This window comes from Oncorhynchus nerka, linkage group LG18, assembly GCF_034236695.1.
Source record: "Oncorhynchus nerka isolate Pitt River linkage group LG18, Oner_Uvic_2.0, whole genome shotgun sequence".
Lineage (NCBI taxonomy): Eukaryota > Metazoa > Chordata > Actinopteri > Salmoniformes > Salmonidae > Oncorhynchus > Oncorhynchus nerka.
The window spans coordinates 20,073,390-20,138,900 of NC_088413.1; the positions used below are offsets into that span (position 1 = coordinate 20,073,390).

General features: G+C 41.5%; 4 protein-coding genes and 1 long non-coding RNA gene across 11 annotated transcripts; all 5 read left to right on the forward strand.

Annotated features, from left to right (window-relative positions):
• Positions 1-2,205: 2,205 nt before the first annotated feature.
• On the forward strand, positions 2,206-13,707 carry LOC135561800 (CD209 antigen-like protein C). 2 transcript variants are annotated; one of them, XR_010459656.1, is made up of 9 exons: positions 2,206-2,789; positions 4,946-5,046; positions 5,358-5,491; positions 9,394-11,025; positions 11,181-11,279; positions 11,458-11,629; positions 11,763-11,908; positions 12,649-12,749; positions 13,334-13,707. XR_010459656.1 is itself a non-coding variant. In XM_065003666.1 (6 exons), exons 1-6 carry the CDS (start codon positions 10,872-10,874, stop codon positions 13,479-13,481), a joined length of 888 nt encoding a protein of 295 aa, XP_064859738.1. In that variant the 5' UTR covers positions 10,250-10,871; the 3' UTR covers positions 13,482-13,707. The 2 variants fall into 2 exon arrangements, 1 of the variants encoding a protein (XP_064859738.1); XM_065003666.1 differs by lacking the exons at positions 2,206-2,789; positions 4,946-5,046; positions 5,358-5,491 and having other exon boundaries at positions 10,250-11,025; positions 11,390-11,629.
• A 6,841-nt stretch (positions 13,708-20,548) lies between these two features.
• LOC135561802 (CD209 antigen-like) lies at positions 20,549-33,611 on the forward strand. 4 transcript variants are annotated; one of them, XM_065003671.1, is made up of 6 exons: positions 20,549-20,861; positions 29,317-29,415; positions 29,523-29,726; positions 29,845-29,987; positions 30,089-30,189; positions 30,514-33,611. In XM_065003671.1, exons 1-6 carry the CDS (start codon positions 20,708-20,710, stop codon positions 30,653-30,655), a joined length of 843 nt encoding a protein of 280 aa, XP_064859743.1. In that variant the 5' UTR covers positions 20,549-20,707; the 3' UTR covers positions 30,656-33,611. The 4 variants fall into 4 exon arrangements, with proteins under 4 accessions (XP_064859743.1, XP_064859745.1, XP_064859744.1 ...); XM_065003672.1 differs by lacking the exon at positions 20,549-20,861 and adding an exon at positions 26,095-29,273; XM_065003673.1 differs by lacking the exon at positions 29,317-29,415 and having other exon boundaries at positions 20,550-20,861.
• A 2,300-nt stretch (positions 33,612-35,911) lies between these two features.
• LOC135561808 (uncharacterized) lies at positions 35,912-39,305 on the forward strand. Its single transcript, XR_010459657.1, has 2 exons — positions 35,912-36,475; positions 38,787-39,305. It is a non-coding gene; the product is annotated as an uncharacterized LOC135561808 (long non-coding RNA).
• A 2,556-nt stretch (positions 39,306-41,861) lies between these two features.
• Positions 41,862-47,860, forward strand: LOC135561599 (C-type lectin domain family 4 member M-like). Its single transcript, XM_065003312.1, has 6 exons — positions 41,862-41,940; positions 45,098-45,253; positions 45,358-45,705; positions 45,807-45,949; positions 46,077-46,180; positions 47,442-47,860. Exons 1-6 carry the CDS (start codon positions 41,862-41,864, stop codon positions 47,590-47,592), a joined length of 981 nt encoding a protein of 326 aa, XP_064859384.1. The 3' UTR covers positions 47,593-47,860.
• Positions 47,861-56,991: 9,131 nt separating this feature from the next.
• On the forward strand, positions 56,992-60,318 carry LOC135561804 (CD209 antigen-like protein E). Of its 3 annotated transcripts, none has more exons than XM_065003681.1 (6): positions 56,992-57,262; positions 58,392-58,490; positions 58,601-58,732; positions 58,880-59,022; positions 59,480-59,580; positions 59,887-60,318. In XM_065003681.1, exons 1-6 carry the CDS (start codon positions 57,121-57,123, stop codon positions 60,026-60,028), a joined length of 759 nt encoding a protein of 252 aa, XP_064859753.1. In that variant the 5' UTR covers positions 56,992-57,120; the 3' UTR covers positions 60,029-60,318. The 3 variants fall into 3 exon arrangements, with proteins under 3 accessions (XP_064859753.1, XP_064859752.1, XP_064859754.1); XM_065003680.1 differs by having other exon boundaries at positions 56,997-57,262; positions 58,601-58,762; XM_065003682.1 differs by lacking the exons at positions 56,992-57,262; positions 58,392-58,490 and adding an exon at positions 57,308-58,338 and having other exon boundaries at positions 58,601-58,762.
• Positions 60,319-65,511: the final 5,193 nt, after the last annotated feature.

Genomic DNA, 65,511 nt, shown 5'->3' on the forward strand with positions numbered 1-65,511 from the left:
CATGTATTATATTATCAAACTAAGACTGGTGGAGTCATATCATGTATTATATTATCACACTAAGACTGGTGGGAGTCATATCATGTATTATATTATCACACTAAGGCTGGTGGGAGTCATATCATGTATTATATTATCACACTAAGACTGGTGGGAGTCATATCATATAGTATATTATCACACTAAGGCTGGTGGGAGTCATATCATGTATTATATTATCACACTAAGACTGGTGGGAGTCATATCATGTATTATATTATCACACTAAGACTGGTGGGAGTCATATCATGTATTATATTATCACACTAAGACTGGTGGGAGTCATATCATGTATTATATTATCACACTAAGACTCATATCATGTATTATATTATCACACTAAGACTGGTGGGAGTCATATAATGTATTATATGATCACACTAAGGCTGGTGGGAGTCATATCATGTATTATATTATCACACTAAGACTGGTGGGAGTCATATCATGTATTATATTATCACACTAAGACTGGTGGGAGTCATATCATGTATTATATTATCACACTAAGACTGGTGGGAGTCATATCATGTATTATATTATCACACTAAGGCTGGTGGGAGTCATATCATGTAGTATATTATCAAACTAAGACTGGTGGGAGTCATATCATGTATTATATTATCACACTAAGGCTGGTGGGAGTCATATCATGTATTATATTATCACACTAAGACTGGTGGGAGTCATAATGTATGTTATTATCACACTAAGGCTGGTGGGAGTCATATCATGTATTATATTATCAAACTCAGACTGGTGGGAGTCATATCATGTATTATATTATTACACTAAGACTGGTGGGAGTCATATCATGTATTATATTATCGAACTCAGACTGGTGGGAGTCATATCATGTATTATATTATCACACTAAGACTGGTGGGAGTCATATCATGTATTATATTATCACACTAAGGCTGGTGGGAGTCATATCATGTATTATATTATCACACTAAGACTGGTGGGAGTCATATCATATAGTATATTATCACACTAAGGCTGGTGGGAGTCATATCATATAGTATATTATCACACTAAGGCTGGTGGGAGTCATATCATGTATTATATTATCACACTAAGACTGGTGGGAGTCATATCATGTATTATATTATCACACTAAGACTGGTGGGAGTCATATCATGTATTATATTATCACACTAAGACTGGTGGGAGTCATATAATGTATTATATGATCACACTAAGGCTGGTGGGAGTCATATCATGTATTATATTATCACACTAAGACTGGTGGGAGTCATATCATGTATTATATTATCACACTAAGACTGGTGGGAGTCATATCATGTATTATATTATCACACTAAGACTGGTGGGAGTCATATCATGTATTATATTATCACACTAAGGCTGGTGGGAGTCATATCATGTAGTATATTATCAAACTAAGACTGGTGGGAGTCATATCATGTATTATATTATCACACTAAGGCTGGTGGGAGTCATATCATGTATTATATTATCACACTAAGACTGGTGGGAGTCATAATGTATGTTATTATCACACTAAGGCTGGTGGGAGTCATATCATGTATTATATTATCAAACTCAGACTGGTGGGAGTCATATCATGTATTATATTATTACACTAAGACTGGTGGGAGTCATATCATGTATTATATTATCGAACTCAGACTGGTGGGAGTCATATCATGTATTATATTATCACACTAAGACTGGTGGGAGTCATATCATGTATTATATTATCACACTAAGGCTGGTGGGAGTCATATCTTGTATTATATTATCACACTAAGGCTGGTGGGAGTCATATCATGTATTATATTATCACACTAAGGCTGGTGGGAGTCATATCATGTATTATATTATCATACTAAGACTGGTGGGAGTCATATCATGTATTATATTATCAAACTAAGACTGGTGGGAGTCATATCATGTATTATATTATCAAACTAAGACTGGTGGGAGTCATATCATGTATTATATTATCAAACTAAGGCTGGTGGGAGTCATATCATATATTATATTATCACACTAAGGCTGGTGGGAGTCATATCATGTATTATATTATCAAACTAAGACTGGTGGGAGTCATATCATGTATTATATTGTCACACTAAGACTGGTGGGAGTCATATCATGTATTATATTATCACACTAAGGCTGGTGGGAGTCATATCATGTATTATATTATCACACTAAGGCTGGTGGGAGTCATATCATGTATTATATTGTCACACTAAGACTGGTGGGAGTCATATCATGTATTATATTGTCACACTAAGGCTGGTGGGAGTCATATCATGTATTATATTGTCACACTAAGGCTGGTGGGAGTCATATCATGTATTATATTATCACACTAAGGCTGGTGGGAGTCATATCATGTATTATATTATCATACTAAGACTGGTGGGAGTCATGTGGTGGCCTGTGTTGTGTTGATTTCACAATTTATCATCCACTGCGGATGACTGACAAAGAGTTTCACTACCTAAAGTCACACAGACCCAGGACAGTGTAGGGAGAAGACCCAGGACAGTGTAGGGAGAAGACACAGGACAGATGTATATTAGAGTTGAGATTAGATGTAGAAGTTACTGTATTTTATCAGCAGTGTGTTAAGATGTCAGAGGGAGTCTATGAAATCCCAGATGGATTTAATGACGATCAGCCTGATGCAATGAAGAACACAGACATTGATGGCCAATTATATTCCAACCTAAGAGCCTTCAAGTCCAGTCCAAGAGATGGAGTTGTTGCTTCAGGTAAGATTGCACGAACACACACACACACACACATAATGTTATACATAATACAGTGGAGATTACCTGGTAGTACTAGACCTTTTTGTGTCCCATTCCTGGATGATACAGTAAAGTACATTACCAAAGATTTAGCTTTAATAATGTGTTATTCAGTACATGTTCAGTGGTGGAAGAGACCCTCTGGAGTTGCTGCAGTGTATCTGGGGCTGCTGTGTTTTCCTAATTATCTTTGACAGTAAGTCGTTGTTGTCAAGTTACATGGGGCGGCAGGGTAGCCTAGTGGTTAGAGCGTTGGACTCTAGTTGGACTAGTAACCGAAAGGTTGCACGTTCGAATCCCCCAGCTGACAAGGTACAAATCTGTTGTTCTGCCCCTGAACAGGCAGTTAACCCACTGTTCCTAGGCCGTCATTGAAAATAAGAATTTCTTCTTAACTGACTTGCCTAGTAAAATAAAATAAAAAACTTATAAGCACAATATCAAATGCTCATATTTGATTGTTGTTCCCCCATATGGGTCCCAAAAGAGGGAAGTGAAGTGAATCTTCTCAGTCATTCAACCAGCTGTCACTCAAAATCTCCTCGACCAATCAGGTTCATGAAGAGAGAGGGCGGCAGGACTTCTGGTAGTTAAGATCGCTAGGCCAGTAACCGAAAGGTTGCTGGTTGGAAATCCCGAGCCGACTACGTAAAAAATATCTGTTGGTGTGGCCTTGAGCAAGGCAATTAAACCTAATTGCTTTTGTAAGTCACTCTAGAGAAGAGCGTCTGCTAAATTGGGGGGCTGAGTGGCGCAGCAGTGTTCAATCCCGGGTTGTATAACAACCGACCATGAAACTCCCTGAATTATCTTGGGACTGTTACATATGATATTTAATATATGTTAACAACTAGTCTTTGTTCTCCACTTCCCCTCTATGATCTATATCTTCCTGGTTTGATAGTGTCCCGTCAATCATCACAAATAGCAAGTCAGGTTCCCTGGACAGGAGGACTGTGTTGAGATATACTCTGGACAAGATGACCATGTAGAGACATGGAATGGTTTATATTGTGCTGCAGAAAATGGTTTAACAATAACCACTGCAACAATCTCTCACACACACACACACACACACATACCCATACACATGCACACAAGCAAAAGTATGCAAACTTGTTCTATTTTTTGTATTAGTATAGCTACAATTACCCGTGTCATATTTATGATACTTCCCTATGGAGTTAACACCTACAGTCTTCACACAGATAGAGACACACAGATGAATCAGAGGCAGAGATATCACTAGAAGCAGAGACTTAATGTATAGTAGACCTACATAGAAAGAAAGACCCAGGCATTCTTAAAGATGTCAAAGGTCATCTATGCTGAGCCAGATATGAACAAGAAGGTCAAGTTTGACAGAGGTGAGATGGAGGAGAGGATTGTGGATATCTACGTCAGCGCAGACACCCTGAGACATAAATGTCTCTTGTATGTGTCACAGAGCTTGATTGCTCAGGGAAGAGAACCTTCCTAGTTGCTGCAGTGTTTCTGGGGCTGTGTGTGTTCTACTAGCTGGGATCATAGGCCTGTCGGTCTACTGTGAGTTTGTGTCTAAGTTCATTGCTTATCACCTAGTTGTAAGAAGTACAGGCTACTAAGCCTATTTAACTTGTGTTTTACCTAGTAACTATGTGTTTATACTTTGTAGATAACAGAGACAAAGATTCTGAGGATAAAAGGAACAACGTGTCACAGAGTTTTCTCTTAATAAGATCAACACAACTGAAGAAAGAGACCAGCTACAGACCAGATACAACAACATGACTAAAGATAGAGACCAGCTACAGACCAGATACAACAACCTGAATGAACAGAGAGACCAGCTACAGACCAGATACAACAACCTGACTACAGAGAAAGGCCATATTCAGTCAAAGCTTTTTGAGATTTAAACTGATAAATTAGAAGTAAAATCAACAATAACTATATATCAATGGGTTTATGAGTATAGAGATAATGGCTAAGTGTCTCAATGTTTTCACCTTTGCTGAGAGAGAGGAGAGAGAGAGAGAGAGGTGGAACAAGTATACTTTTCATCAGTACACTAATGTGTGTGCATTATTTTATAAATATACCAATTGTGACATAAGCTTTATCTTTCTCGACAACAGACATTTGTCTTCAACCTCCACATGAGAGCCTGGATTGGTCTGACTGACTCTGTTACTGAGGGGCCCTGGAAGTGGGTGGACGTCACATCACTGATCACAGGGTGAGAGATTTGGCCATTTTACCAGGTGAAATGGAGACAAAAAACAAATATATTTTGCTTCCAATCATGTTCATAAAACTGTATGTTTCGACTCATTAATGTCATTCATTGAGAACTATAGATGTATTTTAGAAACCAGGTAATATTTACATATGAAAAGGTCAACTAAATGTGTTGATGGCCGATTCTTGCTACTTTTATGATCATCTTACAGTGTTTCTTTAAAACTGTAAAAACACAAGACTATGTGTATAATTGAGAAGGATGTTTGTACCACAGTGTCTGACTGTGTGGTTCTCTGTGTTGTTTAGGTACTGGAGGACAGGACAGCCCGATGATAGTGGGCAAGAGGACTATTGAGGTATACAATGGACAAGATGACCCTGTAAACACATGGAATGATGACAAATGTGGCACAAATCTCAACTGGATCTGTGAGAAAGAGGTGTAACAATAATCCACAGTAACAAACAGTCTTTCTCTCTCTCCCCCTTTCTCTCTCTCCCTTTCTCTCTCTCTCCCTCTAATGGTTGGATAAGGTCCTGAATGGTTAGGTGATGATTCCACCTAGTGGTTAAAGTGAGAGATGAACTCACCATAGAAGTGAAATAGTGGTATGACAGACTGTCTCAAAACACATTGAAGAACAGAATCGTAGGGGACTGACCTTGGTCCCTCTCCTCTAATAGGGTTGAAAGGAGGAGAGGAGATAAAGTCTTAGTGTCAGAGAGCCATAAAGGAGGAAGAAGAAAATAAAGAGAAAGATAGAAAAATAAGACACTTAATAGTTGTGTTTAGATTTAGAGGAGAGAATGTAGACATACTGTACTCTAGAAAATGATTCTTCTTTATTTTTAGTAGAAACATGTCATGTGATTTGCCATAGACTTATGCTTAGTAAAAGAAAATTGGGACCAATTATTAACCAATGCTTATCACTTTAATGATATGAATAACAAAGTCACTTTTGAATAAAAAAAGGAACAGTTGTCTTTAACCAGGTATACCAGCTTCCTGATTGAATGAGATTGAATACTGAGAGGGCACACTCACACACAAACTAAAACAATGCTAATGAAAGGTGAGAATGACTCACAACCTTCACTGTACAAGGGACAACATGTAGGTGACCAATGGCAACACCAAGCACCAGAGGACCTGTCTGCTACACACTCATCATGGTGTCTAATGGGGTTTCCACCCTCTCCCTCTCTGTTCTGTCTGTGAACCACAGCAAGTGACAGGATGTGTCACAGCTCTATCCACCAATAAGAAACAGACCTGTGTGTCCTTAATGGCACCCTATTCTCCATATAGTGCACTACATAGGGAAATGGGATGCCATTTGGCCACCAGTTACTGAGGGAGAGAGACCAGTTACTGAGATAAGACAAAGCAGAGGACACAAACAACTGAAGGACATAGACCATTTAATAAATGAGGGAGACCAGTTAATAAGGATCAGATACCAGTTAAAGAGTGAGAGAGACCAGTTAAAGAGGCAGAGAGACAAGTTACTGAAGGAGAGAGACCAGTTACTGAAAGAGAGAGACCAGTTACTGAAAGAGAGAAACCAGTTACTGAAGGAGAGAGACCAGTTACTTAAAGAGAGAGACCAGTTACTGAAGGAGAGAGACCAGTTACTGAAGGAGAGAGACCAGTTACAGAGGGAGAGAGACAAGGTACAGAGGGAGAGAGACCAGTTACAGAAGGAGAGAGACCAGGTACAGAGGGAGAGAGACAAGGTACAGAGGGAGAGAGACAAGGTACAGAGGGAGAGAGACCAGTTACAGAGGCAGAGAGACAAGGTACAGAGGGAGAGAGACCAGTTACAGAGGGAGAGACACCAGTTACAGAGGGAGAGACACCAGTTAATGACGTAGAGAGACCCGTTACAGATTCGAGAGAGAACCGTTACTGAAGCAGAAGACCATTTACTAAGGAAGAGACCAGTTACTGAGGCAGGGAGACCAGCTAATGAGGAGAGAAACCAGCTACTAAGGCAGAGAGACCAGCTACTAAGGCAGAAGACCAGCTCTGAAAAATTGAAACCAGTTACTGAGGCAGAGAGAAAGCTACTGAAGGAGAAAGATTAGCTACTGTGGGAGAGAGACCAGTTACTGAAGGAGAGAGACCAGTTACAGAATGAGAGTGACCAGTTACAGAATGGTAGAGTGATCAGTTACAGAATGAGAGAGACCAGTTACAGAATGAGAGAGACCAGTTACAGAATGAGAGAGACCAGTTAGAGGGAGATTGACCAGTTACAGAGGGAGAGAGACCAGTTACAGAGGGAGAGAGACCAGTTACAGAGGGAGAGAGACCAGTTAAAGTGGAGACCAGTTACAGAGTGAGATGGACCAGTTACAGAGTGAGAGAGACCAGTTACAGAGTGAGAGAGACCAGTTACTGAGGGAGAGAGATCAGTTACTGAGTGAGAAAGACCAGTTACTGAGGGATAGAGACCAGTTAAAGAGTGAGGGAGAACAGTTAAATAGTGAGGGAGAACAGTTAAAGAGTGAGGGGAACAGTTGCAGAGGCAGAGACCAGTTACTGAGGGACAGAGACCAATTTGAGTGAGAGAGACCAGTTATTGAGGCAGAGAGACTGGTTACTGGGGGAGAGAGACAAGGTACAGAGGGAGAGAGACCAGTTACTGATGCAGAGATACCATTTACTGAAGGAGAAAGACCAGTTACTGAGGGAGAGAGACCAGTTACTGAGGGAGAGAGACCAGTTACTGAGGGAGAGATCAGTTACTGCAGGAGAGAGACCAGTTTTATATTTAAAAAAAATGTTCACCTGTATTTAACCAGGTAAGCTAGTTGAGAACATGTTCTCATTTACAACTGTGACCTGGACAAGATAAAGCAAAGCAGAGGGACACAAACAACAACACATAGTTACACATGGAATAAACAGGCGTACAGTCAATAACACAATAGAAAAAAGAAAGTCTATATACAGTGTGTGGAAATGGCGTGAGGTGGTAAGGCAATAAATAGGCCATAGTTACTGAGGCAGAGAGACCTATTACTGAAGGAGAGAGACCAGTTACTGAGGGAGAGAGACCAGTTACTGAGGGAGAGAGACCAGTTACTGAGGGAGAGATCAACCTACTGAGGGGAGAGACCAGTTTCTGAAGGAGAGAGGCTAGTTACTGAGGAACAGATACCAGTTTAAGAGTGAGAGAGACCAGTTACTGAGGGACAGAGAGCAATTAGAGTGAGAGAGACCAGTTACTGAGGCAGAGAGACAAGTTACTGAGGGAGAGAGACAAGGTACAGAGGCAGAGAGACCAGTTACTGAAGGAGAGAGACCAGTTTTTTATTTAAAAAAAAATTTCACCTGTATTTAACCAGGTAAGCTAGTTGAGAACATGTTCTCATTTACAACTGTGACCTGGACAAGATAAAGCAAAGCAGAGGGACACAAACAATAACACATAGTTACACATGGAATAAACAGGCGTACAGTCAATAACACAATAGAAAAAGAAAGTCTATATACAGTGTGTGGAAATGGCGTGAGGTGGTAAGGCAATAAATAGGCCATAGTTACTGAGGCAGAGAGACCTATTACTGAAGGAGAGAGACCAGTTACTGAGGCAGAGAGACCAGTTACTGAGGGAGAGAGACCAGTTACTGAGGGAGAGATCAGTTACTGAGGGAGAGAGACCAGTTTCTGAAGGAGAGATACCAGTTACTGAGGGAGAGATACCAGTTACTGAGGGAGAGACACCAGTTACTGAGGAACGGATACCAGTTAATAGAGTGAGAGAGACCATTTACTGAGGAAGGGAGACCACCTTTCAGCAGGACAATAAGCTAAAACACAGTTTGACCAAGACAACACTGAATGTTCCTGAGTGGCCTTGTTACAGTTTTGACTTAAATTGGCTTGATAATCTATGGAAAGACTTGAAAATGTCTCTTTAGCAATGATCAACAATCAACTTGACAGAGCTTGAATTTAAAAATAAATCTTAAAAAATGGGCAAATATTGCACAATCTATGTGTAGAAAGCTCTAAGAGACTCACAGCTGTAATGAAAGTTGCTTCTACAAAGTATTGACTCAGTGGTATGAACACTTATTTTTTTATTTTGCATTTAATTTTCAATACATGTGCAAACATTTTTAAAACATGTTTTCAATTTGTTATAATGGGGTATTGTGTGTAGATGGGTGAGACAAATAATCCATTTAATCCATTTTAATTCAGACTGTAACAAAACTAAATGTGGAATAGGTCAAGGAGTGTGAATATTTTCTGAAAGCACTGTACTTATCAAGCATGTTTCCACAGTGTCTGACTCGCTGGTTCTCTGTGTTGTTAACCATCTAGGTACAGGTATCTATCCAAATGCAATAATCTGGGTCCTGCTGGAGAGGAGGACTATGCTGAGAGAACACAGAAACATGCGAGGAGAATCTTCACTGGATTTGTGAGAAAGTGGTTGAACATCACCATGACAACATACTGTGACACATACAGCAGCCTAGTGCACACAACCTCCTCCTCCTGTCTCTCTCTCGCTCCAATTTCATCATTTAACAGAGCGACTTACAGTAATGAGCAGTGGCGTAAAGTACTTAAGAAAAAATACTTTAGAGTAATTTTTTTGGGGGGGGTATCTGTCCTTTACTATTTATATTTTTGACAACTTTTACTTCACTTCAATACTTTTTACTATATACATTTTCCCTGACAACTTGCACATTCATCTTCTGCACATCTATCACTCCAGTGTTAATGCTAAATTGTAAATATTTCGCCACTCTGGACTCTTTATTGCCTTTACCTCCCTAATCTTACTACATTTACACATACTGTATGTATTTCTATTGTGTTATTGACTGTACGTTTGTTTATCCCACATGCAACTCTGTGTTGTTTGTGTCGGACTGCTTTGCTTTATCTTGGCCAGGTTGCAGTTGTAAATGAGAACTTGTTCTCAACTGGCCGACCTGGTTAAATAAAGGTGGTAAAAAAAACTAAAGTACTCATTACATTTTGAATACTTGACAGAACAGGAAAAATTGTGAAACACATGGTCATCCTAACTGCATATATTCTGGCAGATTTCCAGTACATTAGACACAACATGTGGCCAGCAGCATACCACCCTGCATACCACTGCTGGTTTGCTTCTGAAGCTAAGCAGGGTTGGTCCTGGTCAGTACCTGGATGGGAGACCAGATGCTGCTGGAAGTGCTGTTGGAGGGCCAGTAGGAGGCACTCTTTCCTCTGGTCTAAAAAAAGAAATGCCCCAGGGCGGCCCTGTGTAGGGTGCCGTCTTTCGGATGGGACTTTAAACGGGTGTCCTGACTCTCTGAGGTCATTAAAGATCCCATGGCACTTATCGTAAGAGTAGGGGTGTTAACCCCGGTGTCCTGGCTAAATTCCCAATCTGGCCCTTGAACCGTCACCCAGTTAACAATTGGCTCATTCATCCCCCTCCTCTCCCCTGTAACTATTCCCCAGGTCGTTGCTGTAAATGAGAACGTGTTCTCAGTCAACTTACCTGGTAAAGTAATGCATAAAAAAAGGACATTAGACAACATGAGGTCAGTACATTACACACAACATGAACAGGAGAAGAAAATGTCCTTACCTTAACCACAATGTTACTATTTCATCACCTTCCTCTTTTGACATTTCCCTTTTATTCTCTGGATGAAGTCATAAACAGTTAGTCAAAGACTCAGAGCAGAGACAGGTACAGTAAAGAAACAGACACAGGGGCAACTATATTACCAGAATCTGTATATAGACAGAAAACACAGTAAGTTGTTGGAGAGGTCATCTATGCTTAGCCAGATATGAACAAGGTCACGTTTGACAGAGGTGAGATGGAGGAGAGGATTGTGGATATCTACGTCAGTGCAGACACCCTGAGAGACGGTGAGACCAGCACCAAGAGAGAAGAGACAGAGGACACTGCTCCTAATAATGGACCAGGAGACCAGCACTCAGGTGACACACACATACACACACACGCACACGCACACACACACACACAGACACAGACACAGGCACAGGCACACGCACAAGCACACACGCACACACAGACAGACACACAGACACACACACACACACAAAACATAACAGTATATTGTATGTATCCTCAGAGCCTGATAGCTCAGGGAAGAGACCCTTCCTAGTTGCTGCAGTGTTTCTGGGGCTGCTGTGTGTTCTACTGGCTGGGATCATAGGCCTGTCTGTCTACTGTGAGTTTGTGTCCAAGTTCATTGCTTATCACCCAGTTATATAGAGGTGCTGGTTACTAAGCCTATTTAAATGATGTTTTACCTAGTAACTATGTCTTTATACTTTGTAGATAACAGAGTCATCAAAGATTCTGAGGATAAAAGGAACATCTTGTCACAGAGTTGTTCCCTTTATAAGACTAACACAACTGCAGAGAGAGACCAGCTACAGACCAAATACAACAACCTGACTGAAGAGAGAGACCAGTTACAGACCAGATACAACAACCTGACTGATGAGAGAGACCAGCTACAGACCAGATACAACAACCTGACTGAAGAGAGAGACAGGCTTCAGAATTTGCTTTGTGGTCAGTGAGCTGGTTTTCATACCTTTATTTATTATAAAGTACATTTTTCATTGAGATCCAGTGACTCATGGAAAATAAAATGTGATGTTTATTGTATTGTATCACATTGTATCAGTGTTGTGTCATCAAACAGAAAGAACATGTTGTTCATACGGATGGAAGAAGTTTGAATGCAGTTGTTACTTCATCTCTACTGAGAAGAAAACCTGGGAGAAGAGCAGACAGGACTGTCTGGAGAGAGGAACATACCTGGTGATCATAAACAGCAAAGAGGAACAGGTGAGAGGAGAGCACGAAAGAGAAGGTTGAGGGGGGAGGGGGGATATAGGTCTGTCGGGGTAGATATGGTCAAACAATGAGCTTCAAAAGTATTGGGACTTTGACAAATGTTTTTTGGTGGGGCTTTGTGCTCCAGCACTTTGGATTTGGAAATATGCAATGTCTATGAGGCAGACTGACAGCTTTAAGTTTATGGGATAACTTTCTCACTCATCATTACTGACAATTCATTCAGCACTATCCGTAGTCATGGTAGCTTCCACATTTATGTGGAAGTGTTTATAAAACATAATATATACTTATTTACATGTAACGTTGCTCCAAATCGACACAATACATTATGAACCATTAATTTCTATTGGGCACAAAATAATCTGAAACACAAAAAAAAATAAAAGCAAATTCATCCAACATGTTTGTAGTCATAAACTAGATGTAGTCATTGCGTGCTAGGAATATGGGACCAAATACTACTTTAATACACATATAAGTGAATTTGTCGTAATACTTTTGGTCCCCTACAATGGGGGACGATGTACAAACAGTAAACGGTTCACTCGATATGGATGAAAAAACCCGAAACTGAAAGCTGACGGTCCGGTCCGCACTTTAACCATTACGGTATAATTTAATTTCCGAAGTGCTGAAGTACAGAGCCAAAACAACAAAAAATGTGTCAGTGTCCCAAAACTTTTGGAGCTTACTCAACGCAGTGTATATTGTATCTTTCTCAACCATAGGAGTTTCTCTTCAACTTCAAGAAGAGAGTCTGGATTGGTCTGACTGACAGAGAGACAGAGGAGACCTGGAAATGGGTGGATGGAACACCACTGACCACAGAGTAAGAGATGTTATGTCACGACAATGGGCTTTCTAGCCAGCGCCGCTCCATTTCTCATATGTCCATTTGTTTTGTCTTGTTCCATACACACCTGGTTTTCATTCCATAATCACACTGCATGTATTTAGTTCTCTGTTCTCCTCCATGTCTTTGTGTGTAATTGTTTATTGTTATGTGGATATTGTCAGGCGCCATACTTGTGTTATCCTCTGTTTTTTTGGCACGTTTATGTTTTTATGTGCTGTTCTTTTTGGACCGGAATTAAAGTGTGCCTGTTTACTACACTCTGATCTCCTGCACCTGACTTTGCCTCCGTATATACCCCTAACATGATAACTATTCTCGCAATAATGCTCCAATGAAAATGTTTCTATACAGGTTATTATCGTTGATTATAGCAGTCAACAAAGATATCTTTAGTTATGTATATTATAATGTACATTATTTAGGATTGTAATGTTCTAACTGTGATATCTCACGGTTTTTAACCCTGTAGGTACTGGTATTAACCGTGATATCTGACTGTTTTGAACCCTGTAGGTACTAGTATTAACCATGATATCTGATGGTTTTTAACCCTGTAGGTACTGGAATGACAAGCAGCCTGATAGTAAAGATCCTACTGGGGAGGAGGACTGTGTTGAGATACATACAGATTGGACTCCACTTAAGGCATGGAATGACATGTCATGTGACAGGAAACTCAACTGGATTTGTGAGAAAGTGTTTTAACATCACCATGACAACGTACCATAACACATACAGCAGTTTAGTGTACACAACTTTATTCTTCATTCTCTCTCTCTCTCTCTCACACACACACACTCTCTCTATCACACTTACACACATTTTCACACACACACGCACACACACATACATGCAGGTACACACACGCATTCAAATGCACCTATTGTTTTATTAGTTTGTTGTATCATATTAATAAAAGTCCTACTTATTTCCTGTTTGTAGCTTCCTGTGTACCAGTAGTTATATTTGACATATCATCAGAGTCAACAGGAAGTTAGTACATTTGACTTTGTGCATACAAAACATGTTCAATTCAAATGTATTCTGCAGACATTTACATGCTCCAATTTAGGCCTGGTGATGACATTCTCAACAGTACCAAACCACCATTACATACACTGTATAGGAGGTGACTGTATCACCAACCAATGAGTGTAGTAGAGATATCAAAGGATGTTACTAAGTCATCTTTGACCGTCAGTCTTTGTTGTCAAGTCACATACAATATCAAATGCTCATATTTGACTGATATTCCCTTATAAGGGTCCCAAAAGAGTGAAGTGGATATTTTCAGTCGTTCAAAACAGATGTCACTCAACATCTCATCCTCACTGGTTAAGACTTCCCATCCTCAATATCCACTTGGAACAGTTTGTAGTCTCACATCTATTGTCTGGACATTATAATGACCGATGTTTGTAGTCCTGGACCTCCTGAACATGTTGATGTATATTTGGGAGTAAACAGAGGGTCCAAATCAGCAGAAAGGTGAAAGGAAGGAGGAGTTCTGGAAACTCCCTGAATCATCTTGGGGCTATTACATATGATATTTAATATATGTTAACAACTAGTCTTTGTTCTCCACTTCCCCTCTATGATCTATATCTTCCTGGTATGACAGTGTCCTGTCCATCATCACAAATAGCAATTCCCGTTCCCTGGGCAGGAGGACTGTGTAGAGATGTACTCTGGAAAAGATGACCATGTAGAGACATGGAATAATTTATATTGTTCTGCAGAAAATGGTTTAACAATAACCACTGTAACAATGTCTCACACTCACACAACTACACACGCAAGTTTTCAAACTTGTAAACATTTTTGTATTATCATAGCCACAACTTCCCCTGAAATTTTGTTGTTACTTCCATAGAGTTAACAGCTACAGCAGTCACACAGACACAGAAACACAGATGACTCAGAGACAGATGTCACTAGAAGCAGAGACTTAACGTATAGAGGGCCTGCAGTTGACGTACGACGCCTCCAGCCGGCCATGTTGGAAGACCACCACATTAATTCTAGAACAAGAGACTTAATGTACAGTTGGGGGGGACACGACTCCCCATCCTTGGAAAAATATGATTCCCCCCCCCCATATATCAATGTAAACATAACTATGGAACATCAATAATATTAATAATACGCAATGAACGCACTTGTGCTGATCATAGACACTTAATAGCGTGTTTTTAAGTTTCAAAAGATTGTCACACCTCGCCCTTTGCCACACAATGGTTTTAATCCACAGCCTCCCACACCCCAGCAGTGTTACATGAGGCAGGTACTGTGCATGTGTGGAATCTGACAGTCTGTTTTTGGTGGCTGACCTCCAGTAAGTAGTTCAAACAAAGGATATGTTAGAAAACACATTTATAACCGTCACCAGTCTTCATTTTCGCTGCATTAACTTACAGATCACTCTCTATGTTAGCTAGCGGTTAGCTGATGATTGCCAGCTAGCTACAGTAACATCAACCAGTTTTTGCAGCTATTTGAATATGAGTCAATGAGAGAAGCTAGCAATGCAATGTACTGTTCCTTAGCTGGCAAAGTAACAGAGGGTTCATGTCTACCGTCTGAAAGGCCCTCAATGCACGTAACTAATCCAGTCAATCTCACCATAGCGATTTTGTTTTATGTTGGCAGGGTTCACACACACACAATAGCTACATTTGCAAACTAAAAAAAAAGAATAATTTGGAATCTTTGCTAACATCAATTTATTCCAAGATTAGCATGCAGCTGTGGTAGTGCTTCAAGTCCCTGTGATAAGGTTAGCGATAAACTGAACTCCCAAATGAACAGAACTACGCTCTCTTCTACCATTGTCTTAAATATCTTTAATGGTCTCGTTGCAAAAGGTAAATTGTCGCTAGGGGACTTGGAAGCACCTGTGTGCCGATCTTGGAGTAAACTGACGATAGCAAAGATTATAGCAAACACCACAGAAACGGAACTGGTGCTTGCTAGCTCTGCAAATTCAGCTATTGTTGGAAGCCAGCCAATATAAAACATAAACTATATTAAAAGTACAAAACGTTGCAGCATACGTTGTGTAAATGGTGAACTCATACAGCTGTCAACTCTTGTCACTGCAATCCGTTTCACATTTGTCAGCTGACTAGCTAGCTTCCTTCCAGAGAGCCATAAAGGAGGAAGAAGAAAATAAAGAGAAAGATAGAAAAATAAGACAATTAATTGTTGTGTTTAGATTTAGAGGAGAGTATGTAGACATACTGTACTCTAGAAAATGATTCTTCTTTATTTTTAGTAGAAACATGTCATGTGATTTGCCATAGACTTATGCTTAGTAAAAGAAAATTGGGACCATTTATTAACCAATGCTTATCACTTTGTTAAGGAGTCGCTACTTTTCGCAGCTTTTTTGTAAAAATCGCGCAACATTTCAGCGCCCTGCTATTCATGCCAGGAATATAGCATATGCATGTGATTAGTGTGTATGGATAGAAAACACTCAGACCTTTCCAAAACTGTTTAAATCACGCCTGTGGCATTTACAGAACTAGCGTTCCATCGAAAAGTGCATGAAAATCTGTTCGCTGAAAATGGAAACATATATCATTCCGCGACTACAGACAATTGTTAACAGCAAATGGAATTAAATAGAGCCGAGTTCTCATTGGCTACAGCTTCCCCATGCTGTCTAGAGTTACGTCATTAGTTTCGCAATTGATTCTTGGTCTAACCCAAACAAGGGAACTACTTTCCTACTGGCACCGCCCAGATTTTGGGACGACCATTTCCAAACATATTTTTCTCCACGGACAAGCTAACGATTTCACACCGCCTCCTGAGGTATTTTATCGCTTATTAACGTGTACTAATACCTAAAGTTGCATTACAAAAGTATTTCGAAGTGTTTTGTGAAAGTTTATCGTCGACTTTTGGCATTTTAAAAAATGACGTTACGTTATGAAATGCTAATTTTTCCTCTAATTCCAAGGTATTCCTAGCTCGATATCTAGGCTATATATGGACCGATTTAATCGAAAAAAGACCCTAAATGATGTTTATGGGACATCTAGGAGTGCCAAGAATGAAGCTCGTCAAAGGTAAGGAATGTTTTATATTTTATTTCAGCCTTTTCGTTTGCGGCGCTAACGAAAAAAATCTGTCGTTTTGTGACGTTGCAGTATGTGAGGCTGCATGGTACAGATAATAGCGTCTCATGCTTTCCCCGAAAAGCATTTTACAAATCTGACTCGGTGGGTAGATTCACAACGAGTGTAGCTTTAATTTGGTATATTGGATGTCAATTTTTATGAATTTTTGATTTTTATCATAAACTATGCGTGGTGCACTTGAAATTTCCGCAAATTCGATTCCCACAGGGGAAGCACTTCCCTAACAAGTTTTAACTTGATTAACTTGTTAACTTGATATGAATAACAAAGTCACTTTTGAATAAAAAAAGGAACAGTTGTCTTTAACAAGGTATACCAGCTTCCTGGTTGAATGAGATTGAATACTGAGAGGGCACACTCACACACAAACAAAAACAATGCTAATGTAAGGTGAGAATGACTCACAACCTTCACTGTACAAGGGACAACGTGTAGGTGACCAATGGCAACACCAAGCACCAGAGGACCTGCCTGCTACACACTCATCATGGTGTCTAATGGGGTCTCCACCCTCTCCCTCTCTGTTCTGTCTGTGAACCACAGCAAGTGACAGGATGTGTCACAGCTCTATCCACCAATAAGAAACAGACCTGTGTGTCCTTAATGGCACCCTATTCTCTATATAGTGCACTACATAGGGAAATGGGATGCCATTTGGCCACCAGTTACTGAGGGAGAGAGACTAGTGACTGAGGGAGAGAGAGCTGTTACTGAAGGACAGAGACTATTTAAAGAGTGAGGGAGACCAGTTAATAAGGATCAGATACCAGTTAAAGAGTGAGAGAGACCAGTTAAAGAGGCAGAGAGACAAGTTACTGAAGGAGAGAGACCAGTTACTGAAAGAGAGACCAGTTACTGAAAGAGAGAGACCAGTTACTGAAAGAGAGAGACCAGTTACAGAGGGAGAGAGACAAGGTACAGAGGGAGAGAGACCAGTTACAGAAGGAGAGAGACCAGGTACAGAGGGAGAGAGACAAGGTACAGAGGGAGAGAGACCAGTTACAGAGGGAGAGAGACAAGGTACAGAGGGAGAGAGACCAGTTACAGAGGGAGAGAGACCCTTTACAGAGGGAGAGACACCAGTTACTGATGTAGAGAGACCCATTACAGATTCGAGAGAGAACCGTTACTGAGGCAGGGAGACCAGCTAATGAAGGAGAGAAACCAGCTACTAAGGCAGAGAGACCAGCTACTAAGGCAGAGAGACCAGCAACTGAGGCATTGAAACCAGTTACTTAGGCAGAGAAGCTAGAGAGAAGCTACTGAGGGAGAAAGACCAGCTACTGTGGGAGAGAGACCAGTTACTGAAGGAGAGAGACCCGTTACTGAAGGAGAGAGACCAGTTACTGAAGGAGAGAGACTAGTTACAGAATGAGAGTGACCAGTTACAGAATGAGAGAGACCAGTTACAGAATGAGAGAGACCAGTTACAGAATGAGAGAGACCAGTTAGAGGGAGATTGACCAGTTACAGAGGGAGAGAGACCAGTTAAAGTGTGAGAGAGACCAGTTACAGAGTGAGAGAGACCAGGTACAGAGTGAGATGGACCAGTTACAGAGTGAGAGAGACCAGTTACTGAGGGAGAGAGATCAGTTACTGAGTGAGAAAGACCAGTTACTGAGGAGAGAGACCAGTTAAAGAGTGAGGGAGAACAGTTGCAGAGGCAGAGAGACCAGTTACTGAGGGACAGAGACCAATTTGAGTGAGAGACACCAGTTATTGAGGCAGAGAGACTGGTTACTGGGGGAGAGAGACAAGGTACAGACGGAGAGAGACCAGTTACTGATGCAGAGATACTATTTACTGAAGGAGAGAGACCAGTTACTGAGGGAGAGAGACCAGTTACTGAGGGAGAGAGACCAGTTACTGAGGAACGGATACCAGTTAATAGAGTGAGAGAGACCATTTACTGAGGAAGGGAGACCACCTTTCAGCAGGACAATAAGCTAAAACACAGTTTGACCAAGACAACACTGAATGTTCCTGAGTGGCCAGTTTTGACTTAAATTGACTTGATAATCTATGGAAAGACTTGAAAATGTCTGTTTAGCAATGATCATCAATCAACTTGACAGAGGTTGAATTTAAAAATAAATCTTAAAAAATGGGCAAATATTGCACAATCTATGTGTAGAAAGATCGCCCAATTTTTCAGTTTTTGATTTGTTAAAAAAGTTTGAAATATCCAATAAATGTCGTTCCACTTCATGATTGTGTCCCACTTGTTGTTGATTCTTCACAAAAAAATACAGTTTTATATCTTTATGTTTGAAGCCTGAAATGTGGCAAAAGGTCACAAAGTCCAAGGGGGCCGAATACTTTCGCAAGACATTGTATGTGGACATCTATAAGTACCTAGGTGTCTGGCTAGACTGTAAACTCTCCTTCCTGACTCATATCAAACATCTCAAATCGAAAATCAAATCAAGAGTCGGCTTTCTATTCCGCAACAAAGCCTCCTTCACTCACGCCGCCAAACTTACCTCGTAAAACTGACTATCCTACCGATCCTCGACTTGGCGATGTCATCTACAAAATTGCTTCCAACACTCTACTCAGCAAACTGGATGCAGTTTATCACAGTGCCATCCGTTTTGTCACTAAAGCACCTTATACCACCCACCACTGCGACTTGTATGCTCTAGTCGGCTGGCCCTCGCTACATATTCGTCGCCAGACCCACTGGCTCCAGGTCATCTACAAGTCCATGCTAGGTAAAGCTCTGCCTTATCTCAGTTCACTGGTCACGATGGCAACACCCATCCGTAGCACGCGCTCCAGCAGGTGTATCTCACTGATCATCCCTAAAGCCAACACCTCATTTGGCCGCATTTCGTTCCAGTTCTCTGCTGCCTGTGACTGGAACGAATTGCAAAAATCGCTGAAGTTGGAGACTTTTACCTCCCTCACCAACTTCAAACATCTGCTATCTGAGCAGCTAACCGATCGCTGCAGCTGTACATAGTCTATCGGTAAATAGCCCACCCATTTTTACCTACCTCATCCCCATACTGTTTCTATTTATTTACTTTTCTGCTCTTTTGCACACCAATATCTCTACCTGTACATGACCATCTGATCATTTATCACTCCAGTGTTAATCTGTAAAATTGTAATTATTCGCCTACCTCCTCATGCCTTTTGCACACAATGTATATAGACTCCCCTTTTTTTCTACTGTGTTATTGACTTGTTAATTGTTTACTCCATGTGTAACTCTGTGTTGTCTGTTCACACTGCTATGCTTTATCTTGGCCAGGTCGCAGTTGTAAATGAGAACTTGTTCTCAACTGGCCTACCTGGATAAATAAAGGTGTTCTCAACTGGCCTACCTGGTTAAATAAAGGTGGGGGGAAAAAAAACGAAAGTACTCATTACATTTTGAATACTTGGCAGAACAGGAAAAATTGTGAAAAACGTGTTCATCCTAGTCTGCATATATTCTGGCAGATTTCCAGTACATTAGACACAACATGAGATCAGGACATTACACACAACATGAGGTCAGGACATTAGACACAACATGAGGTCAGGACATTACACACAACATGAACAGGAGAAGAAAATGTCCTGACCTTAACCACAATGTTACTATTTCATCACCTTCCTCTTTTGACATTTCCCTTTTATTCTCTGGATGAAGTCATAAACAGTTAGTCAAAGACTCAGAGCAGAGACAGGTACAGTAAAGAAACAGACACAGGGGCAACTATATTACCAGAATCTGTATATAGACAGAAAACACAGTAAGTTGTTGGAGAGGTCATCTATGCTGTGCCAGATATGAACAAGGTCACGTTTGACAGAGGTGAGATGGAGGAGAGGATTGTGGATATCTACGTCAGTGCAGACACCCTGAGAGACGGTGAAACCAGCACCAAGAGAGAAGAGACAGAGGACACTGCTCCAAATAATGGACCAGGAGACCAGCACTCAGGTGACACACACACACACACACACAAAACATAAAATAATATGGAATGTATCCACAGAGCCTGAGAGCTCAGGAAGAGACCCTTCCTAGTTGCTGCAGTGTGTCTGGGGCTGCTGTGTGTTCAACTGGCTGGGATCATAGGCCTGTCTGTCTACTGTGAGTTTGTGTCCAAGTTCATTGCTTATCACCCAGTTATATAGAGGTGCTGGTTACTAAGCCTATTTACCTGATGTTTTACCTAGTAACTATGTGTTTATACTTTGTAGATAACAGAGCCATCAAAGATTCTGAGGATAAAAGGAACATCTTGTCACAGAGTTTATCACTTTATAAGACTAACACAACTGCAGAGAGAGACCAGTTACAGACCAAATACAACAACTTGACTGATGAGAGAGACCAGCTACAGACCAGTTATAGCAGTCTGACTGATGAGAGAGACCAGCTACAGACCAGTTATAGCAGTCTGACTGATGAGAGAGACCAGCTACAGACCAGATACAACAACCTGACTACAGAGAGAGACAAGCTTCAGAATTTGCTTTGTGGTCAGTGAGCTGGTTTTCATACCTTTCTTTATTATAACGTACATTTTCATTGAGATCGGGGCCATCCACTACAGGCAAAACAATAAATTGAATCTTGACTTACAGATAATTCAAGCCTTAAATTGTCCTTATACCAGAAACTGTTGAAAGCACTTTTCCTAGTACCATGCTGCATTCTGGGAATTTCTTTCAAACACGGCTGTATAGGACCCTCTTCTCTGGATCTTGACATGTCTGAAATACAGATTAAATAATGTGTCATATCTCTATGGAAATGTATAATTAAGGGATCCACAATATTAGATACTAACAGCTGCTAACTAAAGTGTGTAGTTTAAAGTATAGGCATGGCCTACCATTGGGTGTAGTTTAAGGTATAGGCCTAGCCTACCATTGGGTGTAGTTTAAAGTATAGTCCTGGCCTACCATTGGGTGTAGTTTAAAGTATAGTCCTGGCCTACCATTGGGTGTAGTTTAAAGTATAGTCCTGGCCTACCATTGGGTGTAGTTTAAAGTATAGTCCTGGCCTACCATTGAGTGTAGTTTAAAGTATAGTCCTGGCCTACCATTGGGTGTAGTTTAAAGTATAGTCCTGGCCTACCATTGGGTGTAGTTTAAAGTATAGTCCTGGCCTACCATTGGGTGTAGTTTAAAGTATAGTCCTGGCCTACCATTGGGTGTAGTTTAAAGTATAGTCCTGGCCTACCATTGGGTGTAGTTTAAAGTATAGTCCTGGCCTACCATTGGGTGTAGTTTAAAGTATAGTCCTGGCCTACCATTGGGTGTAGTTTAAAGTATAGTCCTGGCCTACCATTGGGTGTAGTTTAAAGTATAGTCCTGGCCTACCATTGGGTGTAGTTTAAAGTATAGGCCTAGCCTACCATTGGGTCCTTTTGGAACTGCATATCTGGTGCTTGATGCAGTAGGGAGGGGCTCGATGACACCTCCTGGCAGCTCTGGCTCACTGTCTTGCTCAGAGCCAGAGGTCTTTATGTCATCCCTTGATACATCTATTACATTAAAATGACACAATAACCATTAGTGTACAATCACAATAAAAATGCCACAGCCATCAAAACAAGAACACACATTAATCAACAACCAACATTTTGAAGTGAGGCTTAATCTGACAAAATCATTATTACAAACGGAAGCTAAACTTAAATTCTGAACTGGGCATGGGACTGACTGCCTGATAGATGCTCTGACCTGGTGGTGGTAGACTGGGTCTTTGTGAAGTCTGACCACACTGACTCTGACTAGCCTCAGGTAGGGAGCTGCTCTGACCTGGTGGTGTTAGACTGGGTCTTTGTGAAGTCTGACCACACTGATTCTGACTAGCCTCAGGTATGGAGCTGCTCTGACCTGGTGGTGGTAGACTGGGTCTTTGTGATGTCTGACCACACTGACTCTGACTAGCCTCAGGTAAGGAGCTGCTCTGACCTGGTGGTGGTAGACTGGGTCCTTGTGAAGTCTGACCACACTGACTCGGACTAGCCTCAGGTAGGGAGCTGCTCTGACCTGGTGGTGGTAGACTGGGTCTTTGTGAAGTCTGACCACACTGACTCTGACTAGCCTCAGGTAGGGAGCTGCTCTGGGGTCCGGTTGTGATGCAATGGCTGGGGTCTGTTTGCACCTGATCTGCCTGTTTGTGCTTCTTTAAAAAGAAGTCTGATATTTCTCCCTTTCTTATCATGTTTAATTGACCCTATGCAAAAATAAGACTCTATGGTTACATCTAAGCATCCGATTACCCATATTTCAGTCCAATCTCAATCTTAATTACACATCCCCATTGTCATAACTGTACCTTAAAATCAACTACCAGCCTAAGTTACTAGTTAGATCATGGCTAGCCCTACTCCGCAGTAAGTAACTTAACTAGCTATAATTTCTTACAACTTTACGACAGCAAACAGGCTATCTGCAAATTGTGGTAATCTTTTGAGTAACGTCAACAGATTGATAATAACAATTGTTAATTTTGAATTCAAGTATGAAAATCTAACTGAGTTAAAGGATTTCAAATTGCTGAATGTTAACTTGCTGAACACTGACAGCTGTAGCCTATTGGTTACCCCACATTAGCTATGTGTATACTGTAACTTACGACACTGCACTGTATATGTGTGTATTACTAGCACAGATGTAAACATAATGTTAGGCTAAATTGGGAACCAATCTCTCTTATCTGATTAACTGTCTGTTATGGAGCCAAAGTTCTAACGTTAACTTACACAGCAACTCAACTTTCATAAAAGTTGTTCAGGAAACCTAAACCTGATGCTAAACCTTAAAACTGCTTTCGCCAAATCGCCAAAAGAGCTCATGAAGCTGTGGAAATATATTTTCTTCTTATGTATGTTCTTCTTATTCTTATGTATCTCGCAACCCACGTCAACTTCTCTGCGCTACGGATCCCTTTTACGGGATCATTTTCGCAAAATATTACAAAAAATATTTATAATCATGCAATCACAAATGAAATATACCAAAACATACATCTTATCTTGTTGTTAATCCGCCTATTGTGTCAGATTTTGAAAATATGCTTTACAGAGAAAGAAATCCAAGCTTTTGTGAGTGTATCAATCAATGCTAGAACAGCTAGCCCCAAATTAGCATGGTCACGAAAGTCAGAAAAGCAATCAAATTAATCGCTTACCTTTGATAATCTTCGTATGTTTGCACTCACGAGACTACCAGTTACACAACAAATGTTATTTTTGTTCGATAAATATTACTTGTATAACAAAAAAACGTAATTTGGGGTGCGCGTTATGTTCAGAAAACCAAAGCCTCGTTCCGTTCGACGAAAATTCCAAAAAGTATCCGTAATGGTCGTAGAAACATGTCAAATGTTTTTTATAATCAAACCTCAGGTTGTTCTTAACAAACATAATCGATAATATTTCAACCGGACCGTATACCTATTCAATAAGAGAGAAAAAGAAAATGGAGAGCTCCCCTCTCTCGTGCAGGAACTATTCAGAGGACACCTGACTACTTTTGAAAAATCTCGCTCATTTTTCTAAATAAAAGCCTGAAACTATGTCTAAAGCCTGGTCACAGCCTGAGGAAGCCATTGGAAAGGAAATCTTGTTGATACCCCTTTAAATATAAGATATATATATATATATATATATATATATATATATATATATATATATATATATATAATGACTGGCCAGGCAACAAAGATAATTAAAAAAAGATCACTTCTGGGTTAGATTTTCTCAGGTTTTCGCCTGCAGAATCAGTTTTGTTATACTCACAGACAATATTTTGACAGTTTTGGAAACTTTGGAGTGTTTTCTATTCTAATCTGTAAATTATATGCATATTCTACGATCTGGACGGGAGAAATAGTCAATTTACCTTGGGAACGTTATTAAAAAATATATATCTGACCCCTAGTATCAAGAGGTTACTATTCTCTATTCCTCTTCTTCGATTTGACAAGAGGTGAAATTAGATGTCAATCAGCATCAAACTGCCTGTAGCGAATGACATTTTGTGGACACATACAAGAGACTTTTATGTTTTTTTTGTGTGTGTGTGTTACCTGTTTGCTGGTCTCCTGGTCCAGTATTAGGAGCAGATACCCCAGACACCCCTCTGGCTCCGCCCCTGTTACTGTAATAGATATTCATGATCTTTTCCATCTCTTAGAGATATTGTGTTTTATAGTGGTGTCAAAACAACAGTTAGTGTCAAAGTAACCTGTGGATAGACAGTAGATGTTATGACAGTTAACCTGTGGATAGACAGTAGATGTTAGGACAGTTAACCTGTGGATAGACAGTAGATGTTATGACAGTTAACCTGTGGGTAGACAGTAGATTTTATGACAGTTAACCTGTTAGTCCTATAGGGGCAGTATTTCATTTTTGGATAAAAAGACGTGCCCGTTTTAAGCGCAATATTTTGTCACGAAAAGATGCTCGAATATGCTTGGAATTGATAGCTTTGGAAAGAAGACAGTCTTACGTTTCCAGAAATGCAAAGATTTTCACTGTGAGTCCCTTAGAACAAATGTTTCGGGCAAAACCAAGATGTATGACCGACCAGGAAATGCACAGGATTTCTGAGGCTACGTTTTCCATGATCGCCTTATATGGCTGTGAATGCGACAGGAATCAACGGACTCTTTCTCTTGTTTCCCCAAGGTCTCTGCAGCATTGTGACGTATTTGTAGGCATATCATTGGAAGATTGACCATAAGAGACTACATTTACCAGGTGTCCCGCTAGGTGGCTGCGTGGCAATTGGTGCGCAAAAGTCAGGTCCCGGTATTTTTCCATTCAAATCTCAGAACAAACCAGGCTACAAGGACGGTGCTTTCAACGGAGAGAAATATGACAAACCACCTTCAGGATTGATTCAAACAACGTTTTCCATGTTTCAGTCAATATTATGGAGTTAATTCGGAAAAAAGTTCGACATGTAGGTGACTGAATTTTCGGTTAGTTTCGGTAGCCATATGCATAGTAACAAAAGGGAACGATGTGTCCTACACAAGAATCTTTCAGGAAAAACTGGAAATCTGCTATGTAACTGAGAGTCTCCTCATTGAAACATCTGAAGTTCTTCAAAGGTAAATTATTTTATTTGATTCCTTGGCTGGTTTTTGTGAATATGTTGCGTGCTAAATGCTAATGCTAACGCTAAGCTAGCTATCACCACTCTTACACAAATTAGTGATTTTCTCTGGTTCTAAAGCATATTTTGAAAATCTGAGACGACAGGATTGTTAAGAAAAGGATAAGCTTGAGAACAGGCATATTTATTTCGTTTCATTTGCGATTTAAAAAAATCGCTAATGATGCATTATGCTAATGAGCTTGAGGCTGTAGTAACGATACCGCATGCGGGATGGGGCGGACTAAGAGGTTAACTTGTCTCTGCTAGTCAACATGATGTCTGCTGAAAGATTCCTTTATTACCAAGTCCCGCCCTCTCTCTCCTCCAAGCCCACTAGTGACATTGTCCACGTTCCAGATTGACTACATTGAAGTCACCTGCCAGATCTCACAATGCCTGGATTGGTGTTTAACACATCAGTTAATCATATCATGTTGTATAGTAATCGTATGTCCATTTGTTGATACGTGCTACTCAACTGCAATATAGTCTGCCTGGAACGAGACAGCTCTCTCCTCATTGTAGTTGATAGATTGAGCCGTACTGAGCTCTGACCTCACAGACACAGGAAACTACTAACCCTGCTACTGTTCTCCCTCCCATCTCACTCAGACCTCACAGACACAGGAAACTACTAACACTGCTACTGTTCTCCCTCCCATCTCACTCTGACAGCCACAGTTTCCTCTTCTCTCTCTGGTTGGACAGCATACTTGTTACTCTTTGGCCTCAACTTTATTTCATAGCCATGTCTTAGTGTTACTTTGGGGTTAAACTACTAATGATTAATTTTAAAGTCAACAATAGGTTTTCTATATGTCCTGCAAACATTTCTGAAAACCCGCTCATTTCTGAAAACCCGTTTTTTCTTAGTCATTATGCGGTATTGTGTGTAGATTGATGAGGGGAAAAAACAATGTAAACAATTTTAGAATAAAGCTGTAACGTAACAAAATGTGAAATAAGTGAAGGGTATTTGGTGGCCAGTCAAACTCTGGGGGGAAGTTTCCCCTAGGTGTATGATCAGCAATCCCTCCCACGATCCTAACCTTAACCATTTGTGGTGGAAATGCAAAACTGACCCAAGATCAGCGTCTAGGGACATCTTCCCCTACACCACCAGTCACAGAGTGAGAGCCATAATGTGTTCTCCATTTGAAGGCTGGGGGTGCTGTAAACTCAGTCATGATATATGTAGTGCATATGTCAATTAACAGGATCCCAATTAATTTTAGCACATCCAGATTTGGGACCCTGTGAAATCACACATACATTGTATAGCATGATATATAGTAATGTAATGTATTATATTATCAAACTAAGACTGGTGCAAGTCACGTGGTGGCTTGCTGATTGTGTTGTGTTGAACTCACACTTTGGTTGACTGATAAAGAGTTTCACTACCTAAAGTCACACAGACGCAGAACAGCACAGGGAGAAGACACAGCTACAAACGTACATTAGAGTTGAGGTTAGAAGTAGAAGTTACTGTATTTGAGCACAATTTTAAGATGTCAGAAGGAGTCTATGAAAACACAGATGGATTTGAAGACAACAAATCTAATGCAATGAAGACATCGATGGCCAATTATATGGCAACGTAAGTTCCTTCAAACCCCGTCCAAGAGATGGAGTTGTTGCTTCGGGTAAGATCGCATGAACACACACACACACACACACACAGACACACAGACACACACACACAGACACACAGACACACACACACACACACACACACACACACACACACACACACACACACATTACACACAATATATTAAACAGGTGAGCTTATCCTGTAGTACTCTAGCTTTATTTGTCTCAATCCTGGATGAAACAGTTAAACACATTACCAAAGATCTTTAATAATGTGTGATTCAGTACATGTTCAGTGGTGGAAGAGACCCTCTGGAGTTGCTGCAGTGTGTCTGGGGCTGCTGTGTGTTTTCCTAATAATCTTTGAAAGTCAGTCTGTTGTCAAATTACATATAAGCACAATATCAAATGCTCATATTTGATTGTTGTTCCTCCATATGGGTCCCAAAAGAAGGAAGTGAAGTGGACCTTTTCTGTCATTCAACCAGCTGTCACTCAAAATCTCCTTCAGGTTCATTAAGAGAGAGGGAGGCAGGTTGTCTAGCGGTTAAGATTGATTGTCCAGTAACCGAAGGGTGCTGCATCGAAATCCCGAGCCGGCTACGTGAAAATCTGTTGACGTGCCCTTGAGCAAGGCACTTAACCCTAATTGGTCATGTAAGTCGCTCTGGATAAGAGTGTCTGCTAAATGACTAAACTGTAAATGTAGAGGAGAGCCCCGGGGTTTACTGTTATCATCTCATCCTCACTGGTTAAAACTACCCATCCTCAATATCCACTTGGATCAGTTTGTAGTGTCAAATCTATTGTCTGGACATTATAATGACCCATGTTTGTAGTCCTGGACCTCCTGAACATGTTGATGTATATTTGGGAGTAAACAGAGGGTCCAAATCAGCAGAAAGGTGAAAGGAAGGAGGAGTTCTGGAAACTAGTCTTTGTTCTCCACTTCCCCTCTATGATCTATATCTTCCTGGTATGACAGTGTCCTGTCCATCATCATAAATAGCAAGTCCCATTCCCTGGACAGGAGGACTGTTGAGATATACTCTGGACAAGATGAACATGTAGAGACAGGGAATGATTTATATTGTGCTGCAGAAAATGTTATAACAATAATCACTGTAACAATCTCTCACACACACACACATCTGCAAGCACAGGCACAAGCATGCAAACTTGCCCTATTTTTATTTATTAACAACTACTCTGTCATTATGTTGATACTTCCCTATAGTTAACACCTACAGCAGTCACACAGACAGAGACACACAGATAACTCAGAGACAATGATATCAGTAGAAGCAGAGACTTAACGTGTAGAGGTCTTGCAGTTGACGTACGCCGCCTCCTGGTGGCCATGTTGGAAAGACCACCACATTAATTCTAGAAGCAGAGACTTAATGTATAGTTGACCTACATAGAAAGAAAGACCCAGGTATTGTTAAGATGTCAAAGGGCATCTATGCTGAGCCAGATATGAACTAGAAGGTCAAGTTTAACAGAGGTGAGATGGAGGAGAGGATTGTTAATATATCTACGTCCCTGAGAGACGGTGAGACCAGCACCAAGAGAGAAGAGACAGCAGACACTGCTCCTAGTAATGGACCAGGAGACCAGCACTCAGGTAACACACACAAAACATAACAGTCTCTTGTATGTGTCCACAGAGCTTGATAGCTCAGGGAAGAGACCCTTCCTAGTTGCTGCAGTGTGTCTGGGGCTGCTGTGTGTCCTACTGGCTGGGATCATAGGCCTGTCTGTCTACTGTGAGTTTAGGTCCAAGTTCATTGCTTATCACCTAGTTATAGGAGGTGCAGGTTACTATGCATAATTACCTGGTGTTTTACCTAATAACTGTGTTTATACTTTGTAGATAATAGAGCCATCAACGATTCTGAGGATAAAAGGAACAACTTGTTTCAGAGTTTCTCCCTTTATAAAATCAACGCAACTGAAGAGAGAGACCAGCTACAGACCAGATACAACAACCTGACTGAAGAGAGAGACCAGCTACAGACCAGATACAACAACCTGACTGAAGAGAAAGGTCATATTCAGGCAAAGCTTTTTGTGATAGGTGAGATATAAGCCGTGATAAATTAGAAGTAGATCAACAGTAATAAAATATCAATGGGTTAATGAGTTTAAAGATACTGGCTAAGTTTCTCAATGTTTTCACATTTGCTCTTCAACAGAGCAGCATTGTCAGGAGCGATGGATATACTTTGACTCCAAGTTCTACTTCCTCTCTACTGAGAAGAAAACCTGGAAGCAGAGCAGACAGGACTGTCTGGATAGAGGAGCAGACCTGGTGATCATAAACAGCAGAGAGGAACAGGTGAGAGAGAGAGTCGGAGCAAATATAATTTTCCTCAGTACACTAATATGTGTGCAGTTTTTTATAAATATCTTAAAATGTGCTATCTTTCTCAACAACAGACATTTGTCTTCAACCTCCACCTGAGAGCCTGGATTGGTCTAAATGACTCTGTTACTGAGGGGATCTGGAAGTGGGTGGACGGCACCCCACTGACCACAGGGTGAGATATTTACCATTTTACCAGATGATATTGGGATACAAAACAACAATGATAAATTGCATCTAATCATGTTCATCAGAATGACCCATGTTTCTATTCATGGATGTTATTCAATGAGAACTATAGATGTATCACAATAATCAAGTCAGATTTTTCGATTAAAATGCCATTATATAATAAATAAATATAATTGGAAATGGCCCATTCTGTATAATGGTATGATCATCTTTCAGAATGTCTTTAAAACTGTTAAAACATAGGACTATGTGTATAATTGAGGAGTATGTTTGTACCACAGTGTCTGACTGTCTCTGTGTTGTTTAGGTACTGGGCGGCAGAACAGCCTGATGATAGAGGGCAAGAGGACTGTGCTGAGATATACTTTAGACAAGATGATCCTGTAAAGACATGGAATGATGACAAATGTGGCACAAATCATAACTGGATCTGTGAGAAAGAGGTGTAACAATAACCTACTGTAACAAACAGTATTTCTCTGTTATTGTTATTATTATGTTGATGGTAGAACACAGTGCTGAATGGTTAAGTGATGATTCCACCTGGTGGTTAAGGTGAGAGATGAACTCACCATAGAGGAGAAAAAGTTGTATTACAGAGTTGCCTACTGGCTCTTTTTCAATTAGACCTTCCCCAATTCCTCCTCACATCCTCTCTCTTTGACTTCTTCTCCAAACACATTGGAGAATACAATCCTAGGGGAGGGACCTTGGACCTTCTCCTCTAATAGGGTTGAGATAGATTCCTCTCCTATCTCCTCTCCTTCTAGGAAAGACTAGAAGACTAATTGAGATAGAGCCTTAGTGTCAGAGAGAGACAGAGGAGGAAGAAGAAAATTAAGAGAATGAGGAAGAGAAAACAATTATTCTTGTTTAGATTTAGAGGAGAGTATGTAGACATATTGTACTCTGTAAAATTATTCTTCATTATTTTTTATTTATTTATGTCATGTGATTTGCCATAGGCTTATGCTTAGTAAAAAAAAGTATGTCCAATTATTAACCCTCAATCAATCAAATGTATTTATAAAGCCCTTCTTACATCAGCTGATGTCACAAAGTGCTGTACCGAAACCCAGCCTAAATCCACAAACAGCAAGCAATGCAGGTGTAGAAGCACAGTGGCTAAAAACTCCCTAGAAAGCCCAAAACCTAGGAAGAAACCTTAGAGAGGAACCAGGCTATGTGGGTCAAATAATAATAATCACAGTGGTTGTAGAGGGTGCAACAGGTCAGCACCTCAGGAGTAAATGTCAGTTGATTTTCATAGCCGATCATTCAGAGTAGTATCTCTACCACTCCTGCTGTGTCTAGAGAGTTGAAAACAGCATGTCTGGGACAGGTAGCACGTCCGGTGAACAGGTCAGGGGTCCATAGCCGCAGGCGGAACAGTTGAAACAGGAGCAGCAGCACAGCATCATGCCAGGTAGTCCCGAGGCATGGTCCTAGGGCTCAGGTCCTAGGGCTCAGGTCCTCCAAGAGAGAAAGAAACAGAGAGAGAATTAGAGAGAGCATGCTTAATTTCACACAGGACACCGGATAAGAAAAAAAAATCCAGATATAACAAACTGACCCTAGCTCCCCGACACATAAACTACTGCAGCATAAATACTGGAGACTGAGACATGAGGGGTCAGGAGACACTGTAGCCCCGTCCGACAATACCCCCGGACAGGGCCACACAGGCAGTATATAACCCCACCCACTTTGCCAAAGCACAGCCCCCACACCACTAGAGGGATATCTCCAACCACCAACTTACCGTCCTGATACAAGGATGATTTAGGAAAAAAAAAAACACCTTTATTTAACCAGGTAGGCAAGTTGAGAACAAGTTCTCATTTACAATTGCGACCTGGCCAAGATAAAGCAAAGCAGTTCGACACATACAACGACACAGAGTTACACATGGAGTAAAACAAACATACAGTCAATAATACAGTATAAACATCAACGTGTGTATAGGTGGCAGGGAAGTCAGGCGCAGGAGAATCAAACTTGGTATAATGGAGTAGTTCAATAACTTAAAAAGACAGCTTCCAAACCATAATGGATACGAGGACCCGACGTGCACCAATACAAACTACAAGATCATGAACAAACAAGCAATCTGAGAAGGATATGAGGGGAAACAGAGGGTTAAATACACAACCAGATAATGAATGGGATTGGAACCAGATGTGTAAGAAGACAAGACAAAACCAATGGAAAATGAAAAATGGATCAATGATGGCTAGAAGACCGGTGACGTCGACTGCCGAGCACCGCCCGAACAAGGAGAGGCATCGATTTCAGCAGAAGTCATGACAGCCGAGTATAGCCCACGGAGATCTGCCCCAAGGCACAACCCAAGGGGGGGGCGCCAACCCGGACAGGAATATCACGTCAGTGACTCAACCCACTCAAGTGACGCACCCCTCCTGGGGATGGCATCGAAGAGCACCAGTACGCCAGTGACTCAGCCCCTGTAATAGGGTTTGAGGCAGAGAATCTCAGTGGAGAGAGGGGAACCGGCCAGGCAGAGACAGCAAGTGCGGTTCGTTGCTCCAGTGCCTTTCCTTTCACCTTCACACGCCTGGGCCAGACTACACTCAATCATAGGACCTACTGAAGAGATGAGTCTTCAATAAAGACTTACAGGTTGAGACAGAGTCTGCATCTCTCACATGGATAGGCAGACCATTCCATAAAAATTGAGCTCTATAGGAGAAAGCCCTGCCTCCAGAAAGCCCTGCCTCCAGAGCAAGCCCATGTAATGCTTTGTAGGTTAGCAGTAAAACCTTGAAATCATCCCTAGCCTTAACAGGAAGCCAGTGTAGAGAGAATAGCACTGGATTTTTGGCAATATTACGTAGTTGGAAAAAAGCTATCCTTGAAACAGTCTTGATTTGTTCGTCAAAAGAGAGATCAGGGTCCAGAGTAATGCCGAGGTCCTTCACAGTTTTATTTGAGACGACTGTACAACCATCAAGATTAATTGTCAGATCCAACAGAAGATCTCTTTGTTTCTTGGGACCTAGAACTAGCATCTCTGTTTTGTCCGAGTTTAAAAGTAAAACATTTGCCGCCATCCACTTCCTTATGTCTGAAAGACAGGCTTCCAGGGAGGGCAATTTTGGGGCTTCACCATGTTTCATCGAAATGTACAGCTGTGTGTCATCCGCTTAGCAGTGAAAGTTAACATCTGTCACGACTTCTGTCCCCTCTCCTTGTTCGTGCGGCGTTCGGCGGTCGACGTCACCGGCCTTCTAGCCATCGCCAATCTACTTTTAATTTTCCATTTGTTTTGTCTTACACACCTGCTTTCAATCCCCCAATTACTTGTTCATTTTTACACCCTCTGTTCCCCCATGTTTGTTTGTGAGTGATTGTTTATTTGTAATACAGTCTGTTATTCTGGGGCAAGGTTTGGCTTTTTCATGAGAGGCTTTTTTACTGCCACTTTTAGTGAGTTTAATACACATCTGGTGGATAGAGAGCCATTTATTATGTTCAGCATAGGAGGGCCAAGCACAGGAAGCAGCTCTGTCAGTAGTTTCGGTCAAATAGGGTCCAATATGCAGCTTGAAGGTTTGGAGGCCATGATTATTTCCATCAATGTGTCAATAGATATGGTACTAAAACACTTGAGTGTCTCTCTTGATCCTAGGTCCTGGCAGAGTTGTGCAGACTCAGGACAACTGAGCTTTGGAGGAATACGCAGATTTAAAGAGGAGTCCGTAATTTGCTTTCTCATGATCATGATCTTTTCCTCAAAGAAGTATGTGAATTTATCACTGCTGAAGTGAAAGCCATCCTCTCTTGGGGAATGCGGCTTTTTAGTTAGTTTTGCGACAGTATCAAAAATAAATGTTGGATTGTTCTTATTTTCCTCAATTAAGTTGGAAAAATAGGATGATCGAGCAGCAGTGAGGACTCTTCGATACTGCATGGTACTGTCTTTCTAAGCTATTCGGAAGACTTCCAGTTTGGTGTAGAGCAATTTCTGTTCCAGTTTTCTGGAAGCTTGCTTCAGAGCTTGGGTATTTTCTGTGTACCAGGGAGCTAGTTTCTTATGAAAAATGTTTTTCGTTTTTAGCGTTGCGACTGCATCTAGGGTATTGCACAAGGTTAAATTGAGTTCCTCAGTTAGGTGATTAACAGATTGTTGTACTCTTACGTCCTTTGGTAGGCGAAGGGAGTCTGGAAGGGCATCTAGGAATCTTTGGGATGTCCAAGAATTTATAGCACGGCTTTTGATGATCCTTGGTTGGGGTCTGAGCAGATTATTTGTTGCGATTGCAAACGTAATGAAATTGTGGTCCGATAGTCCAGGATTATGAGGAAAAACTTTAAGATCCACAAAATGTATTCCACGGGACAAAACTAGGTCCAGAGTATGTATGACTGTGGCAGTGAGTAGCTCCGGAAACATGTTGGACAAAACCCACTGAGTCGATGATGGCTCCGGAGTGGGTCTGTGGACTTTTCCATGTGAATATTGAAGTCACGAAAAATTAGGAATTAGGAATAGGATAGGAATTCAAGGAACTCAGTGAGGAACGCTGTATATGGCCCAGGAGACCTATAAACGGTAGCTATAAAAAGTGATTGAGTAAAACTACCTATGTTTAACCTATGTTATTCTTAATACTAAAGTGATAAACAAAGTCACAGATTAATAAATAAAGGAACAATGTTCTTTCACAAGGTCTACAAGATTCCTGATTTAGTGTCCATGTAACACTTAAAACAGTGTTACATGGACACACAGAGGGCAGAACAGTTCTAAGAGGAAACACACACACACACACTAACACAAATGCTAAGGAAAGGTGAAAATGACTCACAACCTTCACAGTACAAGGTACAACGTGTAGGTTACCAATAGCAACACCAAGCACCAAGCACCAGTGGACCTGCCTGCTACATATCCACACACTCATCATGGTGTCAATCTGCTGTTGTGTCTCTTCCTGGAGGTTGCTGTCTGCTCAAACCACCGGTTAAGGTGTGAAGTCCTCCCTAAATCTATAACACTGTACGTTCTCAGGCACAACAGACTGTTAAGCTAAAACAGCTGTATAACAGGATATACAACATAATATACTGTATGTTGTACTGTGTGCAGATCCATAAAGTACCAAAGTATATTTTAAGGGAGCAATTAGAATTAGCCTTTATATAGAGCAGTCTGAGGAGATTCATGCTAATGTGGACAGGAGCATAGATAAACAACCTGAATCTCAGAACACTGGTAAATATACTGTAGTCATAGAGACACACACATGGAAGTTTAAACCAATGGTTTTTATCCCTCCACTTGCCACATACACTTTTTACCTTAAGATAATGAGGTTGGTCGATATCCAATGCCCCAAACACAAGTCTTCCAAACCTAACTGAGTAAAATAAATTAACAAACAGATTAATAATACTATTTTTTTTTATAGAAAACATCTTGTCTTCCAAACGATGGTGTCTTCCTCCACAAGGGAAAGGTTTTGAAACATTAAATTGATTTATGTGTGGAAACTTATACATGACATGTGTTCCAGGTTAAATGTTCTGAAATGATGGAGGCTCCTAAGGTGTATTTTAGGATGTATACTAACTGCTGAATTCTGATTCTCTACCCTTCTCCAGAAGTGTGCATTGGATTGGTGCAAACATGGCTGGATGGAGTTTCCACCACATTCCTCAAACTAGTTCATTGAGGTGTAGTGTACCAGTTAATTAAATATCGCGTTAGAATTTGTTGTGTGACATGAAGAAGATTTCTCCAACAGAGCTAAACAGTTGTCTGAAAATCAGGAAAACCTGTCCTGAAGGAAACTTTTCACAATAATCTCTAAATTCTCCAGGTGTGTGCGCCTGTTCACTTCCCTTCATGGATTTGAATGGAAATGACTGGTACATGGGAATTCACTCTAGTGCCCATACCTACACCAACCCAATGCTTTTAGATTTGTTGGATTTGTTGGAATTACTGGACAAACAAACACTTTCGGAGATAGGAGATATTATTTGAACGCAATCCAGATGAGAATATTTAAAAACCAATATGGCGGACAATGTGTGTGTTGTATGTAGGTACTAGAACACTGGTGGAAGAGAGGGACATTGCAATCCCAACGATGAGGACCGTGTTGAGGTGTCCTGAAGGATGGAGGCTGTTAGGATTCAGATGTTACTTCCTGTCTACTGAGAAGAAAACCTGGGCTTGCAGCAGACAGGACTGTCTGGAGAGAGGAGCAGACCTGGTGTTCATAAACAGCAGAGAGGAGCAGGTGAGAGAGAGAGAGAGAGAGAGAGAGATTTATATGCTTATGAATCAGGAAAATAATTAATACTCACATTTCCCACACACACTTCTCAATATCTCTTCACACTGATGACTTTATGGCCATTGAGTGCAAGCCATCACATGACTTCCATGAACGATGCCACAAACAGTATAACCTTGCAAAGTATAACTTCCTGCTTGAAGGTGATTGGACACTGAAGACATTCTATTAACTGTTTTGGACCGAAGACAGATATCAGAGAGGTACCTGGTGGCGAGGCCCATTAGACCAACTACATAGCTACTTGTCAGTACAGTTAGAATCATACAGTAGATATTACCATTAGGAGTCAGGTAGAAAGGTAATCATACAATAGATATTACCATTAGGAGTCAGTCAGAAAGGTAATCATACAATAGATATTACCATTAGGAGTCAGTTAGAAAGGTAATCATAGACTAGATATTACCATTAGGAGTCAGTCAGAAAGGTAATCATACAGTAGATATATTACCATTAGGAGTCAGTTAGAAAGGTAATCATAGACTAGATATTACCATTAGGAGTCAGTCAGAAAGGTAATCATACAGTTAGTTAAGATGGATGACCACATCAATGACCAGGTTATTGAATTGTTAGGTACTAAATAAACAGAGTAAAAATTAACAGGCAACTAGGAAAAGCTCAAACCAAGTTTATTCACCCAATGGGTGAGACAGCTGAACAGACAAATACATGTTCCCAACAGCACAAGCATGTATACCTCAGTTTAGGTGGAGTCTCCTCCTTACCTCTAAACATTACATCTTTATTGCAAAGCAGGAAGTTAAAAGTGATTGGGCTAATAAACTGTTCCTTCTCCCTTACTGTGACCTGAGCTGACCTCATCCTCCATTCCTCACTAATCCACAGCTCTCCACCCTTATCTGTGACTGCAACCATGTGATTGTCTTCCCTTAGTAACATTCCAAGCCCCTGGTCCATATTCAACCTCCATCAACCCCACAGATAACCATTAACGTCTGGTTTAGCAAGTATTTCAAATTACAACCCAGTAACTCAAACCAGACTGTGGACCTTCACCTTTCCATAGGATACCTGATGTCAAACAATAACATGTTCTGACAGAATGTAAACGTTCTGCATTCCCCTCTCTCCCTCAGTACACTGTGGACCTTCTCCTTTCCATAGGATACCTGATGTCAAACAATAACATGTTCTGACGGAATGTAAACATTCTGCATTCCAATCTCTCCCTCAGTACCATGAACAAGGATTTTATATATTTAAAATGTAGAACCCATCAGTCCCCCCTAATGAATGTTGAACAATAATTCCATACTGTTCAACATGATATAAACTTGGAAAATTACTTCTAAATGAACAAAAACATAAAACATGATTAACAGTTGATTATTAGGATTACACCTCTGAGACTTATGGTCTCTGATCTACAATTACACTACACACACTCTTATTTACATCTCTCATCAGACAACTGAGAATGACATTTCAACTGGAGCTTGATACAAAGCTGAGTCCTCTATCTATCTCTATGGGTCAAGGTAACAGTAATAGAAGGAAGAAACTGAGCTTGTAGAAAACAGAAAGTAGGGGGAGACAAACACTTAATAAAGAAGGTATTATACCCAACATGAGGGACGTTTCTGACCAGCATCCCATTGACAAGCAGATTATAGACAATACCTAAAACGGACCCTTACCTTCTCCTAAATTTAACTAGGCAAATTCTTATTTTCAATGACGGCCTAGGAACAGCCTGTTCAGGGGCATAACGACAGATTTGTACCTTGTCAGCTCTGGGATTTGAACTTGCAACCTTTCGGTTAATAGTCCGCTCTAACCACTAGGCTACCAGATTGAGGCCCCCAGTCCAGGGTTTCCCAACCCTCTCCTCGGGGACCATCAGACATTTCACATTTTGGTTTTAGCACTAAACTGGCACACCTGATTCAGTCTACTAACCATCAAACCCTGTAGTGCATCAAATTAATGCAGGTGTGCCTGTCTGGGGAACCCAGCGGAGAGGGTTGGAAAGTACTGCACCTACAGTGTAGTAGAAAACCCTGGTCCTGGAGTGCTGCAGAAAGAGGTTTGTCTAGTCAGAGTCTGCCAATCATTCCTTTAGCTTGTGGAGTTAAATACTGCTCTCTTCTGGCTGCTTTGCAGAATGAGCTGTGTCAAGTAACTAATGGCCTCTGGGTACATTAGTGTGTGCTTGGTTTTCAGTGGTCCTAATCTGACACACCTGATTCATTCTACTAACCATCAAACCAATGACTAATTGATGCAGGTGTGCCTGTCTGGTGAACCCAGAGAAGAGGGTTGGGAAGTACTGCACCTTGTAGGCAACCGTGGTCCTGGAGTACCGCAGGGATGTTTTTAATTTAACCGACCTGGAAGAACGGGCTGAAGAGAGAGACCAGCTACAGACCAGTTTCAACAACCTGACTGAAGAGAGAGACCAGCTACAGACCAGTTTCAACAACTTGATGGAAGAGAGACCACCTACAGACCAGTTACAGCACCCTGACTGAGGAGAGAAACCAGCATATTACCAATATGATTTCCTCTTTATACCATTAGTTATTTCCTCAGATTCTAGCTTCCTGTATACCAGTAGTTGTTTGACAAATCAACATTACATTAGTACATTTGACTTTGTCCACACTCTACATGTGGTGCATTTCATCATTTCCATTTCAAATATATTATTTGTACTTTCCACAAATATTAGACAAACCATAGAGTATATTGACTGGTGAGTCATTCTAAGGAACACAATAAAAATATCCCCATCAAAATCTGTCAATTTAAGCTGGAGATATGTTTTTTTTGCATGGGTTGCGTCTCAGTCCACCACATCTGCCGATATCGCCATTCCTCTCTCTCTCTCCACCCCTTCTCCCTTCGTTCCCCCCTCCAGGTGACAGGTTTTACCACTCCCCATTGAGTGCTACCAGGCTTCTCCTCCAATGGGCCAGGGTTAATGGTCTAGAAGCATGGTTTCGATTGCTCCAATAGTTATGTTTCGGTACTGCAGTTTAACGGATACTAGGCCTAGAAGTCGGATTTGAAAATGTGTAAGAAGACACTTTAGTCATCACCTTTGTGCACAAAATATCCATTGAATTATTTGGACAATTATCACTGAGGCAGATAATTTTTTTTAAAAAAACATGTGAGGGGTTTTTATTCTTCTTTCATTTCCCTTAAATCTGAAACTATGGAGATGTTGTCAGAGCTTCTGCTTTTTCATTCTGAGTAATTCTTCACATTTAGCATAGATAGAACAAAGACCCCTATGGTCATTGGTGGCCGGTCACACTTCAGGGGAAGATTTCCCTAGGTACAGATCTAGGATCAGGTTCCCCTCCCCGATCCTAACCTTAGGAGTCAGTCTTTACTGTCAAGTTACAGATAAGCACAATGTAAAATGCTCATATTTGACTGTTGTTTCCCTATATGGGCCCCAAAAGGAGGGAATTGAAATGGATCTTTTCAGTCAGTCAACCAGTTGTCACTCAATCTCCTCGACCAATCACTTATTAAGAGAGAGGGAGGCAGGTCTTCTAGCAGTTAAGATTGTTTGGCCAGAAACCGAAAGGGTGCTGCATCAAAATCCCGAGCCGGCTACGTGAAAATCTGTCGATGTGCCATTGAGCAAGGCATTTAACCCTAATTGCTCCTGTAAGTCGCTCTGGATAAGAGTGTCTGCTAAATGACTAAACTGTAAATGTAGAGGAGAGCCCCGGGGGTTACTGTTATCATCTCATCCTCACTGGTTAAAACTACCCATCCTCAATATCCACTTGGAACAGTTTGTAGTGTCACATCTATTGTCTGGACATTATAATGACCCATGTTTGTAGTCCTGGACCTCCTGAACATGTTGATGTATATTTGGGAGTAAACAGAGGGTCTAAATCAGCAGAAAGGTGAAAGGAAGGAGGAGTTCTGGAAACTCCCTGAATTATCTTGGGGCTGTTACATATGATATTTAATATATGTTAACAGCTAGTCTGTGTACTCCACTTCCCCTCTATGATCTATATCTTCCTGGTATGATAATGTCCCATCCATCATCACAAATAGCAAGTCCCATTCCCTGGACAGGAGGACTGTGTTGAGATATACTCTGGACAAGATGAACATGTAGAGACATGGAATAATTTATACTGTGCCACAGAAAATGGTTTAACAATAACCACTGTAACAATCTCTCACACACACACAAGCTTGCAAACTTGTTGTATTTTTGTATTAGCACAGCCACATCTACCCATGTCATTTTGTTGATACAACCCTAGAGTTAACACCTACAGTAGTCCCACAGACAGAGACACACAGATGACTAAGAGACAGATATCACTAGAAGCAGAGACTTAACGTATAGAGGCCTTGCAGTTGACGTACGACGCCTCCTGGTGGCCATGTTGGAAGACCTCCACATTAATTCTAGAAGCAGAGACTTAATGTATTGTAGCAGTGTTTATTTGAGTGGGGTAAAGAAAGATTTTGTTCGGACGCCAGTCAGGTATTAACCATGCCGAAAGGAAAATAGTAGTATAGAGAGAACCACTAGCAGACCCACACACATCAGCAGAAGTGACTGCCTAGTGTAGCCTGTTCACCAGATAGCCAGTGGAGAGAGAATACACACCATATTAAACCCACATCACATCACAGGGGTAACCCCACCAAGAATACCTCATACAATAATAATAATAATAATAATAATAATTGCAGAGCAATTTAACAGCAACTTCATACAAGAAAGAACCCAGTCATCAACAGAGGACTTGCAATAATCTGCATTATCTTCCAGTGGAGGAGTGCAGAGGGTATGAATGTGGGGGTTCATTGACACAACAAAGGCCTTAAAAATGTCCACAATCTTCTCGGCCACATGTCATTAGTACACCTCACCTCAATACAGTTCACATAACAATACACAACTTGCAGCGGTCCCAAACGAAAACAACCAAGACGTAGAGCGATCACACCGATGATAGAGTTAAATACTTTATAAACTACACGCTGAAAAACAAAACAAAACTTCTACAGCACAATCAAACTGTCACGCCACCCAAGAGCTCCTCCTCAAAGAGCTGAACGAGCTCTCTTTATTTCCTCCTTCCTTACCGCTCATGCGCCCTTAAAGTGGCAGCGCACGGTAGACCTACATAGAAAGAAAGATCTAGGTATTGTTAAAGATGTCAAAGGTCATCTATACTGAACCAGAAGGTCAAGTTTAACAGAGGGGAGATGGAGGAGAGGATTGTGGATATTTACGTCAGTGCAGACACCCTGAGAGACGGTGAGACCAGCACCAAGAGAGAAGAGACAGCAGACTCTGCTCCTAATAATGGACCAGGAGACCAGCACCAAGAGAGATGAGACAGCAGACTCTGCTCCTAATAATGGACCAGGAGACCAGCACTCAGGTAAAACACACACTCAACCATTAGAGGAGAGAGGATGTGAGGAGGAATTATGAAAGATCCCATTGACACTTCTGTAGTTCATCTCTCATTTTAACCATTAGGTGGAAGCATCACTTAACAATTCAGTACTGTATCCAACTATCAACACATAAATATATATATAAATATAAGAGAGAGAGAGAGAGAGAGAGAGATGCGTGGAGGCAATACTTTGTATTACAATGTTTTCTGTGAGACAACACAATATATTTATCAATGGGGTTACATCAGTCAGTTACGCCTTGATTGGTCTGAATGACTCTGTTACTGAGGGGACCTGGAAATGGGTGGACGGCACCTCACTGACCAACCCAAGACTCCTGCTCTAATAACACTGATCACACCAAGGTAAGAGACTACTGCTCTATAATAACACTGACCACCAAGGTAAGAGACTACTGCTCTAATAACACTGACCACCCCAAGGTAAGAGACTACTGCTCTATAATAACACTGACCACCACAAGGTAAGAGACTACTGCTCTATAATAACACTGACCACCACAAGGTAAGAGACTACTGCTCTATAATAACACTGACCACCCCAAGGTAAGAGACTACTGCTCTATAATAACACTGACCACCCCAAGGTAAGAGACTACTGCTCTATAATAACACTGACCACCCCAAGGTAAGAGACTACTGCTCTATAATAACACTGACCACCCCAATGTAAGAGATTACTGCTCTAATAACACTGACCACAGTGTAAGGAGTAGGACTGATGATCTGTGTTGTTCATACTCTAGGTTCTGAGAGAGTGGTCAGTCTAACTCTGTGTTGTTCATACTCTAGGTTCTGAGAGAGTGGTCAGTCTAACTCTGTGTTGTTCATACTCTAGGTTCTGAGAGAGTGGTCAGTCTAACTCTGTGTTCTACTGCAGGTATTGGTTGAGTGGAGATCCTAATGATGGTGTAGGTCAGAACTGTGTTGTAGTACATTACAGGTCATCAGGCCAAGGAGAGTAGTGGGACTATCAATGTTCCAATCCAGACTACTGTCTCTGTGTGAGAACTTCACTGTTCTAGGAACTCTCTAGTTTATGTAAATGATGGTATATTTGATGATATATTTTGGTAGAGTGGCACTCTAAACTAGACGTTGGAGTGAAGAACACACACACACAACCGGAAAATGTTCATAGATATCCCTCATTAGCCATTGTCAATGTTAAGATGTATAGTTCACTAGGTAGCATTGCATGAAGGCAATACACTAATATGTCTATATCTCTATCAGGTAGGCTAGTAGTTACAGCTTAATGGTTGGATACAGTACTGAATGGTTAAGTGATGATGTCTAGTAGTTATCATGTTGATGGTCATGATGATGTCTAGTAGTTATCATGTTGATTGTCATGCTGAATGGTTAAGTGATTATGTCTAGTAGTTATCATGTTGATTGTCATGCTGAATGGTTAAGTGATGATGTCTAGTAGTTATCATGTTGATGGTCATGCTGAATGGTTAAGTGATGATGTCTAGTAGTTATCATGTTGATTGTCATGATGAATGGTTAAGTGATGATGTCTAGTAGTTATCATGTTGATTGTCATGCTGAATGGTTAAATGATGATGTCTAGTAGTTATCATGTTGATTGTCATGATGAATGGTTAAGTGTCTAGTATGTCTAGTATGAGAGGACACACACACTGCACACCACACGCAGCCACACTGCACACCACACGCAGCCACACTGCACACTACACGCAGCCACACTGCACACCACACGCAGCCACTCTGCACACCACACGCAGCCACACACACACACTGCACGCCTCACACACACACTGCACACCACACGCAGCCACACACACACACTGCACGCCTCACACACACACTGCACGCCACACGCAGCCACACTGCACACCACACGCAGCCACACACACACACTGCACACCACACGCAGCCAAACTGCACACCACACGCAGCCACACTGCACGCCACACGCAGCCACACACCACACGCAGCCACACACACACACTGCACGCCACACGCAGCCACACTGCACGCCACACGCAGCCACACTGCACACCACACGCAGCCACACACACACACTGCACGCCTCACACACACACACTGCACACCACACGCAGCCAAACTGCACACCACACGCAGCCACACTGCACGCCACACGCAGCCACACACCACACGCAGCCACACACACACACTGCACGCCACACGCAGCCACACTGCACGCCACACGCAGCCACACTGCACACCACACGCAGCCACACTGCACGCCACACGCAGCCACACACACACACTGCACGCCACACGCAGCCACACTGCACACCACACGCAGCCACTCTGCACACCACACGCAGCCACTCTGCACACCACACGCAGCCACACACACACACTGCACGCCTCACACACACACTGCACGCCTCACACACACACTGCACGCCACACGCAGCCACACTGCACACCACACGCAGCCACACACACACACTGCACGCCTCACACACACACACTGCACACCACACGCAGCCAAACTGCACACCACACGCAGCCACACTGCACGCCACACGCAGCCACACACCACACGCAGCCACACACACACACTGCACGCCACACGCAGCCACACTGCACGCCACACGCAGCCACACTGCACACCACACGCAGCCACACTGCACGCCACACGCAGCCACACACACACACTGCACGCCACACGCAGCCACACTGCACACCACACGCAGCCAAACTGCACACCACACGCAGCCACACACACACACTGCACGCCTCACACACACACTGCACGCCACACGCAGCCACACTGCACACCACACGCAGCCACACACACACACTGCATGCCTCACACACACACACCGCACACCACACGCAGCCAAACTGCACACCACACGCAGCCACACTGCACGCCACACGCAGCCACACACCACACGCAGCCACACACACACACTGCACACCACACGCAGCCACACTGCACGCCACACGCAGCCACACACACACACTGCACGCTACACGCAGCCACACACACACTGCACGCCACACGCAGCCACACACACACTGCACGCCACACGCAGCCACACACACACTGCACGCCACACGCAGCCACACACACACTTAAAGTTCCCCTTTTAAACCTCTGATAAAGATGATACAGTCAAACATAATACCAAAGATCTTACTTTAATTATTTGTGATTCAGTACATGTTCAGTGGTGGAAGAGACCCTCTGGAGTTGCTGCAGTGTGTCTGGGGCTGCTGTGTGTTCTCCTACTGGCTGGGATCATAGGCCTGTCTGTCTACTGTAAGTTTAGTATGTTTTTACTGAGACTTAAGTAGCCTACTTAATTATACTTATCCATAAATGGTTTGGTAGTTACATGTTTGAATAACTCTTGCCTTATACAGATGGAGTCATTGGTCATCACAACTCAACAGAGAAAAACCAGCTACAGACAAGTAACAACAACCTGACTAAAGAGAGAGACCATCTACAGACCAGTTACAACACCCTGACTAAAGAGAGAGACCAGCTACAGACCAGTTACAACACCCTGACTAAAGAGAGAGACCAGCTACAGACAAGTAACAACACCCTGACTAAAGAGAGAGACCAGCTACAGACCAGTTACAACACCCTGACTAAAGAGAGAGACCAGCTACAGACCAGTTACAACACCCTGACTAAAGAGAGAGACCAGCTACAGACCAGTTACAACACCCTGACTAAAGAGAGAGACCAGCATACCAATTGTAGTGAGTTAACATTCATCCCAAGCACATTATTGTATGTCTGTATTCTGTCATTAAGTGTCCAGCGTGATACATTGAAGGAAATACATGTTTTCATCTTGTAGAACAAACCTGTCCTGAAGGCTGGCAGAAGTTTGAATCCAGTTGGTACATCCTGTCTACTGAGGCTAAAACCTGGAAGGAGAGCAGAGAGGACTGTCTGAAGAGAGGAGCCGACCTGGTGATCGTAAACAGTGATAAGGAACAAGTGTGTGAGAGAGAGTGAGAGTGAGAGAGAGACAGACACAGACAGAAAGAGAGAGAGAGAAGAAATGGCATTGCAGGGGTAGATATGATCAAACATATGAATATATACTTATCTTTCTCAACAACAGGAGTTTCTCTTCAAACTCAAGAAGAGAGTCTGGATTGGTCTGACTGACTCTGTTAGTGAGGGGACTTGGAAATGGGTGGACGGTACCCCACTAACCACCCCAAGGTAATACACTACTGCTCTAATAACACTGACCACCCCAAGGTAATACACTACTGCTCTAATAACACTGACCACAGTGTAAGGAGTAGGACTGATTCGCTGTGTTGTTCATACTCTAGGTTCTCCATACTCAACTGGTGAACAGGCACTGACCACCGAGTGAGAGATGATAACTACTATGACAATAAGGCTCCAATTTTCAGTTCATTCAACCTTTATCTATACAGGTTATTGTCATTAATGGTGGTATTCAACAAAGTTGAATTAAGCTGAATAATGGCAGTATATTATTTAGGATTGTGATGTTCTGTGATATGACTGACTGTTGTTAACCCTGTCGGTACTGGTATTAACCATGATATCTGACTGTTTTTAACCCTGTAGGTACTGGTATTAAACATGATATCTGATGGTATTTAACCCTGCAGGTACTGGTATTAAACATGATATCTGATGGTATTTAACCCTGTAGGTACTGGTATTAACCATGATATCTGATGGTATTTAACCCTGCAGGTACTGGTATTAAACATGATATCTGACTGTTTTTAACCCTGTAGGTACTGGTATTAACCATGATATCTGACTGTTTTTAACCCTGTAGGTACTGGTATTAACCATGATATCTGATGGTATTTAACCCTGCAGGTACTGGTATTAAACATGATATCTGATGGTATTTAACCCTGTAGGTACTGGTATTAACCATGATATCTGATGGTATTTAACCCTGCAGGTACTGGTATTAAACATGATATCTGATGGTATTTAACCCTGTAGGTACTGATATTAACCATGATATCTGATGGTATTTAACCCTGTAGGTACTGGTATTAAACATGATATCTGATGGTATTTAACCCTGCAGGTACTGATATTAACCATGATATCTGACTGTGTTTAACCCTGTAGGTACTGGTATTAACCATGATATCTGACTGTTTTTAACCCTGTAGGTACTGGTATTAACCATGATATCTGACTGTTTTTAACCCTGTAGGTACTGGTATTAACCATGATATCTGATGGTATTTAACCCTGCAGGTACTGGTATTAAACATGATATCTGATGGTATTTAACCCTGTAGGTACTGGTATTAACCATGATATCTGATGGTATTTAACCCTGCAGGTACTGATATTAACCATGATATCTGACTGTTTTTAACCCTGTAGGTACTGGTATTAACCATGATATCTGATGGTATTTAACCCTGTAGGTACTGATATTAAACATGATATCTGATGGTTTTTAACCCTGTAGGTACTGGAATGACCATCAGCCTGATAGTGGAGATCCTAGTGGGGAGGAGGACTGTGTTGAGATACATAAAGATTGGATCTTTCCACTTAAGGCATGGAATGACATGCCATGTTACTGGAAACTCAACTGGATTTGTGAGAAAGTGGTTTAACATCATCATGACAACATACTGTAGCCTGCAGAGCACACAACTTCCTCCTTCATTCTCTCTCTCTCTCTCTCTCTCACACACACACAGATAGAGCCTCTGTCTTGATCTCGCTCACACACTGCCTAAATCCCAAACACACCCGTACACAGATTTTCACACACACGCAAGCACACATGCATACACGTACACACACGCATGCAAATGCACCTATTATTGTATTTGTTTGTAGTATCTTATTAATAAAAGTCCTACTTATTTCCTGATTGTACCTTCCTGTGTACTATTCATTTAGTTTCACACGTCATCAGATATAATTTGAAATGAGTACAGTTGACTTTGTGCATAAACATAAATTCCAATTAAAATCATTCTAAAGAATATATTCTAATTTTGGCCTGGTGATAAAATTCTCAACATTACCAAACCACCATTACATACACTGTATAGGAGTTGACTGTGTCACCAATCAAAGAGTGTAGTAGAGATAAAAGGATCTCAAAGGATGTTACTAAGTCATCTTTGACCGTCAATCTTTGTTGTCAAGATACAAACAATATCAAATGCTCATATTTGACTGCAGTTATCGTATAAGGGTCCAAAAAGAGTGAAGTGGATATTTTCAGTCAAACAGCGGTCACTCAACATCTCATCCTCACTGGTTAAGACTTCCCATCCTCAATATCCACTTGGAACAGTTTGTAGTGTCACATCTATTGTCTGGACATTATAATGACCCATGTTTGTAGTCCTGGACCTCCTGAACATGTTGATGTATATTTGGGAGTAAACAGAGGGTCCAAATCAGCAGAAAGGTGAAAGGAAGGAGGAGTTCTGGAAACTCCCTGAATTATCTTGGGGCTGTTACATATGATATTTAATATATGTTAACAGTTAGTCTTTGTTCTCCACTTCCCCTCTATGATCTATATCTTCCTGGTATCATAGTGTCCCGTCCATCATCACAAATAACAAGTCCCATTCCCTGGACAGGAGGAATATGTTGAGATGTACTCTGGACAAGATGAACATGTAGAGACATGGAATGATTTATATTGTGCCACAGAAAATGGTTTAACAATAACCACTGTAACAATCTCTCACACACACAAGTATGCAAACTTGTATTTTTGTATTACCACAGCCACAACTATCCATGTCATTTTGTTGATACTTCCCTAGAGTTAACACCTACAGCAGTCACACAGACAGAGACACACAGATGACTCAGAGACAGAGATATCACTAGAAGCAGAGACTTAATGTCTAGAGGCCTTGCAGTTGACATGCGACGCCTCCTGGTGGCCATGTTGGAAGACGACCACATTAATTCTAGAAGCAGAGACTAAATGTATAGAGGTCTTGCAGTTGACGTACGACGCCTCCTGGTGGCCATGTTGGAAGACCACCACATTAATTCCAGAAGCAGAGACTTAATGTATTGTAGCGGTGTTTATTTGAGAGGGGTAAAGAAAGATTTTGTTCGGGCGCCAGGCAGGTATTAACCATGCCGAAAGGAAAATAGTAGAATAGAGGGAACCACTAGCAGACCCACACACATCAGCAGAAGAGACTGCCTAGAGTGTAGCCTGTTTACCAGATAGCCAGTGGAGAGAGAATACACACCATATTAAACCCACATCACAGGGGTAACTCCACCAAGAGTACCTCATACAATAATAATAATAATAATAATGGCAGAGCAATTTAACAGCAACTTCATACAAGAAAGAACCCAGTCATCAACAGAGGATTTGCAATAATCTGCATTATCTTCCAGTGGAGGAGTGCAGAGGGTATGAATGTGGGGGTTCATTGACACAACAAAGGCCTTAAAAATGTCCACAATTTTCTCAGCCACATGTCATTAGTACACCTCACCTCAATACAGTTCACATAACAATACACAACTTGCAAACAACCTCCCTTTTCACTAAAATGTCCACCAAAATACTTCTGTCAGGGCAATAATAGTCCAGCTCCAATGATCTTCAATGGGAAGTGCATTTGAAAAATAGAGAGTCTGTTGCAGGGTAAAGCACTGGAACGAGAGGGAAAAGAAAAAGAGAGATCTTAGCTGTGGTCTTCAGGCATGCGGGTGTACTGTCTGACTGTCCGATGGTTTGTATGTTAAAGCTTCACAACAATGTTGCTACTAATCCATGCGGACCGTTGCGGTCCCAAACGAAAACAACCACGACCTAGAGCGATCACACCGATGATTGAGTTAAATACTTTATAAACTACATGCGCTGAAAATAAACAAAACTTCTACAGCACAGCACAGCACAGCACAGCACACACAATCAAACTGTCGCGCCACCCAAGAGCCCCTCCTCAAAGAGCTGAATGAGCTCTCTTTATTTCCTCCTTCCTTTACCGCTCATGCGCCCTTAAAGTGGCAGCGAACGGTAGACCTACATAGAAAGAAAGATCTAGGTATTGCTAAAGATGTCAAAGGTCATCTATACTGAACCAGATATGAACAAGAAGGTCAAGTTTAACAGAGGTGAGATGGAGGAGAGGATTGTGGATATCTACGTCAGTGCAGACACCCTGAGAGACGGTGAGACCAGCACCAAGAGAGAAGGTGGTCTCCTGCGCTTAAAAATGGACCAGGAGACCAGCACTCAGGTAAAACACACACTCAACCATATTAGAAGAGAATGGAGTGGAGGAGAGATGATGTGAGGAGGAATTGAGGAATGATGAATTGAGAAAGATCCCATTGACACTTCTGTAATTCCACTATTTCAACTCTATGGTGAGTTCATCTCTCACTTTAACCGCTAGGTGGAAGCATCACTTAACAATTCAGTACTGTATTCAACTATCAACATGAGAGAGAGAGAGAGAGAGAGAGAGAGAGAGGGGGAGAGAGAGAGAGACTTATTAATCAGGTAAATAATGGATATGTTGATAAAAGGATATTAGAAGGGTGAGCCGGTTAAGGATCGATTCAGACCAGGTGTTAAAATTGTACGACAAGCGACAGTTTATTTCAGAGGGAGAATATCTGGTACACGTAAATACGGCTCTTCCGTTAGTTCGTGTTGGAACAGCAGGCAGAGAGCGCGTAAACAGTCAGCACAGCCCTTATATACGTCACAGAAAGTAGGTTGACCCTAGGAAGATCGGATCTCCGGATTGGTTCAGCTGGTTGTAGTCTGTAGTCTTCCGCCATTGGCTCAGTTGTCTGTCCGTCATCGTAGGATCTTCTTCGGGCACAGTGTTCGGTTAAAAAAGGGAGATTATGTGTGTAATGTGGGAGCTATCCTGTAGGGGACCCCACAGGCTTTACTGTGAGTTGTAGCCATGTAATTAGCAGTAAGTTTAGTCACCTGCATACGAAATAGCAATTCCTTACAGATACTCACATGTAATTGGCTTCTTTATCTTTCTCAACAACATAAATCCCTCACTGAATTAAAACAGGAACATTGATAGTGTCTGGATCCGTCTGACTGACAGAGAGACAAAGGGGATTTGGAAATGCGTGGAGGCAAAACTTTGTATTACAATGTTTTCTGTGAGACAACAACATATATTTATCAATGGGGTTACATCAGTCAGTTACGCCTTGATTGGTCTGAATGACTCTGTTACTGAGGGGACCTGGAAATGGGTGGACGGCACCCCACTGACCAACCCAAGACTCCTGCTCTAATAACACTGATCACACCAAGGTAAGAGACGACTGCTCTATAATAACACTGACCACCCCAAGGTAAGAGACTACTGCTCTATAATAACACTGACCACCCCAAGGTAAGAGACTACTGCTCTAATAACACTGACCACCCCAAGGTAAGAGACTACTGCATTAATAACACTGACCACACTAAGGTAAGAGACTACTGCTCTAATAACACTGACCGCCCCAAGGTAAGAGACTACTGCTCTAATAACACTTATCACCCCAAGGTAATATACCACTGCTCTAATAACACTGACCACCCCAAGGTAATATACTACTGCTCTAATAACACTGACCACCCCAAGGTAATATACTACTACTCTAATAACACTGACCAACCCAAGGTAATATACTACTGCTCTAATAACTCTGACCAACCCAAGGTAATATACTACTGCTCTAATAACACTGACCACCCCAAGGTAATATACCACTGCTCTAATAACACTTATCACCCCAAGGTAATATACCACTGCTCTAATAACACTGACCAACCCAAGGTAATATACTACTGCTCTAATAACACTGACCAACCCAAGGTAATATACTACTGCTCTAATAACACTGACCACCCCAAGGTAATATACCACTGCTCTAATAACACTTATCACCCCAAGGTAATATACCACTGCTCTAATAACACTGACCACCCCAAGGTAATATACCACTGCTCTAATAACACTGACCACCCCAAGGTAATACACTACTGCCCTAATAACACTGACCACCCCAAGGTAATACACTACTGCTCTAATAACACTTATCACCCCAAGGTAATATACCACTGCTCTAATAACACTTATCACCCCAAGGTAATATACCACTGCTTTAATAACACTGACCACCCCAAGGTAATATACTACTGCTCTAATAACACTGACCACCCCAAGGTAATAAACTACTGCTCTAATAACACTGACCAACCCAAGGTAATATACTACTGCTCTAATAACACTGACCACCCCAAGGTAATATATTACTGCTCTAATAACACTGACCAACCCAAGGTAATATATTACTGCTCTAATAACACTGACCAACCCAAGGTAATATACTACTGCTCTAATAACACTGACCAACCCAAGGTAATATACTACTGGTCTAATAAAACTGACCACCCCAAGGTAAAACACTACTGCTCTAATAACACTGACCACCCCAAGGTAATATACTACTGCTCTAATAACACTGACCAACCGAAGGTAATATACTACTGCTCTAATAACACTGACCAACCCAAGGTAATATACTACTGGTCTAATAACACTGACCACCCCAAGGTAAAACACTACTGCTCTAATAACACTGACCAACCCAAGGTAAAACACTACTGCTCTAATAACACTGACCACAGTGTAAGGAGTAGGACTGATTCGCTGTGTTGTTCATACTCTAGGTTCTCCATACTCAACTGGTGAACAGGCACTGACCACCGAGTGAGAGATGATAACTACTATGACAATAAGGCTCCAATTTTCAGTTCATTCAACCTCTATCCCTACAGGTTATTGTCATTAATGGTGGTATTCAACAAAGTTGAATTAAGCTGAATAATGGCAGTATATTATTTAGGATTGTGATGTTCTGTGATATCTGACTATTTCTAACCCTGTAGGTACTGGTATTAACCATGATATCTGACTGTTTTTAACCCTGTAGGTACTGGTATTAACCATGATATCTGACTGTTTTTAACCCTGTAGGTACTGGTATTAACCATGATATCTGACTGTTGTTAACCCTGTAGGTACTGGTATTAACCATGATATCTGATGGTATTTAACCCTGCAGGTACTGGTATTAAACATGATATCTGATGGTATTTAACCCTGCAGGTACTGGTATTAAACATGATATCTGACTGTTTTTAACCCTGTAGGTACTGGTATTAACCATGATATCTGATGGTATTTAACCCTGTAGGTACTGGTATTAAACATGATATCTGATGGTTTTTAACCCTGTAGGTACTGGAATGACAATCAGCCTGATAGTGGAGATCCTAGTGGGGAGGAGGACTGTGTTGAGATACATAAAGATTGGATCTTTCCACTTAAGGCATGGAAGGACATGCCATGTTACTGGAAACTCAACTGGATTTGTGAGAAAGTGGTTTAACATCATCATGACAACATACTGTAGCCTGCAGAGCACACAACTTCCTCCTTCATTCTCTCTCTCTCGCTCTCTCTCTCTCACACACACACAGATAGAGCCTCTGTCTTGATCTCGCTCACACACTCTGCCTCAATCCCAAACACACCCGTACACAGATTTTCACACACACGCAAGCACACATGCATACACGTACACACACGCATGCAAATGCACCTATTATTGTATTTGTTTGTAGTATCTTATTAATAAAAGTCCTACTTATTTCCTGATTGTACCTTCCTGTGTACTATTCATTTTGTTTCACACGTCATCAGATATAATTTGAAATTAGTACAGTTGACTTTGTGCATAAACATAAATTCCAATTCAAATAATTCTATAGAATATATTCTAATTGAGGCCTGGTAATAACATTCTCAACATTACCAAACCACCATTACATACACTGTATAGGAGTTGACTGTGTCACCAATCAAAGAGTGTAGTAGAGATAAAAGGATCTCAAAGGATGTTACTAAGTCATCTTTGACCGTCAGTCTTTGTTGTCAAGATACAAACAATATCAAATGCTCATATTTGACTGATATTCCCTTATAAGGGTCCAAAAAGAGTGAAGTGGATATTTTCAGTCATTCAAACAGCTGTCACTCAACATATCATCCTCACTGGTTAAGACTTCCCATCCTCAATATCCACTTGGAACAGTTTGTAGTCTAAAATATATTGTCTGGACATTATAATGACCCATGTTTGTAGTCCTGGACCTCCTGAACATGTTGATGTATATCTGGGAGTAAACAGAGGGTCCAAATCAGCAGAAAGGTGAAAGGAAGGAGGACTTCTGGAAACTCCCTGAATTATCTTGGGGCTGTTACATATGATATTTAATATATGTTAACAACTAGTCTTTGTTCTCCACTTCCCCTCTATGATCTATATCTTCCTGGTATGACAGTGTCCTGTCCATCATCACAAATAGCAAGTCAGGTTCCCTGGACAGGAGGACTGTGTTGAGATATACTCTGGACAAGACGACCATGTAGAGAAATGGAATGATTTATATTGTGCTGCAGAAAATAGTTTTACAAAAACCACTGTAACAATCTCCCACATGCACAAATGCACACACACAAGTTCGCACACAAGTATGTAACTTGGATGTATTTTTGTATTGGCATACCCATGTCATTTTGATGATACTACTCTAGAGTTAACACCTACATCTGGTGTGTTTACGGACATATTCAATCAATCCGTATCCCAGTCTGCTGTCCCCACATGCTTCAAGAGGGCCACCATTGTTCCTGTTCCCAAGAAAGCTAAAGTAACTGGGCTAAATGACTTCCGCCCCGTAGCACTCACTTCCCTTCATGAAGTGCTTTGAGAGACTAGTCAAGGACCATATCACCTCCACCCTACCTGACACCCTAGACCCACTCCAATTTGCTTACCGCCCCAATAGGTCCACAGATGACGCAATCGCAACCACACTGCCCTAACCCATCTGGACAAGAGGAATACCTACGTGAGAATGCTCTTCATCGACTACAGCTCAGCATTTAACACCATAGTACCCTCCAAACTTGTCATCAAGACCCTGGGTCTCGACCCTGCCCTGTGCAACTGGGTACTGGACTTCCTGACGGGCAGCCCCCGGGTGGTGAGGGTAGGTAACAACATCTCCACCCTGCTGATCCTCAACACTGGGGCCCCACAAGGGTGCATTCTAAGCCCTCTCCTGTACTCCCTGTTCACCCACGACCATCCACATCGAAGGGACAGTAGTGGAGAGGGTAGTAAATTTTAAGTTCCTCGGCTTCCACATCACAGACAAACTGAATTGGTCCACCCACACAGACAGCATCGTGAAGAAGGCGCGGCAGCGCCTCTTCAACCTCAGAAGGCTGAAGAAATTTGGCTTGTCACCAAAAGCACTCACAACCTTCTACAGATGCACAATCGATAGCATCCTGTCGGGCTGTATCACCGCCTGGTATGGCAACTGCTCCGCCCACAACCGTAAGGCTCTCCAGAGGGTAGTGAGGTCTGCACAGCGCATCACCGGGGGCAAACTACCTGCCCTCCAGGACACCTACACCACCCGATGTCACAGGAAGGCCATAAAGATCATCAATGACAACAACCACCCGAGCCACTGCCTGTTCACCCCGCTATCATCCAGAAGGCGAGGTCAGTACAGGTGCATCAAAGCTGGGACCGAGAGACTGAAAAACAGCTTCTATCTCAAGGCCATCAGACTGTTAAACAGCCATCACTAACATTGAGGGGCTGCTGCCAACACACTGACTCAACTCCAGCCACTTTTATAATGGGAATTGATGGGAATTGATGTAAAATATATCACTAGCCACTTTAAACAATGATACTTAATATAATGTTTACATACCCTACATTATTTATCTCATATGTATACGTATATACTGTACTCTATATCATCTACTGCATCTTTATGTAATACATGTATCACTAGCCACTTTAAACTATGCCACTTTGTTTACATACTCATCTCATGTGTATATACTGTACTCGATACCATCTACTGCATCTTGTCTATGCCGCTCTGTACCATCACTCATTCATATATCTTTATGTACATATTCTTTATCCCTTTACACTTATGTGTAAAGCTAGAAGAGGACTGGCCACCCCACATAGCCTGGTTCCTCTCTAGGTTTCTTCCTAGGTTTTGGCCTTTCTAGGGAGTTTTTCCTAGCCACCGTGCTTCTACACCTGCATTGCTTGATGTTTGGGGTTTTAGGCCGGGTTTCTGTACAGCACTTTGAGATATCAGCTGATGTACAAAGGGCTATATAAATACATTTGATTTGATTAGATTTGATTTAGTTTTGGAATTGTTAGCTAGATTACTCGTTGGTTATTACTGCATTGTCGGAACTAGAAGCACAAGCATTTCGCTACCCTCGCATTAACATCTGCTATCCATGTGTATGTGACAAATAAAATATGATTTGATTTGATTTGAAAGACAGGGTGGAAATATGAACGTTTTATCATAAAACATGTGAAGGGTTTTTATTCTTATATCTGTCAAACTGAAACTATGGAGATGTTGTCAGATCTTCTGCTTTTTCATTCTGAGTAACTCTTCACAGTCAGCATAGATAGAGCATAGACCCCTACATGGCCATTGGTGGCCGGTCTCAACACAGGGGGAAGTTTCCCCTAAGTACAGATCTAGGATCAGGTTACTTTCCCCCAATCCCAACCTTAACCATTTGTGGAAGAAATATAAAACTGACCAAAGATCAGCATCTAGGGGCAACTCCCCCCTACATCACCAGTCACAGAGTGAGAGCCATAATGTGTTCTCCATTTGAAGGCTGGTGGTGCAGTAAACTCAGTCATGATATATGTAGTGTATATGTCAATTAACAGGATCCCAATTTATTTTAGAACATGAAAAATTGGGACCCTGTGAATTCACACATACATCATATATCATGATATAGAGTCACATAATGTATATTATCAAACTCAGGCTGGTGGAAGTCACATGGTGGTCAGTGTTGTGTTGATTTCACAATTTGTCATCCACTGTGGTTGACTGATAAGGAGTTTCACTACCTAAAGTCACACAGACGCAGAACAGCACAGGGAGACGACACAGCTACAAACGTACATTAGAGTTGAGGTAAGAGGTAGAAGTTACTGTATTTGACCACAAGTGTGTTAAGATGTCAAAAGGAGTCTATGAAATCCCAGATAGATTTGAAGACGATGAGCCTGATGCAATGAAGAACACAGACATCGATGGCCAAATATATTCCAACGTAAGAGCCTTCAAGCCCAGTACAAGAGATGGAGTTGTTGCTTCAGGTAAGATTGCACAAACACACACACACACACACACACACACACACACACACACACACACACACACACACACACACACACACACACACAAATTACACATAATATATTAAAAAGGAGAGATTACCCAGTATTTCTATACCTTTATTTGTCCCATTCCTAGATGATACAGTGATACACATTACCAAAGATCTTTAATAATGTGTGATTCAGTACATGTTCAGTGGTGGAAGAGACCCGTGGAGTTGCTGCAGTGTGTCTGGGGCTGCTGTGTGTTCTAATAATCTTTGACAGTCAGTCTTTGTTGTCAAATTACATATAAGCACAACATCAAATGCTCATGTTTGACTGTTATATATGATATTTAATATATGTTAACAGCTAGTCTTTGTTCTCCACTTCCCCTCTATGATCTATATCTTCCTGGTATGATAATGTCCTGTCCATCATCACAAAGAGCAAGTCCCGTTCCCTGGGCAGGAGGACTGTGTTGAGATATACTCTGGACAAGATGATCATGTAGAGACATGGAATCATTTATATTATGCAGCAGAAAATGCTTTAACAATAACCACTGTAACAATCTCTCACACAACTACACACACAAGTTTTCAAACTTGTAAACATTTTTGTATTATCATAGCCACAACTTCCCATGTAATTTTGTTGTTACTTCCATACAGTTAACAGCTACAGCAGTCACACAGACACAGAAACACAGATGACTCAGAGACAGAGATATCACTAGAAGCAGAGACTTAACGTATAGAGGGCCTGCAGTTGACATACAACATCTCCTGGTGGCCATGTTGGAAGACCACCACATTAATTCTAGAATCAGAGACTTAATGTATAGTAGACCTACATAGAAAGAAAGACCCAGGCATTGTTAAAGATGTCAAAGGTCATCTGTGCTGAACCAGATATGAACAAGAAGGTAAAGTTTGACAGAGGTGAGATGAAGGAGAGGATTGTGGAAATCTACGTCAGTGCAGACACCCTGAGAGACGGTGAGACCAGCACCAAGAGAGCAGTGACAGTAGACACTGCTCCTAATAATGGACCAGGAGACCAGCACTCAGGTAAAACACACACACACACACAAAACATAACAGTATATTATGTGTGTCCACAGAGCTTGATAGCTCAGGGAAGAGACCCTCCCTAGTTGCTGCAGTGTTTCTGGGGCTACTGTGTGTCCTACTGGCTGGGATCATAGGCCTGTCTGTCTACTGTGAGTTTGTGTCCAAGTTCATTGCTTATCACCCAGTTATATAGAGGTGCTGGTTACTAAGCCTATTTAAATTATGTTTTACCTAGTAACTATGTGTTTATACTTTGTAGATAACAGAGTCATCAAAGATTCTGAGGATAAAAGGAACATCTTGTCACAGAGTTGTTCCCTTTATGAGAATAACGCAACTGCAGAGAGAGACCAGTTACAGACCAAATACAACAACCTGACTGAAGAGAAAGGTCATATTCAGGCAAAGCTTTTTGTGATGGGTGAGATATAACTGTGATAAATTCGAAGTAAAATCAACAGTAATTATATATCATGGCTTTATGAGTATAAAGATACTGGTTAAGTTTCTCAATGTGTTCACCTTTGCTCTTCAACAGGGCAGCATTGTCAGGAGGGATGGAGGTACTTTGACTCCAGTTTGTACTTCCTCTCTACTGAGAAGAAAACCTGGGAGGAGAGCAGACAGGATTGTAAGAGGAGAGGAGCAGACCTCGTGATCATAAACAGCAGAGAGGAACAGGTGAGAGAGAGACAGAGAGAGGAGAGAGGAGAGAGAGACAGAGAGAGAGAGACAGAGAGACAGCGAGACAGAGAGAGAGAGAGAGAGAGAGAGACAGAGACAGAGAGAGAGAGAGAGAGACACAGAGAGAGAGAGAGACACAGAGAGAGAGACAGAGAGAGAGAGAGAGAGAGAGAGACACAGAGAGAGAGACAGAGAGAGAGAGAGACACAGAGAGAGACAGAGAGAGACACAGAGAGAGACAGAGAGAGACACAGAGAGAGAGACAGAGAGAGAGAGACACAGAGAGAGAGAGACAGAGAGAGAGAGACACAGAGAGAGAGAGACACACAGAGAGACACAGAGAGAGACAGAGAGAGAGAGAGAGAGAGAGAGAGAGAGGAGAGAGAGAAATGTCAATTTCCAGCAGTACACTAATATGTGCAGTATAATATGTTTTTATCTTTCTCAACAACAGACATTTGTCTTCAACCTCCACCTGAGAGCCTGGATTGGTCTGACCGACTCTGTTACTGAGGGGACCTGGAAGTGGGTGGACGGCACATCACTGACCACAGGGTGAGAGATTTGACCATTTTACCAGTTGATATGGTGATAAAATAAAAATAAAAAGATATATTGCTTCCAATCATGTTCATAAAAAGGTATGTTTCCACTCATGAATGTCATTCAATGAGAACTATAGATGTATTATAGAACACAGGTAATATTTACATATGAATGTAGTGAAATGTGTTAAGGGCCAATTCTTGATAACGGTATCTAGTGGTATCTAGTGTGTCTTCAAACCGTAGGACTATGTGTATAAATGAGGAGGATGTTGGTACTACAGTGTCTGACTGTCTGGTTCTCTGTGTTGTTTAGGTACTGGAGCGCAGGACAGCCTGATGATAGAGGGCAGGAGGACTGTGCTGAGATATACTTTAGACAAGATGACCCTGTAAAGACATGGAATGATGACAAATGTGGCACAAATCATAACTGGATCTGTGAGAAAGTGGTGTAACAATAACACAGTAACAAACATTGTGTCTCCTCTCTGTGTGTCTCTCTGTGTCTCTCAATTCATTTAAATTAAAGGGGCTTTATTGTCATGGGAAACATATGCCAAAGCAAGAGAAGTAGATAATAAACAAAAGTGAAATTAACAATAAAAAATAACAGTAAACATTACACTCACAGAAGTTCCAAAAGAATGAAGACATTTCAAATTCCATATCATGTATATATACAGTGTTGTAACAATGTGCAAATGGTTAATGTACAAAAGGGAAAATAAATCAACATAAATACAGAGCCTTGAGGCCTCATTTATCAATACTACTACTGCTTAACCAATCAGAGTCTAAGCCCTGTTCTGTCCATAGTTTTCCACCATTTCAGTCCCATTCAACTTAGAAACGGCCAATAGAACCTGAGGAACATTTACCGTCCGAGCAACCAACGATCGCAGATTCACTTCTTCCTTCCCTGCCAACATCTCCATGGTGACTGGGGGCGCTGCGGCCAATGGTACGGTGAGCCTCATGGCGCCCGCCAGCACCCCGTCAGGAACAGATGTAACCCTGTCCGTTGTCAGCAAAGTAAGGGTCTTGTTTCAAAACTCTAAAATGGCCTCCTTTTCTCATATTCTCTCTGCCCCACAAACACTGATTTGAGCGAATTGGTGGCTGAAAGCTACCAGTTGTTATCAGCTACATTATCTCTTGCTCTCTCTCTCTCTCTCTCTATCCCCTCTCTCTCTCCCTCTATCCCCTCTCCCTCTCTCCCCCTTCTCCTTTCTCCCTCCAGGTGACAGATTTTACCTCTCCCAGAGCGGACTACCAGGCGTCTCCTCCAAGGTACCAGCGTACTGGTCTAGAAGCCCAATTTGGATTGCACCTACAGTTTTGTTTTGGTACTGCAGTTTAACGGAGGCTCGGCCCAGAAAGACAATTTTCCAAACAAGTCCATATTGATAATCCAAATGAGAAAATTCCAAATAAGACAATGTAGTCATCACATTTGTGCATAAAACTAAAATTATTCAAATGATTCAAATATATGTTGCTGTGGCAGATATTTTAAAATATTTTATCTTCATCCAGGGCAATGGGATCCTCAACACTTCTACAGTCGTGCGCCTCAGGGCCAATAATGTGGTCCGGGTGGCCTACAGAGCAACCTGCTGTTCAAAGAAGGTACTCTGTGGGGGTGGTTGTGAACTCTAAAGGCCAGGGCCCCGTTTCCCAAAAGTATCTTAAGGCTAAGTCCATCGTTTCAACGATGTTCTAAGATTAATTTAGCCTTAATCTGCTACTTAGCCTTAATATGCTTTTGGGAAACTGTGCCCATGTGCCCAACTCTACAGCTGTACCTGTAGTTAGTACTACATCCACCCAGGTCTCTGTCACCAACACTACAGATGTACCTGCAGTTAGTACTACATCCACCCAGGTCTCTGTCACCAACACTACAGTTGTACCTGTAGTTAGTACTACATCCACCCAGGTCTCTGTCACCAACACTACAGTTGTACCTGTAGTTAGTATTACATCCACCCAGGTCTCTGTCACCAACACTACAGCTGTACCTGTAGTTAGTACTACATCCACCCAGGTCTCTGTCACCAACAGTACAGTTGTACCTGTAGTAGGTACTACATCCACCCAGGTCTCTGTCTCCAACACAACAGTTGTACCTGTAGTTAGTACTACATCCACCCAGGTCTCTGTCACCAACACTACAGCTGTACCTGTAGTTAGTACTACATCCACCCAGGTATCTGTCTCCAACACAACAGTTGTACCTGTAGTTAGTACTACATCCACCCAGGGCTCTGTCACCAACACTACAGCTGTACCTGTAGTTAGTACTACATCCACCCAGGTCTCTGTCACCAACACTACAGCTGTACCTGTAGTTAGTACTACATCCACCCAGGGCTCTGTCACCAACACTACATCTCTACCTGTAGTTAGTACTGCATCCACCCAGGTCTCTGTCACCAACACTACATCTCTACCTGTAGTTAGTACTACGTCCACCAGAGGGCCACCTTTGACTCTGTCCCTGTATCTAATGATCTGTGTGATGCTTTCTCTCCTCCTGTGGAATAGAGTAGAGCTGTAGAGTTGTATAATAGTTCATGTAGATAGATGTCATGTGGAACAGTGGAATCAGTGCAGAGAGAGTTGTGTCATTAGATGTAACTGGTATGTATATGTTACACTGAAAGACAGGGTGGATATATGAATGTTTTCCCATAATACATGTGACGGCTTTTTATTCTTCTTTCTATTCTCTTAAAAGTGAAACTATGGAGATGTTGTCAGAACTTCTGCTTTTTCATTGTGAGTCACTATTCACAGTCAGCATAGATAGAATAAAGACCCCTATATGGCCATCGGTGGCCGGTCACACTTCGGGGGGAAGTTTCCCCTAGGTACAGATCTAGGATCAGGTTTCCCTCCCCCAATCTTAACCTTAACCATTAGTGGTGGAAATGTAAAACCAACCTAAGATCAGCATCAAGGGGCAACATCTCCCCCTACACCACCAGTCACAGAGTGAGATCCATAATGTGTTCTCAATTTGAAGGCTGGGGGTGCAGTAAACTCAGTCAGGATATATGTAGTGGATATATCAATTAACATGATCCCAATTTATTTTAGCACATCCAAAATTGGGACCCTGTGAATTCACACATACATTGTATAGCATGATATATAGTAATGTAATGTATTATATTATCAAACTAAGACTGGTGGGAGTCATATCATGTATTATATTGTCACACTAAGACTGGTGGGAGTCATATCATGTATTATATTATCACACTAAGACTGGTGGGAGTCATATCATGTATTATATTATCTAACTAAGACTGGTAGGAGTCATATCATGTATTATATTATCACACTAAGGCTGGTGGGAGTCATATCATGTATTATATTATCAAACTAAGGCTGGAAGGAGTCATATCATGTAGTATATTATCACACTAAGGCTGGAAGGAGTCATATCATGTATTATATTATCACACTAAGGCTGGAAGGAGTCATATCATGTATTATATTATCAAACTAAGACTGGTAGGAGTCACATCATATAGTATATTATCACACTAAGACTGGTGGGAGTCATATCATGTATTATATTATCACACTAAGACTGGTAGGAGTCATATCATGTATTATATTATCACACTAAGACTGGAAGGAGTCATATCATGTATTATATTATCACACTAAGGCTGGAAGGAGTCATATCATGTAGTATATTATCACACTAAGACTGGTGGGAGTCATATCATGTATTATATTATCACACTAAGACTGGTAGGAGTCATATCATGTAGTATATTATCACACTAAGACTGGTGGGAGTCATATCATGTATTATATTATCAAACTAAGACTGGTGGGAGTCATATCATGTAGTATATTATCACACTAAGACTGGTGGGAGTCATATCTTGTATTATATTATCACACTAAGACTGGTGGGAGTCATATCATGTATTATATTATCAAACTAAGACTGGTGGGAGTCATATCATGTAGTATATTATCACACTAAGACTGGTGGGAGTCATATCACTAAGACTGGTGGGAGTCATATCATGTATTATATTATCAAACTAAGACTGGTAGTCATATCATAAGACTGACTGGTGGGAGTCATATCTTGTATTATATTATCATACTAAGACTGATGGGAGTCATATCATGTAGTATATTATCACACTAAGACTGGTGGGAGTCATATCATGTATTATATTATCATACTAAGACTGATGGGAGTCATATCATGTGTTATATTATCATACTAAGGCTGGTGGGAGTCATGTGGTGGCCTGTGTTGTGTTGATTTCACAATTTACCATCCACTGCGGATGACTGACAAAGAGTTTCACTACCTAAAGTCACACAGACCCAGGACAGTGTAGGGAGAAGACCCAGGACAGTGTAGGGAGAAGACACAGGACAGATGTATATTAGAGTTGAGATTAGATGTAGAAGTTACTGTATTTTATCAGCAGTGTGTTAAGATGTCAGAGGGAGTCTATGAAATCCCAGATGGATTTAATGACGATCAGCCTGATGCAATGAAGAACACAGACATTGATGGCCAATTATATTCCAACCTAAGAGCCTTCAAGTCCAGTCCAAGAGATGGAGTTGTTGCTTCAGGTAAGATTGCACGAACACACACACACACACATAATGTTATACATAATACAGTGGAGATTACCTGGTAGTACTAGACCTTTTTCTGTCCCGTTCCTGGATGATACAGTAAAGTACATTACCAAAGATTTAGCTTTAATAATGTGTTATTCAGTACATGTTCAGTGGTGGAAGAGACCATCTGGAGTTGCTGCAGTGTGTCTGGGGCTGCTGTGTTTTCCTAATTATCTTTGACAGTAAGTCGTTGTTGTCAAGTTACATGGGGCGGCAGGGTAGCCTAGTGGTTAGAGCGTTGGACTCTAGTTGGACTAGTAACCGAAAGGTTGCACGTTCGAATCCCCCAGCTGACAAGGTACAAATCTGTTGTTCTGCCCCTGAACAGGCAGTTAACCCACTGTTCCTAGGCCGTCATTGAAAATAAGAATTTCTTCTTAACTGACTTGCCTAGTAAAATAAAATAAAAAACATATAAGCACAATGATCATATTTGATTGTTGTTCCCCCATATGGGTCCCAAAAGAGGGAAGTGAAGTGAATCTTCTCAGTCATTCAACCAGCTGTCACTCAAAATCTCCTCGACCAATCAGGTTCATGAAGAGAGAGGGCGGCAGGACTTCTAGCAGTTAAGATCGCTAGGCCAGTAACCGAAAGGTTGCTGGTTCGAATTCCCGAGCCGACTACGTAAAACATATCTGTTGGTGTGGCCTTGAGCAAGGCAATTAAACCTAATTGCTTTTGTAAGTCACTCTAGAGAAGAGCGTCTGCTAAATTGGGGGGCTGAGTGGCGCAGCAGTGTCAATCCTGGGTTGTATAACAACCGACCATGATCGGTAGTTTCCATGAAACTCCCTGAATTATCTTGGGGCTGTTACATATGATATTTAATATATGTTAACAACTAGTCTTTGTTCTCCACTTCCCCTCTATGATCTATATCTTCCTGGTTTGATAGTGTCCCGTCAATCATCACAAATAGCAAGTCAGGTTCCCTGGACAGGAGGACTGTGTTGAGATATACTCTGGACAAGATGACCATGTAGAGACATGGAATGGTTTATATTGTGCTGCAGAAAATGGTTTAACAATAACCACTGCAACAATCTCTCACACGCACACACACACACATACCCATACACATGCACACAAGCAAAGTATGCAAACTTGTTCTATTTTTGTATTAGTATAGCTACAATTACCCGTGTCATATTTATGATACTTCCTATGGAGTTAACACCTACAGTCTTCACACAGATAGAGACACACAGATGAATCAGAGGCAGAGATATCACTAGAAGCAGAGACTTAATGTATAGTAGAC

Bases quoted from the DNA above. Each gene is read 5' to 3' on its own strand.
- LOC135561800 (XM_065003666.1), top strand. From the start codon at position 10,872: ATGAACAAGGTCACGTTTGACAGAGGTGAGATGGAGGAGAGGATTGTG. The intron at 11,026-11,180 runs GTGACACACACA...ATGTATCCTCAG, and splicing joins ACCAGGAGACCAGCACTCAG to AGCCTGATAGCTCAGGGAAG. The intron at 12,750-13,333 runs GTAAGAGATGTT...TTAACCCTGTAG, and splicing joins GGAACACCACTGACCACAGA to GTACTGGAATGACAAGCAGC.
- LOC135561802 (XM_065003671.1), top strand. From the start codon at position 20,708: ATGAACAAGGTCACGTTTGACAGAGGTGAGATGGAGGAGAGGATTGTG. The intron at 20,862-29,316 runs GTGACACACACA...ATGTGTCCACAG, and splicing joins ACCAGGAGACCAGCACTCAG to AGCTTGATAGCTCAGGGAAG. The intron at 29,416-29,522 runs GTGAGTTTAGGT...TATACTTTGTAG, and splicing joins CATAGGCCTGTCTGTCTACT to ATAATAGAGCCATCAACGAT.
- LOC135561599 (XM_065003312.1), top strand. From the start codon at position 41,862: ATGGACCAGGAGACCAGCACCAAGAGAGATGAGACAGCAGACTCTGCT. The intron at 45,254-45,357 runs GTAAGTTTAGTA...TGCCTTATACAG, and splicing joins CATAGGCCTGTCTGTCTACT to ATGGAGTCATTGGTCATCAC. The intron at 46,181-47,441 runs GTAATACACTAC...TTAACCCTGTAG, and splicing joins ACCCCACTAACCACCCCAAG to GTACTGGAATGACCATCAGC.
- LOC135561804 (XM_065003680.1), top strand. From the start codon at position 57,121: ATGTCAAAAGGAGTCTATGAAATCCCAGATAGATTTGAAGACGATGAG. The intron at 58,491-58,600 runs GTGAGTTTGTGT...TATACTTTGTAG, and splicing joins CATAGGCCTGTCTGTCTACT to ATAACAGAGTCATCAAAGAT. The intron at 59,581-59,886 runs GTGAGAGATTTG...TGTGTTGTTTAG, and splicing joins GGCACATCACTGACCACAGG to GTACTGGAGCGCAGGACAGC.